A 72089-nucleotide genomic window follows, 5' to 3' on the forward strand; every position below is an offset into this window, starting at 1 on the left:
TATATAATTAAAAACAACTTTTCTTTTTCAGCTCCTCGTGATGTGTCGATACCTTGGAGTCAGACCTGTACAATCACCAGCATTGAATACTGTTCTGAAATCAGGTTCATGATTCACAGTGCCCTTCATGTCATTACTTTTTTACTAGAAATACAATCCCTATACTAAGCTCTTTGATTAAAATGGATACTGCTGACTGCAGATAGAGTACTGTGTTGTTTCAGCGGTTATTCGGCTGCAGTGTTTGTGTGTGTTTGCTGGCTTCATGTTTCCCTGCATCAACCCTTGTTGCACGACAAATAATACCTGAAACAATATGTGGCTTTGGTGGGAAAAAAGGCACCTTTTGGCCTGGGCTGAGCACCTCAACCCATTAGCTAAAAATTGCATTGTGCTAATGTCACTTTTTTCACTTAAAACAGCCCATCAAACCCTGGAGTAACCCCCTGCCCTGCTGGTTTTTGCTCCAACTGAGGTCTTATTTGCTTAATTGAACTTACAAAGCAATATACAATTAAATTAAGTCATTAAGACCTTGGTTGGAGCAAAAACCAGCAGGGCAGGGAATGTCAACTGGGGCTAACTCTTTGGTCTGTAACATTTGGCTTGTTCAACATACAAAATACTCAGTTTGCAAAACTAACGTCAGTACATTTCAGATGATGTAGGTGTGTAGAAGAAGTAGCTGATGAATAGGTAATCCCAGAACACCTGAGATTCTTAGCAAAGATTAGCTAAGGACAGTATAGGAATGTACTGCAGTCCTGGTAACCATTTTGTCAATGTCAGTCTTATGCCAGCCTGGCAAACGTACAGTGTATATGTTCCCTGAAGCAACAATGATTCATGACCTTCAGTTGGACAGGGCATTAAAACAGGAAGGAGTTGAGTTCTCTCCTGAGCATCTTATTATGTGCACACAATGCTGATGCGAGCATAAAAGAAAAAGCTATTGTAAGAGGTTATTTGTAGTGTAGCTGTTCAGATGCCGTCGTCATTGTGTTATTAAGCTGAAAGTTAATACTTTTTTAAGGCTGGAGGAAGGCCTTAAGCTATTGCTTTAATGTTCTCTTGCACGGTGTCCCTTTCTATTCATTTTCAAATGGCTGATCATTCAGAACATCCCTGATTCATCACACTTCCAAGGGAGAGATTTTTTTCTTGCCGCTCCCTCCCCTCTGTCTCTCAGCAGGATTTATTGCCCCGGCTCTGTGAGCGTTTTACCTCACCCTGCAGTGGGGGTCATTTTCCAACAAGGACGAGTCAGAATTACAGACTGAGAGGCTCACGTCAGATCACTGTCAGTTGTATTTTGTTATTTCCCTTGTTCCAAAACCATGCTGTTCCAGCATCAAATTACATTTTTGTGCATCTGGCTGAAAGAAAGATGAAAAAATAGAAAGAAAGCGTCCTGCATACGCAAAGGGGAATTTTGTAACACTTTTGTAAGACATGAACAAACACACCGGATCAATTTTGTCAATGAATTCCCTGCTGGGTTCTGGTGTGTGTCATAGGGTTCAGCACACTCGGTTTGTTAGATGTTCAGGAAATGGGTACCCAGCTACAGTTTACATACACGTACATAACAGTGTCCCTAATTTAAGTCCATTATGTTTTTTTACGCTTGCTTTCCGATTGAGAACTCGACATGAAGATATCAGAACTTTTTCCACTCTGAACACAATGGGACTCTGTCAATTCAAGCTATAAAGCAGTATCTGTGTTGAAGGGATGTGTATTTACCTGATCAGAACAAATAAGTCCTTTTCTATATTTCTTTCTCCAGCCTGTGGCAAATTTGAGAAACTATAAAAGGGATATGGGGCTTTGGCAGGAACCCCTACCTGGAAATCGTATTTTCCTTGTTTTATTTCCTTTTTGCATCCCTCAGTGCCCAACGGTCTTTCCAGTATTTTCCTGTTACTCCTCCGGTAAGATCCCACTTTTTTGGCAGGCTTCTGATATCCTGATGTCACAAATCACACCCAACAGTAATACAAAAACTGTAATAATTATAATAATAAGTGTTCTTCCTGGCAACACAAGTAGAAAGAGATAGATAGATGGATAGATAAGTATATATAAATATGTGTGTTTTGTGTTGCCTTTTTAAACACAGTTGCCATCACATCTTTTTTGGATGGAACTAATTTCTCGTTTTATCTTTGAAAACCCTGCTTGACGAAATCCTTCCCGAGCTTGTGAATCAAACGTGAGTTCCTTACTAAAGCACGTAAAAGTAATTCATTCTATTCCCCAGAGTGCAGGGAACCAAAACTGGAAGTCTCCAGTGCAGGTGTAAAACATGAACTTGGAAGCTGCTGCAGCCCTGGTGATGACTATGGCATGAAGACAAATGAACCCCCCCGACAGGATGACCTGTATTCCCAGTTATCAATTAGAAATGCTGCTGTGGCCATCCAACATTCGCCTTCCAGCTGCTCAAAACTGTGTAACAAATTGTTCTCGTATGATTTACAAGGCTGTAAAAAGCCACGCTCATATTCGCAACTGATTTTACAGCGCCTGGTACAATTTTACACTTCAGTCAGTAACAAAAGAGTCTATTAAGGGTTGGTATGGGGAGGCGTTAGGATGGGAGTCTGCACACATGTTGGGAGCATCTATTTATTGTTTGGGGGGCTGGTTCTGTAGTCACATGCTTATCGTGTGTGATTCCTAAACATAGTAAGGCTATTTTCTCCCCCCTACTTCACAGTTGCGCAGTGCATACATTCAACAAACTAGTTTAAGAAGATGAGTAATTGAAAAGCACATGAACACGTCCATTTCCTCTGTCCTCGCTGGTCCAGCACAGTAACGCATTGTAGCAGGATCCTGCACATGAGAAGAACACTGACCTTTTATTTTGCTCTTGCCATTCTAGCCACATCCCCTAAGGTCATCCTCAACATGTGATCCAGCCCTTTCTTGTTTAACTTATTTTGTAAGCCCCCTTTCCTCACGTCCCTCCCCTTCTTCTTCCTCATGTAGATCAATTAAATGTCCTTGGGACTCCGTGGGTCCTACTTGCATAGGCAGGACAGTAATGGCCAAAGCCTGCTCCTAATCCTGGACAGGATAATGGGGGTCAAGAGGTTTCCCAAGTGCTCCATCACACAAGCTGGCATCCCACTGCTTTACTGGGTTGTTCACATCTGGAGTCTAACCCCACTGTGTGATAGAGTTCACTCTCAGAAGGCTGGGTCTTCAGCGTTGAGCTCATCAAGTGGTTGGTGTTTTCACCCCACCCTATCACTGCAATTATCATACAAATCCAAAATCAATGTCAAATAATCTGAAGAGAAATTGAAACACACCCACGTGACAACAAAAACACCAATCAAAAATGTAATATTCTAATTCTAGCTTTTGCATGAATGTGGGAAATGTGATTCTTGGAATAATACAACAATCAGCTAGTATGTTCAATAACTCACACATTAAAATGGCTAAGACATTTGAGATAATTAAATTAAGCCCAATAACAAAAGAGCTCTGTTTTCGTCTCATCTTACCATAGCACCAATGCCAGTGCCACTTAGCAGACTCCAGGTGCTTACATTTGTTGGTTGCTCTCAAAAAGGCGTTTTTTCTGGCAACCCTTCCAAATAGCCTTTTGGTGTGGAGGTGGCATCTAATTGTAGATATTGAGACTTGAGATCGTGCTAATTCTGTAATTGTCCAACTGTGGCCCTTCAATTCTTCTTCACCTCTTAAAACATCTTCCTCTCTGTGCACATGCATCTTCTACCTGGCAGGTTTAACACTGTTACATTGGTTTTTAATTTCTTGATTATTGTCCTAATAGTGGAATGTGGTATATTTAGTTTTTTTGTACCCATTGCCTGATTTATAAAGGTCAGCAACCATTTGTCTCTTCTCATTTGTGAGCTCTTTGCCTTTCCCCATGATGATGAATAACAAACTAATTTGTATGCCCCAGTGAAACAGGAACCCATTGAAGGCCACAATACAGTTCCTTAATCTGAGAGATTCTTAAAAAAGGAGAATGTTCATGTAGATTTTGTTTGCTTTTATATATGAGTCTTTAGGGGTGCCCATACTATTGATACAATTGAAAAAATATATTACTTATTTTTTGCTCATCTTTATCAAGGGTGGCAATACATTTGGAGGTGACTCTCTCTCTCTCTCTCTCTCTCTATATATATATATATATATATATATATATATATATATATATATATATGTATACAGTATTTCTTTGAAGTTCCAGTTTTACCCAAGTTCCCTACGTATTTTTTTACGTGATTTCTTTTTTAACTCACCCCTTCCGTGTTTTACAGCTGATAACATAACCAAATATCCAGAGTGATTACTTTCTGTTTTTGGTAAGTTTCCATTGAAGTCTCCACACTGAGGAATGGATTTATTTTGAAAGACTATCCGGAGTCAACCTTATATATGACATTCAATAATTCGAAAGCCTCAGTCATAATCTGTTAAAGGTGGAAACAGATCTAGTTCTTTCTACCTGTCATCCTTAATTAATGGTCTCCAATCCTGGGTTGATGTAAGAAAGTCTTGGGTTTGCGCCTCTGTTAAAGTGCAGTTATAAGCTCGTGCCCTCAGAGCTAAAGGAAAAACGAAATACTTGACATCCACTCCCATATAAAACTGATGTAATCAATTAGGCATAAATGAGGGAGAACTGAAGAATCTGTGATGAAGTTCTGTTTGAGATTGAAAGATGTGAGGGAAAATTAATGATGGACCATGTAAATAATTGCATACTGTCTTTAAGAATCCACAAAGGAAACAATTATATAGGCAATAATAATCTAATTTTGTCTGTAATGAAAATGCTAGAAATAATGCCAAAGCGTTCCTAAGTCTATTTATATGCTTTACTGGAAACAAGTGTTTTCCTATTCAAACACAGTAGTGTCCATGTTGTGTCATGACTCAACTGAATGCAAATCAACTGCAGCTCCCCCGAGCCTTGTTTTTAATTGGAACTTGCAAATTTTGTACAGTGTTATTTTGTATAGCAAATTAAATATCATGCATTGTAGTCCAACTGGAGATGGATGTAACTGCACTGCAGAAAAGCTTCCTGTTGCTCTTTAGAACATGTAGAGGCTATAAACTACTTCCTCTTTCTTTTGACAAATCTCAGTATGCTTTCCTGTTCAAATATCACAAATCACATTGTTCCATTCAAAGATTTAACCATTTCCATAACAATGAAAGTGAGGTAATCAAAGCAATTACATCGAACCACAATACTAATTTATATGTAAATATTCAAAGCCTTAATGGGACTGAATTTGGGATTACAACATATTATTTGACCATATGGTATGTTACATCCAATCCGTATAATATTCAGTCTGTATACATTTAGTCTAAAAACAAATTACTATACAAAGCAGCCTTTTGTTATCCAAAACAGTTGAAAAAACAGACGATTTTTGACATAAACTTTAAAGGTAATTATGAATGTATCTGATTTTGTTTTTATAAGAACTAATTTACTGGATGCTGAAATTGTGCATTTTGTCATCTTAAAAATATGTATCTGGCATAGTAATGCTGGATTCTAATCCTTGGCCATTTGCATTTGCAAAGAAAACCTCCCATTTCCATGATAAAGATTTAACAGTAAAAGATTTCAAAATGTTGCAAGTCCTCATTTAACAATAGGAGGAAGGCCGTTGCTCAGCCTAAGGTCAGAGCATTTACTGAAATTCCAATACTGTAAGTCATCACGGATTCACATGTCCGGAGCGATCAATAAACTTTGAAAATCTGTAAGTGTGCAAGAAAACAGTCCTTAAACATACATCATGACCTCTCCGTGATATCATGTTTCATCAACCTATACTTTGCATCCATCTTCGGTTAACCCTTGTAATTATACAAGGTATACACTATTTCAGAGCACACTGAGAGTCAGTTTTGAAAATCATAATCTATTTTGACTCTGCTGGGATGTGGTTCTTCTGTTTTGTGCTGAGTGTAATGTGGGCTTCGCTCATGACAATCACTGAAAAGCATTATAAACTGAAACAACAACAACAACAACATCTTAGAGAAATTTGGTGCATTTGATGTTTGAGGCTAACAACCCTCCCAAAAAATATACAATGGAAAAATAAGACACAACAACTCCTAGAATCAATCCCATCCATTAATTATTTCCCTAAATGTCACTGTATATATTTTTCCCTTCTCCCCTGATGGGGTTTCCTCTTGACCGAATAACAAGAGCTGAAACCAGTTGTCTCACACTAACAAAAATGACACTTGCACTGAAAAGGGAACTGTATTCAAATCTGGCTTCCCATGCTGATACCCAAAAAGACACTTGACCAGCCACAATGAAATAATGCAGCATATTCTCCAGTGTTGCAAACGGACATGTTTAAGTTGTGTAAAATGGTTGGGACACCATAGGAAAAGAAATGAGGAAGTGAGGGGCCTTGTGTGGGCTGTTCCAGCTACAGAGGAGCTGAGGGTGGCAAAACTAGGGTGGTGTGGACATTTCCTGTAAAGCATTGCCTTTCTTTGGTAGGAAGGTACTTTGCAATGACAGTGGATGGAAGAATTAGTGAAAGAAGAATGAAGCTATGGAGCACACAGAGGATATCACTAGTGCTAGCAGACATGTTGTGTAATAGCAAATTGTGAAAGGAGGATGTAAAAACGGAAGATATAAAACACAAATATGTATGTATTTATTTATTTGAATATAAAATACACGGTCCACTCCACATTACACTAATGTAATGTCAGTGAAGCTCTTAAAATGCACACGAATGTAATCAGCACCCGAAAACACATTTAAATCAGAAACCCAACAAATGGATTTAAAACCATGACTCGCTTAAATGGTTCAAGTGGAATTAATTTTGCATATGATTAAAAAGCATTACATATAATAGAATGGCATTTGTTAATAATCAATCAATCAATCAATCAATAATGTAATCTCGTCAAAAACTAACTCCTATCAGACTTAACCCAAAACTAAGTACAACTGCGCATTATTACCAGCTCGCTGCAGGTTCGGGTGACGGCTGCGCTCAGTGCGGCAGCTTCACCAGTGCTTGCGCAGACGCCCGCAGCTCTGCGCAGACGTGCGGAATCCCACCGATCCCATTAGCGGAGCCCTGCAGATGCGCGCAGACCTGGACAGATGAAACGCGACCAGAAGCTCCAGTTGTTGCCCAGCCCCCCTGCCCGCCTGCCCCCCCTGCCCCTCCTGCCCCTCCTGCCCCTCCTGCCCCCGGGTGCGCAGGCGGAAGTGTGATCACTCCTGTCGGGATTAAAGGGATTCTGATCAGTTTCACCAACACGCGTCTGCAGCGCAGCGCACACAGGCAGAGCCGCCGGAGCTGCACATCACACACACGGGCAGAAAGCGTGCACAGTCCCGCCGCTGGCCGTCAGATCGCAGCACGACCAGAGCAAACCCTGCGTGCATTTTCCTTCGGATCTTCCAGAAGAAACTGTGGAAAAATACAGTGCATTTTTTTTTTTTTTTTGGCTAAAGGAAGGGGGCTGCTGTTTTGCAATTACATGTGGGCTTCAATCAATCTCCCACAGATTGGCCGGCGGAGCTGCGTTGCAAAAGAAGACATTCAAAAGAAGCTCATTGCAGGCGAATCGATGCGAAGAAACTAGGAGATCACCTTACTTCTGATCAGATGCTTTGATGAATTATTTAATTGCTCCTCGGCCGACTTCGCTGCTGTTTGCCGTGCTTGGCGTGGTGGAAGGGGACCCGATGGTGGACTAGAAAGCAAGACAAACACTATTTATTGGGGGGAAAGCGGATGAAATTGTGTGCATTGAGACACTGATACCGTGTCGAGTGTGTGAAGCGCGTCGTCATGCGGTGGGGGGGGAGGATCGGAGCAGGAACCTCACGGCGAGTCTCCTATTTCGCAACAATGTTGCTGCTGCATCTCGCAGGGTTATAAAATAAACCAGTAATCAATTATGGGCACTAATTAGCGGTTTGGTAAACAAACAAAAAAAACAACAACAAAAAAACGTGGGACTGATTAATTGGATCAAATTTCGGATTTCTGAAAGGGGGGATTTACAATAATTAGGTAGATGTTTCCAAAATCCGACTGCTGTTGTGCCTCAGATGCGATAAGAAACCAGATAAATGTAAAGTAAATCCAAAATATCTGGACAATTGTATCATTCCAGCGATATTAGACACCAATGCGTGTCTGGTTGGCGTGTAAGCAAAGTACACACGTCTGTAATGGTATAATCCGTCATTGTAAATACAATTGGCAACAATAACCCTAAACGAACTAGGTGTGCAACTGTATGCCTCGATGTGACCTCTGTTTTGAGTGGACCCTGTTTTACATTAGTTGCGTTTGCAAATGGCTTCATTCCCAGACTCCGACCTGCAGACATGTCCCCTTTGCAAGGAATTGTGTGGCTCCTCAGCTCCGATCTCCTCCAACTCCTCTACCTCATCCTCTTCATCTCAGACCTCCAGCTCCTCTACCTCATCCTCCAGGAGGCTCCACGTCCTGCCCTGCCTCCATGCCTTCTGCAGGCAGTGCCTGGAAGGGCAGCGGATCCCCGGCGACCCCTTGAAACTTCGGTGCCCGACTTGTGACCAAAAGGTCTCCATATCCGAGTCCGGCGTGGACGCCTTGCCCTCGTCCAATTTCCTCTTCAGCAATCTCTTGGACGTGGTGGTGTCCTCGGAGGAGCCAAACAAGAACAGTGGCAGGAGTAACAACCACCCCCATGGGCTGATCCGGGCTCACCACCTGGGGGAACCTCAGTGTAGCTCCTGCGACGAAGGCAACCCCGCTACCTCACACTGCCTGGACTGCCAGGAGTACCTCTGCGACAACTGCGTCCGGGCCCACCAGCGGGTCCGGCTGACCAAAGACCACTTCATCGAAAGGTTGGTGGAGAGCCTGCACCTGGGGAGCCGGACCACCAACTCCAACACCCCGGTCACCCTTTCCCAGTCCTTCCACTCCAACTACTCCCTGCTGCCGGTCTTTCAAGACAGGATGAGCTTCTGCCAGCAGCACGACAGTGAGGTGAGTCCAGGCAGGAACTTCTTCCGTGCAATTTCGAGAGAGATGTTGCTACTTTGTTTCTCTGTCGTTTCAACTGTTATAATACAACTAAACATGACACTCAAGTTGTTCTATTGTTGAGGGGCAATCATTACATGCATTCATTGGTCCAGTATGATTAATGTAAGTGATTTCTCTAACAATAGAGCTGGTATGTAGGGACATGGTGTGGACATGTAGTCATGCTTACAGTTTGGAAGTTAAGTCTTTATGCCTGCAGATTGAATCCTAACATGTGGCAGCTCACTTTAAATTCAACTCGAGCATTTGCTAAATAAGCCTTACTTCATTGGGTGTGTTTTTGTGGTGGTGGTGGTGGTTGTAGCTTAAGATGAGCATGATCCTCTCTTGGCTCTGACCTAGCAAAACCTGAAAGTCCACGTCTAATTGTCCCAGGGAAGGAAAGGTCAAAGGAGTATGCGCACAACCCACCTCCTGACATTCCTGACAGATGGTGGTGGTGTGCATAGATCCAGTGACTTAAGCAGTAGAGCAACACTTCATCATGTTCGGCAGAGAACCCATCTTGGAAGGGTCTTCAAGTGGAGTTGACCTTCCTTGGGTCTCTAATTTATTAACAAATACAAGAAATGAATGTGTAATTGATTATGTATTATGATGAGCTTTATTTGGGAGAATGTAACTTTATTCCCATGCTAATTAAGTCCTTCCATTGATGGTTTATGCTCTTTTGAGGTTACCATATTCATAATTGACTTCTAGAAGAGTATTTACTTGGATGAGCATTTAAATGAAGACATTAATTAAACCAGGTTGCCTTATGGGGAACTAAATGAAAAAGCGTTTCTAGGTGGCCAATAAAAATGTGTATAATTTCTGGGCCAGAACACATTTTTATGTATAGAGGGAATCTTAAAAAGGCCAACAAGTTGTGCTCATGCTTGTTCATAACTGCCTAGCATGTGATTATTATCATTAATCATGGTCACTGATTTAAAAGGATGATCGCTGAAGTCATATCAAACTCATTGTAAATAAATCCAACCTTCATAACCACGTGTCACCGAGTTCAATCACAGCAATTTAGTTCTTGTACTATTTAGTGGACAGCACTTCTGCTTTAACTTGTATAGCCTCGAGTCTTAAACATAACTGTACATACATACACACACACACCCGAGTTCAACATTCCCTCAACATTACATTCAACGCAGCATAGGGGGAATTGTAATGACGGTGCACTTTCTTCCCTATCTATCAATATGTCAGATCTTATTCTAATGCAATCTAACCAGGCAGTATAGCGTTGTTTTCATGCTCCTTTGGCATCAACTTGTCACGACAAATCAATGTTATGTGTTTTAGAATTTATGGGGGGGGGGAGCGCCCATACTTCTGATGCTTAAATGTCTTCTAAATCTAAGATGAGCATGAACTCTTGAATAAATGCAGCTTTGGTTCTGCCAGTTGTTTGTGTGTTTTTAGCTTGTTTTCCACATAATGACAACACAACAACACCAACATTTGTATTATAAGTGGGAGAACCAGGTGCTGTGATTCAGATGAGAAGGCATTACAAGATGTTTAGTCATAACTTAAACTCTTAAGCAGTCAATCCTGAGGGGAGGACACGTCATGTGTTAGAAAGTGGTGGGTGCAACACAAGCTTACAAAATTACTTTGAGAATGATATGATTATGGCTGCACTGTGTAATTTGAGATGCAAGAGCCTGGAATGCATTTGATGCCCAAGATGCGGACAACAATGTCTCAGTCTGCATGTTTTTGTTGTTTTACTGCTCATCCTATGGAGGTATTTTGGTTAAAAGGTTCTTTAGAAGTTTCATCCAGGGCTTGTACACTGTCAAATCCTATTATCTCCTTCACCCAGTGCCCCCAATCAGTCTGTTTTGTGTGTACTATCAGTATTATAAGCAGTGAGGGCAACTAAATCCTTAAGTTGAAACAGGGCCTTAGTTCCTGCTAGGTTATCAGATGTAAAAATGCTAACCTTCTCATTTTAACTTTTAAATGGAGGTGCTGAACCCATCAGAACAGAGACTAGTGTTATTTAAATTGTACATGTGAAGCAGTATGGCGCTGAACACTTAGACAAGCAGTTAAACAAATAAAGATTTGTTCCCCAATGAGTGCAGCGCAAGTTCTTCAAGAAAAGTATGCTTTATATTATAAATTTTCAGTTACTTGAACTTAAAAGGAAATGCAATGCAAATCTAAAAGGATTAGAAAGCTCTGCAGGGTCCGGTTCTTGAAACTGTTTGATTTCAACAAATAATTCTACAGCATATGCTTCCTTACATCTTCCTCTTAGAAATCAAGTACAAAAAAAAAAAAAAAATGGCAGATGGTAATGAAAAACAAATGTATATGTTCTTCTGAATGATAACTACAAATACACAAAGGTGATTTTTTTTTTCCGTCCCCCTCCTCTTGAACAAAGACCTTCAGTTGAGCTTCAGTTGCATTGTGTATTTCACTTACATAGGTTTTCTATTCTTCGTAGGAACTGCGTAAAACTGTGTATTATGTTTTGTGTTCTCGGGTGACGGTTACGAGATGGTTAGAGCAAGGAGGACAGGATAATGTTATCATAGTCCTCTAAGGCTATGTTGTGGTTAGCTGATTAAAGAGACCATCGACTAGCTGTGTGTAAAGTGATCTGTATCATGTGCTGTAAGTAGTGGGGCTATGAGACAATCATTTAAGCAAATCGCTAGTTTTGCAGGAATATGCATCTGATCTTGTTCTTGTTCGGACATAAATCCTCTTGGAAGATGAGCTTAAACAAATGAACTGCTGACTCTCAACAATGGCACCATTGCATAACCCAGGAAAAGTAAAAACTGTGCTGGAACACTTTGTTTACCAGTTTGAATTGACTATACTAAGTGCCATACTGTATTCTGTTGATCCATATTATTCTAGCCTCCCAAGCCCCAGTATATAAATTGGCGGGGAGCCATTCACATCTGCACTGCGCATCCAAGGTAGGCTTTGCATCTGTGGAATAGAAGTGAGAAGAGAATGATTATAGGTTACAAAATACTGCATAGTCTTTAGTGTTTGTTTACCTTTGTGTTCAGTTTTAGTCTATGGTTCGACATACATTTGTTAAACTGTAAAACAACAGGAATTGATTTTGCCATTGATGGATCTTTAATAAAGCCGTTGTTGCCTTTAAATAGCCATTATTATTATTAATAATAATAATAATAATAATAATATTATTATTACTATTATTAGCATTAGCTCATTCTGTCGGCTCATCCAGGCTTCCCAACTAAAGTTAAGATTTTTGTTATTTTGTTTAGTAGGAAATACAGGCCAGCTATGAAACATGACCAAGTGCTGTGAGCTCAGTGATGGATGTTTGCCGAGATACTTGGCCATGGTTTCATATATGGTATCTCCCACTACATCAAATATAATTAACATCTCAGAAAAACAATACAACTGCTCCCTTGTCACAGAATTTGGGGGTTATGGTGTTCTGTTGCACCAGACCTTTGTGTTGCAAACCATCAGTGAAGATTTTTGTTGTTGCCTTTCTTTTAAGGTCTACTGAACGTGTTTTTTTGTTCTTTGTGTGTAGTCGATTTTCCAGCCCTTCCCCCACCTGGTCATTTTAAACTGTCACATGCCTTCCACCTTTGGCCTGTGAACAATGCACTGGTCAGCAGAAGGAGGAGTGAGTGTTTGATAGTGTGCTTTAACAAATGAGCATGCCCAGTAATCATGTAAATTTGACCCTTTGATGCAAAGAGCTTATATTGTCACTGGCCAGTTCAGCAGATGGGGCTTTTAAGATTGGCTTCAGCTGCAACTATTCTATATAGCTGGGTTCTTCAGTGTACAAAGATATCTTCTTTTGTGAAACTGAATTCATAGGTTTTAAATCTGTAGTGTTGTTTTTTGTATGTATGTGATTATGCATTTGTTTATATTTTTGCATAGAGATATTGCTAATCAAATGACTGCAAATGAGGGTTCTCTATATAACCCTTTGTACAATTTTCTATTGTATAGTCAGTCTTTATATTCTCTGCCTTCAATATGTTCACTTGGTGATGAAATGGTCATAAGAAATGCTCTTTTCTGTAGCATGGCAACAGTATATATGGAGGTTAGTTATTTGAGCTTACAGTATACAATTTTATCAAGCCTTGCAGTTGGCTTGATCCTCAGTTTAAATTGATTAGCTTCCCTGGGACTGAAAAGAGAACCAATTTTCATGGTGACTGACTACTGCGATTGTATGTAACCAATTAAGGCTTCCCGTTAACGTGAAGCCTTCGAGACATTGTATTAATACACACATGCACATGTATTTAGAGCTTTCTTTTTTTTCTTTTTTTTCTCTTCCTCCCCTCCCTTTTTATAGAGCGGCTTCCAAATTTCTCGAGTAAAGATTTTATGTTCGGATTGATTTTGAGCCACTTTCACACGAATGCGAAAGGTCAGAAAATGAAATGACAGTCTTATTACAAACCGTGAGCGCTGTTAGATTTACTGATGACGGCAAATTCCAAATGCTTCGGTTAAGCCACTGAGGAAAGGAAATGTGATGGAGCATTTACCACTGCCATCGTGATGATCGTTTTCCAACACGGTGTTAATGCTTATAGAAAGTGAAGGCAATCAAACTATTAAAGGTGATGGATGCTGAGTAGCATGAGTGCAGGTGCGACAGGAGGAAACAATAAAAGGTTGAAACCCTGCAGTGTGGCTATAAGGATACAGATTTTTATCAAAATGGAAAAATCGGTTTGCTCTTTTAAATCCTGTAGATCCGTACATCGAAATAATTGAATTGCACTCATTCAGTCTTATTTTAAAATGCACATCAGTCCGAGAAGCTTACGTGCCCTCAATGTCCACTAACGGCAGACAAAAAACGTCCTGTGCTCACATACCTGTATTTCAAGTTTGTCACCTGCAATATCTCTCCATTTCAGTTAGGCCCCTCACTTCCCTCCCCCACTCAACGGAGACGTCACTTTTTACTGATTTGAGCTCAATTATTGGTAACAGGATTGCCTTTATACAATATGGTGTTTATACAACTTCTGATGTAACTATAAGACTTTGGTATTCCAAATCAGTAGTGCTATATATTTACATTGCATAGTCCTTGAGCTGTTTTCTTTACAGCTATATATTTACATATTACCCCCTAGGTTGTGGACAATACAATACCTATTGTTTCTTGAGGAGATCTTGGGGATATCCACTTAGAAAGAAAATGGAGCTCAGTTGTTGTAGGCAAAACTCAAATGTGTAGAATGCCTAAATAATTATACCCTTGGTAGAATGGGCTCATTGACCTCCAGCAGGTTGATTTTCTGCATTGATTAGTTAGATAATGTCATATAATTGCCTATATTTGTCTTGCGTTTTATGAAAACTATCATATTAATGAAGCTTTACAAAATCCATGGCAGAATCAGTACAAAAGGACTAATCAACACACCCTCTACTGACTAATAGTATAATAATCTAATGAGGGGAAAATTATTTCCTTGGTTTCCATGGTATCTCCCACTACATAAAATATAAGTAAAATCTAAAAACAAAAAAATACAACTGCTCCTTTGTCACAGAATTTGGGGGTTATGGTGTTCTGTTGCAAACCATCAGTGAAGATTTTTTGTTGTTGCCTTTCTTTTTAGGTCTTTCGGTTTAGATTTCCTTGGTTCATCTCCTCACCATCTCACTGCTCAAGTCGTTTCAAGCCAAAACAATAAAATGTTTATTTGTCGTAGAGACTCAATTGGTATGCTACAGCAGAGTGATGTACAGTTGAATCGTACTTTCTTATTTCTTGGTAAAAGGCAGAACGGAAGCGTGCAGAGCAGGTTTTACAGTCTGCTGTATCCATGACTCATTCTACCCCTTGGTTTATTAGAGAGTGCAGGAAGTCCTTGCAAAGACGGAAGCCTGCTGGAATGCCATGATGTCAGCCTTTGGCTAGTGAGTTGGGTTGCCACACTTGCAGATTAAGAGAAACCCGATAAGAATCTCAAGGAAAATGCAACCCCTCCTCCCCCCCCTCTTCTTTTTTTGTAACAAGCCAGCTTAAGAACCGAACACAAAAGCCCTACTCCTCATTGAGTCATGGGTCTTAAATTGGTGCTATAAAAGTGAAGAATGTGTCGTTGAGTTTGTGTGGTCAGTGCTTTTGTTGATTTCCCAGAAAGTAGCTGAGGTTTGATGTGTAACCTAGGACATCCTCGCCATCTGCAGAAGTGGCTCCACAAACATACCACACTGCCGGGTGACTTAAAAAAATTCCGGCCCAGCTGGGGGTGAGGGGGATAGGAAATCCTGAATGTGAAAGGTCAAACAATAGTGTTTGTGACCAGGAGGTCTAACCCAAGCCTACTGCCTCACACCCTCAACCCCTTAATTGCTTTTGAAGGCATAATGGTCCATAAAGAGCAGTCCTAGCCATCCTGTCTCTGAGTCTACTCTTAGATCTGGCTTTAGATAGTTTCTTTTCTTCACAGGGCAGAGGCTTTTAATGGGTGGTGATTAAAACTAACACTTTCTCTTCCAAGCAAGATAGCCCATTCTACATTTGAGTATATCCCATTTGAGAAGATGGAAGTGTAGTTTTATTGATTATTTTAGTTTCTAATTCTTCTTAAACCACTGGAAGAGAACCCAGTAGGTACAGTTCTGCTGAGCCACTGAACGTGCAGCGTAGAGGATTGAATTGGAAGAATGTATGCTCTCCTTGGCAACCACTGTGTCATCTTGGCTTCACGGAGAACTTTTCACAGCTGAATTAGCCACTGCTGTCTTTGTCTGCTGCACGGGTCAGAGGCCACTAGATCAGGCCAAATGGTGGTGTTCTTTGGTATTGTGTGCCTGTACTGTAAAAATGAGTCTCAAAGTGCTTTTTCTATGGAACCGCAAATAGTACAGCCTTATAGGCCTACAGCTTTAACACGGAGGCCTGTTAGGTCAGAGCAAATGGTGAACAAAGGTTTGTCTGCTTCATATCCCCCCAGGCCAGTATGTTGAAACACGGCCCAACTGAAGATTATTCAAATTCCTCTTCAGGTATGCAAATGTAGGTGTTATTTTGAAGAAATGTAGAATGTATTATAATGATATGAATCTGAAATGCAATTTGGGGGTATACATTAGTTCACTTTTTAAAGATTGTGTCTTGGTTTGTGTCACACAACTTTTGTAATGTTTGTGTAAACTGTAAGTCACCCTGGATAATTAAATACAAAAATAATAAACTAAACTGTCAAGCAAGGCATAGATACAGTAGAAGGAAATAAATTCTGAAGCACAAACAAGATCAGTGAAAAATAATGAATTATTTGCTTGTGTGATGTATGGTCTGATGAAAGTGTAGTATAATATCCATTAAATTATGTTTGGTGATATCTGGAAATTCTTGGCAGGGGATATGAGGTTTCTCATTTATCTGTGTGGGATTGGCAATATGCAGCAGGAAATTAGTTCCTGGGGTCTTTCCAGGGACCAACTGCTTCTCTGCAAATAGGAGAACTTGTATCATTGCCTAAAGATTAGTAAAAGGAAAGGCATTTACAGGAATACATTTTATATAAATCATGATGCATATATTTCCTGGTGATCTGATCTGGCAAGATGCCGGAAATGCCACAATGCTTTATGTCGGGAGATGTGTAAAAGTTTGCTAGTGAGCAAAGAAAAGTCAAGAGATTCACAGTTGTACTACAGTTTGTATATTCATATAGATTACTGGTCAGTCTGTGGATGTCCTGTTCTTAATCTACTGAGAAAATAAATGATAAGTTAGATAAGATATTTGAACCTTTATGAAAATGAGGAACTGGGGACTGAAGATGTCTTTGGTAGTTTCTTGAGACACGGAATATTCCAAACCCTACTGATCTATAGGAAAACATACGTGCATCAGAGGAATCCTGAAATGAGTTTCCCGTTAAACCTTCAAAGATGCATCTTTACAGGCACTGTCGATGGGAGCCGAGTCTTTTTGGCTGCGTTCTAGTTTTCTTGATTTGCATCGGTCAGCTTGTTCACACCACAGGAACCATAGGAATGAAGGGTGATGGAGTAAAGGCTCCAGAAGGGATCAATCAATCCTCTATTCCCAGTTTGCTGCAAATGTCCATGAACAATTAACTCTCGTCCTCTGTCCCAGGACTATACTGTACTGTATTAGGAATGGCTTTCCTGCTTCCAGCTTTTTCTGTGTTTGTAGGATAAGTTGGTAGTATATAAAATAGAATACAATTCTCATCTAGAGGAATTAGTTTAATTTTGTGGTTAAAGGAGTTGGACAATTTTAACTATTGCAGGGAATGATTTGAGGTACAGGAAATAAACCTTTTGTGAAAGTAACATGCCTTGAATATTCCAGTACCCCCAGGTGGTCACTCTGTTTTGATGTGAGACATTACATTTGAGAACTCCTTGAGCAGCAAAAGGCTAACCTTTTAAAAGTGGGAAAGTGGAAAGGGAGGTTGTGGCAAGTGCAGGGCTTTTAAATGGATTAATCTTTTTAAGTCTGTGCTTCTTGAGATAAATGGAGTGCTTGTCAAGTTAAGTAGCTATCAAGTACTTTATTGATTTGGGTTGAATTGATCTCCGTAATGTATTGTAAACACCAACGCAATTTAACTTATAATACTGGATTAATTAACCATTAACGGATCACCCTTGAGTTCTCACAGGTAGTTTTGAGTGTTCACTTGATCTTGTTCAACTGCTTGGATTCAAGCTTTTCAGACCTTTTTGTTTAGGGGGTTAGTTTGTCATTTCTTCCCATCTTTACACTGAACTAATTGTGTCAGAATATAAGGGTTTATTTGGTTGTGCTCCGTGCTTTCTTCAGACAGACTTGGAGTTGTCTTAACCCCTTTGGACTTTTAGGATATTTTCTATGTTTCTGACAGTGTGAGTGTTTCGTCAAGACCATTACATTTGAGAGATTAGGCTACAGCTTGAGCAGCAAGTGAAACGAGTTTGATTGTCTAAATGTGTGCCTAATAAAACTATTCAGTTTGAAAACTTGAAAACATAATTGTTTCGGGGTGAGACTGGGATTTCCTTACTATATGAAGTTGTAACTATTTTGTAAGCATAAGAGTTATCAGGCGTTCTGTGACGCTCACCATTCATTTCTGCTTGTGTTCTGCAGGGTAATTGCAAGCCTTTTCAACTGGGTCATAAATCCACAGTTTTGACCTTAGACACTTCACCCTGAGCTATTCCATGCACACATGTTTTTTAATGTTGGGTGTTTATTTGTATAGGCTATGGTTTCTATTTAGAGCTTATGCTGTATAGGTATTAGAGAGAATTCCAGCTCAAGTCATAAGTCAGTATGTGAAGGGTTTTAAGGTGGGGAAACTAATGTAACACAACCTGTTAATGATGGATTTTATAAGGAAAGCACAATACTTTCAAGCTGACAAAATGCACCTTCAATTCGGTGTGCAATGTGCTTTATTATTGTAGTTCCATCTGCAATGCTATATAAACAAACTTGTTGTAATAGCAGTGTTTACCTGTTTATATTGCATTTTAGAAGGAGTAACTAAGTCACCCTATTCGGCAGATAACCTGGTGTGTAAAAAGTACCTTGTATATAAAATGTCAGACAAGTTCCTTTCTCTGAGGCAAAAAGATACAGTATATCTGATCATTAGATTAGATCATTATAGTATGTGGTGGAAGTACAAAAAGTGAAGTGACACGGACGCAAATGATGAAAAATTACTTCTGTTTTTAAATGTGAAATTCTGCTTTTCAAAGCACGCCATCGCCTTTCCCCTCTCCCATCAAAAGCATATGCAGTTTGACGGTAACGAAAAACATTTTATAATTTCTTTCATTCTAATTTTATTTTGCCATGAAGTCGGGCTATACCATCTGTCACACTGAAGAACATCCCAGCTCTCTTGCTGTGCCCCACTGGGCAGTGGAGGACCAGAGCAGATTCTGTGATTAGCCTCCAGCCGAACTCCTCTTTTGTTCTTAGATGGGGATCGCTGACAAGCTCCCCAGGGGTAAGGTCCAAACACAGCTTGTATGCAGGGGACCAGTCATCAACTTGAGTGCTGGAGACATTCAGCTTTCTTGACTGACTTATACAAAACTCTTGTTATTCAATACTCTGCATATACATATGCATACAAAGCTAGCATAGACTGGATTTCTTCAATGCCCTAGCCTATTACATCCTTGGAGTTTGCATTTCTATTCCTGAAGAATAAACAAGGTGATGCTGAGTTATTAAACAGCAGTGAATGTAATTTACATCACAATTCTACCTGTTAATATCGCTGCCCATCTTTATTGCGCCCCTCACTTTTCTTCTCAAATTGAGCACTGTAGCTTTGAAAGACTAACTGCAAAAGCACACAAACCTGTTGCCTTGGACAGCAATGTAAAAGGGTACAGGGCCAGATGGTAAAGCATGGTTTAAAGTACTTCCTTTGGGCTTAAACATGGAATTTCCTTGGTGGCAGTTTTCCTTTTGCGTTGGAAATTCTCACAAATTAGGAGAAACGATGAATAATAGTTTGATCCATTTTTAGGTGTTATGTGCTCCAGGCCCCTTTTTTCCCCCCTTACTATCTTCTTCTGGATATTTCAGTCTTACTACCTTGTTTTGGATAAATTTGCATAGTCAGATGTGTGTAACTGAAATTCTTAAATAGCTTACTTCTGCTTAATTGAAACGGTTTAAAAGACTTTGTTAAATCTGTTAAAATGCTACTCAGTGTTAGTCTTGCAGTTTGCACCCGTGAAGACTCTTCAGCTTTTGAAAGAATATAAGGTGGATTTAATAAAAACATCCCAGCTGAGTAGTAAAGTAATTATCTTTATTGTAAAAATATTGTAAAGATTACATAGTATTGTAACTGTTACATATAAATCATCCTTAAAAAGCAACCTTTTATTTTCTTTTTTTTTCCCCTAAAATGCAAACATTCCAAACCAAAGTAAATGGGGGGGGGGGGGGGGGTACTACAATCCAGACTGCATTTTTAACTCTGGCCATTTCATTTTCTTTTATATTCTTGAAGTAAAAGTACATGCATACAGCAGCTGTGCAAGTGTCAGCTGATTTCTGACAGCCTATAAACTGTACTGCAAACACAGCACAGTAAAACTTTGCACATGGACGCTGATTGCAATACACCTTTTATAGTCCGTAATTTTGACTAACTGTTACGCCGAATGTTGTAATGGTTTTTCCATATGAAATAACATCACGCATGAAGTACTTCATTTATCCTGATTTGACTATATAAAAATTAAGGTGGACAAAGTGTTCAAAAGTTGTGTTAAGTTTTTATTACATTCAATGCTTTCGTGTTATTTGGCTCAGAGCCAGAGACTTGGAGGCAGGAGGCAAATAACAGTCACTTCTAATAATCTAATAAAAGTCACTGGTGGCTATAAAGAATGCTCTGACCAGTAGGGGAGATATCCATGAAGCAACCCCAAAAGCTTTTCAGCATGCGTTTTATGACCTAGTTTTAGTCCCCGTCCCCGTCCCCCTCCTTTTTTCTTTTTGTTTTTAACTATTTTCATGTGCTTTCTTTTGGGTGCTTTGATATACTATATGTGAAAGTGCACTTAAAAAGCACTGCAGTTCTGAGAACGAAAAAAAAAAAAAGCCATATGGTTGAATGAAGTTGCTTTTGAGGTAAAATGACAGTACATGTATGCCTTCCGTCAGTGAGTGTCCATGTTTTGCAATCGAGTTTCTGTACAAACATTTTTGACTGTTAAATGTCCAGCAGTCTTGAGGTTATGCCTAGTTCCTCCTGTTCTTACCCTTTTAATGAAACAAGATTTTCTGTATGTAGGTTTTATTTTTCTCCAGACCTTACACAAAATAGGATATTTGCCTTTTGAAAAATGAAATTAACTGACATGAAAAAATGCAATTGTACCCTGACTGCAAAACGTCATCTGTCACATTTACCAATAATAAATCTGATATGATCATTCATAAGGGGAGAGGTCTGATGGGATTCTAGCACATTTATCCATTTGATTTATTGATTTATTCCTTTTCTCCAGTTTCTTAGAATGGCTGATACTTCAAAAGTCATGGTCTTGTCATGAGCCAGCCATAATCAAATGTAACCATGATATATCAAGACCCATTTTGCTTTATTTTCTGCCTTCCCATTTTACCTCAAGGTAAAGGGCTATATTGAATGGATGGGGCCCCGAGAGTGTATGCTTCTGCTGACCGATTTAACGTCTTGCCAACTAAAGAGCTTTGACCCCCGGTTTTAGTGTGTATAAGCAGATCAAAATTAATTTAAATCTCTGTGTCATTATAATAGACACCTAATATGCTGGTGACCTTGTGCACGTTGAGAGATCCCTTTTTCAGAGAAGCTTCCTTGAAAATGAAATTGGTGGAACTGAGGATTCACTGCAAGGATGGGTTCTGAAAGACTGAAAACCTTCATAGCCCGTTTCAGTAGAATTAAGACTTCCTTTTTCTTTTTTCTTTTTTTAATGCCCATGTGTCTGAAATTTCCTTTTTAAGAATTCAGAAATGTCTGGTATCTTAGAAAAACGAAAATGATGCAGCAATCTTCAGGCGTCCAAAAAACAACCTTTGTAATACGGTTTCAAAAAACGGTTTTGAAAAATTCCAAGAGTGTGGGGTCAATACTGACTCATTTGGTTTAAGTTGTCTATTTGGGATTATCCATTCTAAGGTTGGGCTGATGGTGCCAGTGAGTAATTGGGGTCTGTAGTGGTCTATATGTCGACACAAGAACAAATAAAGGAGCTAGCCAAAAAAAAAAAAAAGGTTTGGGGTCTAGGTTAGATTCCATTTTAGCCATAGTCATCTGGCTGACTCAGCATCTGTCCTGGGGGCGCTTTCGCCACTGTTAGGGAACAGTCTGGTTTTCCAATAGCCCATTTAATGTGGTAATTACATTCCATTGACTGTATTTGAAAGAAATACCTTTTATGGATTGTGCACAGTCAGAAAACAAATGTTAACTGTGTAATCGCCATCAACACTTTTTCATTCATTTGTATCTGTGTGTATGTATGTGAGGGTGATGGTGGCTGAAAAGCATGTGTTGATTTCTGTAGGCAGGAAAAGACATTTGCCATCTTTTAAAGAAATAACCAGATGCGTATCTTCGGGCCTCTTCGGTTTGAGCTACTTTGCACGATCGTAAAATTATATTTTATGCAGCACGAAAGTGATCTGCAGCGTGTCTTTGCTGTGTGAGAGGAAATTGATTTCACATGGAGGAAATACACTAATACATAGAACTATAACATGTTGCTATTCTGAGCACTGTTATAGCATATAGTCAATCTGGATACATTAACCTTCCTTGAAAGGTCACAGCTGTGGCTTTGGACAACCCCCACTGTCCTTGCATAATATTATCCAACCATCACCAGAAAACAACCTGCCTGTGACTGATCTTTTTTTTTTTTCTAAATGCCACATAGAAACTAACACCATCTTTGCAGATGTTCTAAACTGAACATTGTAGTTTTATCACAGCAGTAAACACTACTGTAAGTTCTTTAGCAAATGAGCTGCAATGACCGGCGAAGGAGTAAACTTTCATTGTGTAACTGGATGCATGTATGATTTAGGCTTTCTAACAACAACTACAGTACATTCAGTTTTAAGAAGCTATTAAGCTATATTTCCGGTGAATAGAAACAGCCCAACTAAATGTTATCCCGAGTTTTTGAGAGTTTAACAAATATCTGCTGTAGTTCCAATTAGTGTATTATGCAGTTCTATTTGAATGTATCTTTGTGATCTTAAGTGCAGTTATATATCAAGTGTGATCTTTTTGGTGGTCCTTTGTGCTAATCTGTCCTTTCTTTTTGAATTATGTATTTTTATCCCGTTTCCTGCCGGTCTTCAGTGGGTTATGTAATTGTGAGGATGCTTAAACTGATGACAGACTACTGGTGTTGATTTCCCAGTGCATGTGCAAATCCAAAACATGCCTGTACCACGTGCAATCACATTTGGCAGTTGATCAAAGTGTTTTTTTGTTTAATCCTTTTTTTGGGGGAGGGCACAGCTTTGGGGGCATACCTGAAGTCTGACTCATTTTATAGTAATGTTTTCTACTATCCCTGTGAAAAGTAACATGTTCAGGAAACTGATATTCCTTGCATTTCTGCCCTGAATCCTCGGCACTGAAGTTGCAGGGAGCTTTAGACTAAAGCGTTCACGTGAGCTGCTTTCATTGATTTTGTTTTTCATGGAAAACTGAGAATTCCTCTCCCAGTCCCTGAGCTGATGTGTAGCTTTCTCCACTCTATTCATGCTGGTTGAACTAAAGGATGTCACGTGGGAAATATACTATCCAGCTGATATTGTTTTGCTTCCTCAGTTTAACCAATGGGAGTGTGAAACCAGTCCACACCTCCCAGCAGTTTCCACTGCAAGTTTCAAAACATTAATCTCATTCAGCTGTGGGGTCCAAAGAGTGGTGAAAAAGGGGAAACAAGTAATTGATATAAAGGCTGTACAACATCTCTCAGGACATTAAAGTTCTTTTTTTTTCCTGGGGAGATTTGGCAGTTGTTTATATGATTGTCCAGTCAGACCACTGCAGTTCCAGTAGTAATGGGAGACTTATTGGAAACTAAAGACTTGTTTTTAATGCTGCGTTCATCCTGGGCACATTTGTAAAGTTATTAATGTGGAGTGAGTCATTGACATTCTCAGACTGTGCTTCAGCTTCTTTAATAACTTTACCTTAATGTAAATCGATAAGACCATTCACCTGCCATTAAATGCAGAAACCATATTACCTAAAGGTAAGATAGGGCCTGGAACATTAGAGCTAATGGTTGATTGGTCCTTTGACAATAAAGTAGGCAAAGGAGTATTCTCAAAAGATTATTACACACCTTGCCAGCCCCTTCGGCCACTGTGTGTAAAATTCTGTAACGCCACTTCTGCCAGGCATAAAGGCTAACAATGTGACTTGCTCTGAAAAACGTTTGTGTGTAGATGTATGTAATATGTGTTAAAGGGATATTCCTAAAAAAATATATATATATTCAATCATTCAACTGTGTTTTTCTTAAATTGATCATCTAAACTGACAGAGAAAATGTGACTGAATGACGAGTCTGGTGTGTATTACCTAAAACCTCAAATGAATACCTCAGGAGTTGAAAGTACAAATTGTCCTCTTCTGTAAGTGTTCATACATGACTATCATGAGACAGAAATGAAATGCAACATAAAAACATCTACATTCTTTGAGTCTTGTAAAACTAATTTTTGCGATCCTCCCACGCACATTCTAGCCCATGGCGATGAAATTGTTTTTGTTTGTGTTCTCATGAGTTCCTTTAGCCTGTACCCATCCACTGGAGAAAACGGAAGGTTTTAACACGGCCTTTTCCTTCCTCGTCTTTCTTTTCGCAATGCTTTTGTTGCTTATTGCCATGGTTGGCTTCTGTAGAGTATAAACATTAAGCTTCCTTAAATCAACGCGGTGTAGGAACTCATTTAATGGTGTGCAATAAAGCTGATTCAGTCCAGAATTCAGGAGAGACTTAATCTAAAGAAACCTATTTTTCTTTGACCGCCGTGGAATAATATTGGGAAGGGTTGTGTGTTTCTAAACTTCATAAAACCCATTTGTGAGGCTGGAAAAGCTAACGTTATTTTGTATGATGCGTAACGTGACCTAAAAGGGGCTCTTGTCATACAACTAACATGATAGTAAAGCTGTCAAAAAAAAAAATTGAGCCTTAAGTTTCAAGAGCTCAGGCAGAGTTCAGACTCTCGGGTAAAGTGTAAACAAAGCAAATGCTGTGGCGTCCATCTTACCTTTTGCATTTACCTGCAGTGGGATTGTTCTCCTGTCAGACAATAGCCATTTGCTATGAATTAATGTGTGTCCTGGAACAGACATGTTGTGCATTTCTTGTTAGGATCCTTGTCATACACCCAGTTATGGGAACCACTTAATTCACTTTGTCCTCAATTACTGGTGGCCCCTTGACCCACTTAATAACTGTTTGGAGGTCTTTGATCGACCCATCATGGCCAGTGCTTCAGCAGTATTAATCATTTCCTTTTGACCTTCTGCAGGTTTCCTAACATGTTGCATTGATTAAACTCTAGGGGGATACACACACACGCATGTAAAACATGTTATATTGACCTTGATTCCGAAGAACGTACGAAGAGCTTTGATCAGAGAAACAAAGTCATAAGGTGTTATTGCTTGTAATTTATTAACTTCACCCCCCCCTCTTACTTTTGATGTTCTCTTTTTGATGGAAATATTATAATTTGGCTATTATCCTTTGTTTACGTTGCACTTCAACTAGGTGTCGTCTTTGTGTAACGCATCAATTAACTTTTGAGGATTGGGTCAAACCAGTAATGGTACAATATTTTAACTTTTAATAATTCTCCAGTACGATACAATAAATAAAATGAAATGGTGCAAAATAAGACTGGGAGAAAGAGAGGCAAAGCAGGTTTGCTATAGAGCTAGAAATCATTAAAGTGGGTCAGAAGTGCCAGGCCCAGTTTTCAAGGTACTAATAGTGTGGTGTTGTATTATTTATTGTTATAGCTGTACTGTAAATTGTGTTCTAGGTCACTAATGTAAGCATTTTGGACGGTCTGGTTACATTTTGTGTTTTTTTTAAGCTGCAATTGGTGAAAAAACTAAAAAGTGACTCATCAACCTGAATAACTTGGCACAACCGTGTTGCTCAATTTATTCATCTTGTTATAGTCCTTTAGTGTAAATAATGTAAATAATAAAGTATGAATTAATCATCTAAGCAGTCTTGTTAAAAAATAGACCTGAAAGCAATTTTTTTAATTGGTGTGTTTGAGTACATTGAGCCTATTATTTCATGAGCATGGGCCTAATGAACCAAGAATCTGAACCCGTTTCTGATCAGAGTCTGTGATTTAACTAGGTACAAGTAATCGGATTTAATAATCCTCCCCATCAATTTGTAATGATTTTTTTTAAAGCCTTAAAAAACAGTTGGAATTTAAAGGTTGAAGACTGTCCAACAGTTTAGAAAAAGGCTTGCCTAAGTTGTGTACAGTACCAGGTTTGTTTTATCAATGCAAAAGGCAGTAAATATCTCCGTACTCTTCGCACATGTGCCTTTGGGGGTGAAAAAAATGGAAATTATAGCCAGTTTGGATTGGGAACTCTGCAATGGGTGCAGTACTGCAATTAGAATATATATTTGGCAAATGCAGCAGTGACAGATTGGACTGTGATAAGGACTATATTGCGCTTATATATAATGATGGATATTTGGACGTTTAACGGCTTGGTACAGATGGTTCCAGTGAAATACTGGTAGAGATCTAATTAAGGTTTCATCTGGCCCTGTGGCACAGTTTAGTGCTGTCAAGGCTTCGCACTGTTGTGGGATTACTAATTTAATGGAATGCCTACTGCTCTATGGTTATTTTCAATGAAGGCTTAATGCGGTACATGGTATTGGTCCCTTGCCTGTAATTCATGATTTCCCTTCCCAATCTGCAGGGATTCGCCCATTTACCATTGTGTCCGCCCTGCATGAACTGGATGTCCTAAAGTGGTTTGGCTACATAACTGATGGGGGTGGGGTTCCATTGGCTGAGAACAAAGCTTTTGCTTGACTTTTTTTACCCTGTCTTCATCACACGTTTGCCCCCATTCTCATTTAAATGGTGCTACTGTGAAAGGTTAAGGCATTCGATCCAGCTGAATTACAGGAAATTTATGTACCAAAACTACAAAACGTCCTGCTTTGCCGCACGCTGCTCTCCATTTTGGAGTCCAGATCACTGTGGCGAAGTGTACCCACAGTGGCTTTTGTGTGTTGATTCATTTCACTTCTCAGCCACCATACAGAGCTGGTTTTCTTCAGCATCTTCTGTTCAAACCAAACATGAAATTAGAATTTTAGCATGTCAGTTATATTGCTAATAAAAGGCAATACATCTAAAACATTTGATTATGCATTAAATACACATTTTGAATTCTATAGAATACATAAATATAGTGTAGGCTAACTCATAATTGACTGGTAGACTGAAATGCAGTTGATGTCTATGATTATCTGGGGTGGGCTATATTATTTGGGTTATATATAAAGACAGCCTGGATAATACTGTATATATATATATATACTGCTTAGCATCTCTCCAGGACCTATTTGCTGTGACCCACAGTTCCCTGCTGCACACAGCCAGTGCCACAAACCTGTAGAATAGTAATATAGTATGTTGGACACAAGCCAAATGCATATGTCATCAAACCTATACAACATCAGCCCAGTGAAAAGCATGGGCAAAATCCTATGGGAAAGAAAGACTTTAATGTATGTTTTAAGGCTATATACTTCAATCTATTATGAGTAAGGTGATACAGCAGAGTCAATATATTGACATTATTTGAAGACCACAGCTAAGCGAAGTAACCTGGAAGGAACTCCATTTTATTGCTGTAGTCTTTAGAGATTGCAGAGTTTGTTGAGGAAGAAAGGGTTGAATAATTTACTTGGTGCTGTTTTACTTTTTTTAAATATGCCTGAACCAAAACAATGATTAATTAAGATAGCTCCTGACAAAACACTCTGTGATTTGAAAAGCCCACATTCCTCTAGCGAGACTAACTTATTTCTGAGGACACAATGCAAGGGAAATGGTGAAAGCTATTAATCGCACTGAAGCCGAACCATCTTGTAAATGGAAAGGGTAGCCTGCATTTTTTTGGATATCTTTATTAAAGCTCTTGATTTAAGTTTTGTCTTTATTGCACACCATGAGCAAAGCAGGATATGTAAACCATAGCAGTCACAATACCTTTAATTGGACAAACCTGAAATTGGGGGGCTTTATTGGGCTATTCCATTGCATGAAATAACTGCTTTGGAGAACCTTCTGGGTTTTACAGCAGCAGCTGAGGCCTCCGACTTAGCCGAATGGTTAATTAAATGCCTTTCATTTGACAATGAGAGTAAATTGTTCATCCTGTGACCCCAAGGGCCCAAGCACAAAATGAAATCCAGATATATTTGAGAAATGTCCAACTGCTCTGCAAAATTCAATGGGGCTAGAATGGCTCAAAACTCAGAGAACCTCAGCTTTTTTGTTGATTTTTAGAGCTGGCATGAAGATGTTTTGAGGAGGTATATTGAGGTTTTACCCTGGTTTGCTCAGCACAGACAGTATGTATGTTGGAAGCAGCTTAGGTGCTGCTTTTTCCCCCCTTCTGAAAAGCATGCATCTAATCTCTGTAGCGGTGCTATTAACATAAGTGATTATCTGCTGAAGGTGGACTCTGGGGGGGCTAAAACAATGAGTGGCAGTTGGAAATTAATCAACAGGAATGTGATTCTTTGGTGGGGGGGGGGGGGGGAAGAAACTGACCACTAGGGAAACTTGTGTTTTTATTTAGTTGATAAAACAAGAAATAAAGTAGTGGGGTTTGATTAGAAAACTGCAGTGTAGGTCAGGGGGGAATTCTAGCTGGCTGTTCATTTTATCACCAAGCTGTCGGGCAAAGACATTGCGGGTGATAAGGGCCCTTTAGAAGAAATGTCTGGTTTGGAGAGCATGTGAAAAAGGGTGTGAGATAATCATTGACCTGCTTTTGCTCCTGCGTAGTTCTGTGATGTTTTGTTTCAGTTGCTTCATTCTCCATGGTATCTGCATTCCTCCCTTTTGTTCCAGACTAACCCTGGAATTTTGAAAATGTTTGGCAGGAAAGGATGGGGAGGGGGAGAGTAAGGGGGTAGGGTTGGTGGGACCCGGGGGAGGGTTGGGATAGGGGGTTCAGAGTTTTGCGTGAGAAGCCATTCAATACCAATGGATTGATTGTTGGGGGCCTCCCATAGGGATTCGGTTTCATTCTTCCCAACACCCACAAACTGAGTCCCTTCACATTTGAAGAGCAGATTGAATGGCACCTGGGAAAGAATATGTGACTCTTCCCCCCTCCTTTCTCTCCTACCATCTCCACTTCTTTACCCAGGCTAGATTAGGACATATGGAGTTATTTATGATGACCGTGTTTTTGACTATCTGTGCCATTGACTCTACATTTAAATTCCATCAAGGCGATGACTTGGGGACTTTGCCTGTGAGGGTGATCTGTCAATGCGAATACATTTTTAAAGAAAGCAAATACACAGGGAGACAGCTGGGGTACTGAATCAGGAATTCTACGCAACTATTAAACTATTAAAACATAATAAATCCTACTGCATACCACATTTTATTTTCATTATTGCTCCATGACCAAGAGATGCATGCTAGTTTAAAGTAAGTTATTTTGAACAGACAAAACCATAACCATTCCCCATTTAGTTTGTATGGTTTGTGTAGCTTGTTGGGTACAAAAGCATTATATATAGTTCTGAATTTCATGAAATGCTCTTCTTCTCTGGACTGGGAGCAATTTGATTTATTGGCGGTTTCAAACCAAGATGTGCATGTACGGTATATAGTTAATGTCTGTAATTCGCAAATCCACATGGAGGGATCCTTTAAAAAAGAGAAACCTCCTATTATGGCATTAGCTTCATATGAAATTTAAATGGCTTCAAGTAATACATTACAGACGATTAGTAGAGGGATGTTTCTATTTGTCCCAGCCTTCTTGGTGAATGGGTAAATGCCTGCAGTGTGCATATCATTTGTAACGGGACACTGTCCAAGGCAGTAAAGGAAATCTGGATATGAATCCTGCTACATGGAACCAGAAATCAATTTCCCACACATGGCACATTTGACCATGTCAAGACAATTACCCTAAAATGGTGGCATAATTAGAGGGGTTGTGTGTATGTGTGCTACTCTCCCATTTCTCTGCCTTCAGTTTAATTTTATTCAAGTTTCCAAGTGAGAGACAAAATTACTCCATTACCTGGAGTAAAACCACAAAACTAATACTTGAGAGATGTTTTTCCTTCTATTTTAAGCAACTGAATAATACACATTACAATAAAAGCCAACAAGTAACAGTTTGTTTTTTATATATCTAATACATTTCTAACAATTATTCCCCATTACACCCAGTATTTGTGTAGCAAATAGTTTATTAATTTTAACATCTGAATTATTATTATTTTCCTTGTCTAGGTGTTTCGGTTCTTCTGTGACACCTGCTCGGTGCCTATCTGTAGGGAGTGCAGCATGGGAAGACATGTCGGCCACAGTTTCATCTACCTCCAAGATGCCGTCCAGGACTCCAGGGCCATCACCATCCAGCTGCTGGCAGACGCACAGCAGGGCAGGCAGGCTGTTCAGGTACCCCCGGGTTTGCAATGGTTTTATAGGTCACCGTCCCCTTCTACCTATCACAGTAGGCCACTGAAGAGGCCACTCCCCGTGTATGTGGTGGCTGAGTGTACAGGAGCAGTAGGGAGCCAGCTGCCAGGCATGCTCAAACTATCATTTGACAGTAAAAACAAGGCAATTTGAGAGGTGTTGTGTTCCTTAATCTTCTTGCTACAGATTGGACTAACACTGAGTGACGGTTAAGATGCAACAAAACAAGGATGGGTACAGAGCCATTCATAATACAAGTGTTTTGCTCATCTGTTCATGTGTCCTGTCCCTCCACTGAGATTGCATTTGGAGACGTACATTTTTGAATATTGGACTCCTCGGTGGACATTGTCAGGTACATTTCAGTATTTTGATCAGTTTTGTTGTGTTTTAAGCAGCAGTCCAGAACCAAAATAGAAGCTAACTATTGAAATGATCTTGATTTGGCAAATGGTTTATTAAAGGATTGGTGAGGGGCTATCGTTTTCAATGCCTTTAACTTTTTTGAAAGGAAATCCATGTCTTCAAAGTAACTTCAAAATAAAGAACAGTATTGTGTGTCTCATAAGCATAAAACCTTATTAGCAGAAAGAATCCCGACTCTTGCTCTATTGTGCAAATGGCAATTTCTTCTGTTCCATTAAAGCAATAGGGAAAAAAGAGGGTGGTGGGGGGGCACTCACGAAGGGGATGGAGTAGCAGTTTTGTGTGAGTGGCATTTCTGAAATTGAATCAAGAGCTTTCAAAAGGCCTGTGCAAATGAGGTGATTTTCCAATGGCATCGAGGTTGGCACCCCCCCTGCTTCCACTCTGAAGAAAGGGGAGCTGTGGCGGCCGCTGGGTCGCCTGACAGTTTGTATTCAGGGGGCTGATTGCTGAAGCAGGATGGATCATTAGCAGAACACAGAGGAAGTGTTTCTGTCATCTTCTGACTTCAAAGGCCTTCAGGGAAAGAGGAGAGGAACGGTTGGTGGCTGGAAAGCGGCCATTTGTCCTGTTCAAATAAGAGCTGCGGCAGATAGGCCTCACATAAGCCTGTTGGCAAAGAGATAAGAAGCGTCCAGCTGTGAAGGGAAAGGGGTGTAGGAGGGGGCAATTGAAAGGAATTTAGGGAGAAAGGGTTCTCCTCATGGGGGTGCAATCTTCTTTTTTTTTTTTTACCACCACATCTCCCTCACACACACACACCCACCATGGCATCTACACACATTGTTTACCTTTTCAAATGTAAGTAGGTGCCACAAGAGCCTCCTGCAAGGCAATGCTTATGTCCTGGAGAGAGGTTTAATAACACTTGAAGAAAAAGGTTCTAAAAAAATGTAAACCTTGTTATTGATATACTATGAGGTCCTGTCTTAAAGGAAATATACTCCTAAGCCATGTTGCTCATTATACCATGCCTAAAAAACCCTCGAGCATGTGCAAATTGTCAATACAGAAACAAATTACTGGTTACTTATTATTTGGTTTAATGGAATGTGTACCCATTAGCTTTGTTTTAAACTTTTTATTTGGGATAATCTTTGTATTATATATTATATTATTTCAAACATTTCAATCCGTTTCATTGCTAACTTCTCTATTAATCTTATTTCTTTAAACATTTGGAATAGATTCCTTCTTAACACTCCCATAACAAATCATAGGGTTAATTTTCTCCATTTTCCTTTTTTCTGGTCTTGTGCTTTAATTTGAGAAGAAAGCTCAATGCCAGAGCATAGCCCCCCCCCTACTTCCCTAACCCTGTGACCACCCCCAGTTGTCCACTGGTGCCCCTGAATGGGAAAGGATGGCACACAGTGGTACACAGGCTTTAATGCTCAGAGGCCCTGCGCTGGAATTAGCTAATCCTTTTATTCCACTGGGCTAAACAACGTACCAGACCCTGCGTCTCAAACCATTACTCTAAAAGAAGTAACCCCCGCTTTATTGGCTTACAAACGCATGCTGAAGTTAAACAATGCCAAGGGGGCTAACCCGAAAACTATTCCAATGAAAGGCTTGGAGCTGTAAATGCCTCGAATCACCAAATCTCATTTGTCGGATTTCGGTGGCTCTGCTGTTTGTTTTTAACCCACCCCCCCCCCCCCCCCCCATCTACTAAGCATTTGGCATGTGATTTAACATTTACAGTTGAGGGGGGGAACTCGCCGACATCTATACCAGAGTGGAAGCCCTTGGAAATATGAAAAATATAATGTCTGTGTTGATTTTGAAGTGTAATTCCAAAGGCAAATGGATCCTTGATAATCAGACGGACAGATAATCTGTTTTGCGTGTCAAAATCTGGCTGGCACCAGTTTGTTTTGAAAGTGTACAACTCATGGGTTTCCCATAATACATCTCGAGTGAGATGAGCAGTAGAATATAGCCGAGACCTGGAAGCCTAATCCCCAGTGGTCAAGCTTTGAAGTTACTTGAGACATGAACAGGTTTCAGGCGGTTCTCCCCTGCCAGATGCTGTACCATGAAGAATATCTTAACCTTTTGATTTGGTCCCCATGGAGTAAACCACCCCAGCATGTAAACAAACCACATTAGCTCCCCTGTCAGCAAATTTCCGCCCACTGCTCAAGGTATTATCTCGCATGAACTTTGACCCTGAACTTGTGACCCACAGTACTGCCAGAGCTTCCAAATCCCATCTTTGATTGGTTGCCTTCTCCCCACCCCCACCCTTGCTCTTTATGTCCTTTTAAGAAAGACCTAGAACCTCTAACATTGATGCCAGGAAATCACGTTTGTTCATACTGAATTGTGTAAAAGTCTTGTATTTTCATTATTTGTAAAGTGGGGTCAAATGAGTAGACTTTATAGTAGCCCAAAATGTTTTTTTCTATTTAAGGAAAAGCTAACTTGGCCATTGAAAGATGTGATGTGAAACGAGAGAGCACAACAGCCAATTTGTGGTGTGTTGGGCTATGAGTTTGAGGTTTGACAGAGGTTTAAAGCAGTATTTGTTTTCAAGCTGCTTTCAGGAAGAAATAGCGTCCATTTTGAAAGTCAGTATTTAATTTTACTTAATTTCATCAGCATGAAGTGAAGACCCAGAGCTAAATAAGATATTTTGGTCTTTGAGTTTGGATTTCAGCTCTACATGAGGAAGCTCTGCCATAGTGTGATTTATGAATAAAAAAAAAACCTTCCCCATAATCCTTTAGAAGTGTGCAATTGCAAAATGTTTGTAATGGGGGGAGGGGGGGAAACTGATTTCCCCTGCTCAAACCTCTATATTTAAGTGTCGTATGTCCTTTATTATGCTAAGCTTGAGTAGCGTGTGCAACGTGCTTCAATGTTCCTTCCCTTTGGAACAATCTGATCCCTTGCTTTTTGTTTGCCTGCAGGCGTGTTTATACAGGGGTCAGATGTCGTGACCTTTAGCTTCAGCCTCTTTTTCTGCTTCATGTGGTGTCACAACCACAGCTCCTGTCAATGTGTGTCCTAATTCGCCTTTCAGTTCAGGGCTTAAAAGAAGGAATACTCGTCAGTCAAATATTTTACCTTCTGTATATTGAACATGGTTTTAAAAGGACAGTATACAATAAGACTCCTCTAGCCTCGAGCCCAAATATACTTCAATAATATTTTTAGTTATGTTGGACTGTTCTAGTTAAAAAAAATTAATGGAGTGACAGATACTCTGTGAATTTGTCAATTGCAATGCGTTTATGACTTCTGAGTATTCTTTGGTATCCCTCTGTTTTGGGCTGTTTGTCTCGACACCATGAACACTGAAGACCAACATTAAATGTCTTTTGTATCAGGGTTGGGGTCAAATCTAGTGTTCTTTCCATTACCTTTTTGAATTCAGTTCTAATTCCAGTAGAGCGTATTACGCCAATGTAAAAAAAATGTTGGAATTCATATCTTAGAATTGGGATTGAGACTATTCAATGTTGTCTTACTCAATTCAACGGTGACCTCCTTATTCAACTATCAAGTTACTGGAATCGGAAATATCTAATGTTTAATTTGTTCATGGACTGTATCAATTCTATATATTGAGGGTTGTAATGCAAGAATCCTTTCACTTAATACTCAATATAAAAACTGAAACAGTCTGGGGGGGAGGGGTGTTGGGTATTCTTTTGTTGTCTCTCTATAAACGGATTTCTTGTCTTTGTGTGTATTTCAGCTAAGCATCGAGAAAGCCCAAGCAATTGCTGAACAGGTCGAGATAAAGGCCAAGGTTGTACAAACTGAAGTAAAGGCCGTCACATCGCGACACAAGAAGGCCCTGGAAGAGCGGGAATGTGAGCTTTTGTGGAAGGTAAAATCAATTTACCTTTTGGATTGAACTTTATACAAACCCCACGTTCTCTGGTCCATATACAGATGCATACACATGACTGTACACACGCCACCTGACTTGTTTACCAAAAATGACAGGCCTTATGCCTTATTTAGTGACATCCCAGTAAAATATATATAGCTGAAGGTGAAAGCAGTAAGATGGCAATTCACCATCCAATGCAAGTTCATAAATGCAAAGTGTTCCAAATGAATGTATGTTTATTACTTTTTAATAACAATTTATTATAATTGTATTCACGGTAGGCAAAAGAGCATTACACGCATTGCAACCTGTGGTCTTAGTCAGTTTTTTTGGATACTTTTGACGCAGGTGTGAAAAAATGCTGTAAAGTAAGAATGTAGACATGTTAATAGATTATATTTATCAATTAACAAAATGCAAAGTGAGTGAACAGAAGAAAAATCTAAATCAAATCTATATTTGGTGTGACCACCCTTTGCCTTCAAAACAGCATCAATTCTTCTAGGTACACTTGCACAAAGTTTTTGAAGGAACTCGGCAGGTAGGTTGGCCCAAACATCTTAGAACTGTGGTTAGTTCTCCGTAGATTTAGGCAGCCTCAGTTGCTTCTCTCTCTTCATGTAATCCCAGACAGACTCGATGATGTTGAGATCAGGGCTCTGTGGGGGCCATACCATCACTTCCAGGACTCCTTGTTCTTCTTTACGCTGAAGATAGTTCTTAATGACTGTCGCTGTATGTTTGGGGTCGTTGTCATGCTGCAGAATAAATTTGGGGCCAATCGGATGCCTCCCTGATGGGATTGCATGATGGATACGTATCTGCCTGTACTTCTCAGCATTGAGGAGACCATTCATTCTGACCAAATCCCCAACTCCATTTGCAGAAATGCAGCCCCAAACGTACAAGGAACCTCCACCATGCTTCACTGTTGCCTGCAGACACTCATTCGTGTACCGCTCTCCAGCCCTTCAGCGAACAAACTGCCTTCTGCTACAGCCAAATATTTCACATTTTGACTCATCAGTCCAGAGCACCTGCTGCCATTTTTCTGCTCCCCAGTTCCTGTGTTTTCGTGCATAGTTGAGTCACTTGGCCTTGTTGCCACATCGGAGGTATGGCTTTTTGGCCGCAAGTCTTCCATGAAGGCCACTTCTGACCAGACTTCTCCGGACAGTAGATGGGTGTACCAGGGTCCCACTGTTTTCTGCCAATTCTGAGCTGATGCCACTGCTGGACATCTTCTGATTGCGAAGGAAAGACGCATCATGCTTACTTCCATCTGCTGCAGTGAGTTTCCTTGGCCAACCACTGTGTCTATGGTCCTTAACGTTGCCTGTTTCTTTGTGCTTCTTCAAAAGAGCTTGGACAGCACATCTGGAAACCCCTGTCTGCCTTGAAATTTCTGCCTGGGAGAGACTTTGCTGATGCAGTATAACTAGCTTGTGTCTTGTTGCTGTGCTCAGTCTTGCCATGGTGTATGACTTTTGACAGTAAACTGTCTTCAGCAACTTCACCTTGTTAGCTGAGTTTGGCTGTTCCTCACCCAGTGTTTTATTCCTTCTACACGGCTGTTTCTGTTTCAGTTCATGATTGTGTTTCAACCTACATATTGAATTGATGATCATTAGCACCTGTTTGGTATAATTGTTTAATCGTACACCTGACTATATGCCTACAAAATCCCTGACTTTGTGCAAGTGTACCTAGAAGAATTGATGCTGTTTTGAAGGCAACGGGTGGTCACACCAAATATGGATTTGATTTAGATTTCTCTTCTGTTCACTCACTTTGCATTTAGTTAATTGATCAATATAATCTATTAACATGTCTATTTTTGAAAGCATTCTTACTTTACAGCATTTTCACACCTGCATACAACTTTTGTGTGTGTGTGTGTGTGTATGTGTGTGTATATATATATATATATATATATATATATATATATATATATATATATATATATATATATATATATATTATACACATACACGCACACACTGCAAACTGGGGTGTTGTATGGGTGTTATGTGATGCAGTGTGTGATGAGCTTTCTCGGATGTCTTGGAAACATTGTAAATAGAGCACTTGAATAATATACATATTTCTCGCATGCCCACACACATGTGTTTGTATAAAGTCTCACACTCAGACTAATTTCAGACTAATGTATGAAATACTGCAAAATACATTAGTGGAAAATCTATACACTGTATTAGTGTCAACCAGTAGTCATAAAAGATTCAGGTATTCACATTAAGCATCACAGACAAGTCACTGTGGCAAGTGAAAGCATTGGCCTAATTCTAGGAAAATGTTCTGAGGTTTCTTTAATAATCCCATTTGTTATAGAAACCTGTAACACCATGCCTCCCAAATGCTCAGACTCATTAAAATCCTGTTTATTATACTGCATACCTCAATATAAACTGCAACATATGGTTCCCAAGGATAGTGTTACAGTCAGACAGAGGGACATACAATAATGTTCCTTATTAAACCGTTGGGATACTTTGACTTGATTGTAAATGGGGAAAGCTTCTACCCATGTTTTTCTTTTTTTTTTTTTTTTTCTACCAATTTTTAAATCAGAACATTTATTGCACACCTCGGTGGTCAAAATTTAAGGATCACTTGGAAATGTTAGTGAAATCTTTAGAAGAAGACAAATTGTAGGTAAACCAGTGGCTTTTTGGAAACCCTTAATCATGGTAAAATAATAAGTTGTTAAGGAAGATGCATTTTATTGATACATCAGTTTACTAATGTGTACTAAAGTTCACTATTATGCACCATGAAGTTGAAGAAAAACCTGTCCATAAGACACCCCAGTTTGCAGTAACATGAACTCGTCCTCCGGTGTCTCGAGAACATTGTAAATGGAGCACTTGAATAATATTAATATAAATTGAGCTCCTTTGACAACCTATGCATCAACTCACTAATACCATTAGTGTCACTGCTAGACAAGTAGCCTTTAAAGATGTCTGTTAATGCAAATGTTTAGCATGTATAATTTATTTAAGAGCAGGAAGCTTTTTGCTGCTGTAGTCTCAGAGTGTAAGGTAGGCCACTGATGCCTTTTTATGCCCATAGGCAAGGAATTTCCCTGCAGCAGCCCAGTTAATACTAATAACACTCGGGCACCATGCGTTTTAAATTGGTTGTGAGCACAGGTTATAGGCAGGGGGTAGAAGGGGAGATCAACTGCTTAATCAGATAATCAAAGGACATTGCCTTAATGGTTTTAAATGTCAAGAACAGGACTTTGAATTTAATATGATACTCAACAGACAGCCATTAAAGGAACTTTTACCCTTTGCCTTCCCAGAAACTGCTGCAATAAAAAAAAGGTCCCCCTTTAGAAGTAACAGCTGTCTCGAGCTGCAAAATAACACCAGGCCACTGCAAGGGGTCTTTGGTTTATTATTATTAAGACAGGTAAGGCGTCATGATATCTGGGGGGTTTTGTCACTGTCGGTCAGGCTACCTGAATAAGTGGAGTGAAAAAGTAGCTGAGGAGAGACAGAGGGGTGTTGGAAATGAGCAGTCTGGTTTTAAGTGATCTCATAGCTCCCATCAGAGCCCACCCTCGGGCACTTTAAACGTTTTGAGTGTCACGTTGGAAAAAAGGCAAACTGCTTACTAGAAGGGAGACAAAGATTTTGGATAAAAAGAAAGGGCAGGATGACCGACGATCTGTAATTAATAGGCTGCCCTTGAGCTCTTCCTAATGCGACACAGAACACCAACTTAAATAATGCCTTGTTTTCACCTCCTGACACTGTTGTATACTTTTAACGGTTAATAGGATATGGAGAAATGCATAAGCCATCTATAAAGGTCTGTGCTAATTATAGTTGTCTGTCCCACCCCTGCCCCCCCCCCCCCTCCACTATGAAATTCTTTAATTACTGGGCTGGTATTGTTACTTAAAAAACCTAAGCAATCATCATTTGTTGGATGGATTTTTTAAGGAACTATCTTTTATCATCTTGTATCAATTACATTTTACAGAGTATATAATTTCCACTTTGCATAATGAAGCCCTGTGTCACTCACAGTACATTTTAATGCTCGCTTCTACAGTTAGTGATCCTAACCATAGCTTTTACACATCTGAGCTTCTGTTCTTTTCCTTTTCCTTGTCAGGTTGAGAAGATCCGCCAGGTGAAAGCCAAGTCCCTGTACCTGCAGGTGGAGAAACTGCACCAGAACCTGAACAAGCTGGACAACACCATCACGGCCGTGCAGCAGGTCCTCGAGGATGGCCGGAACATCGACATCCTGCTGGCCCGGGAGCGCATGCTGACTCAGATCCAGGAGCTTAAAGCTCTGAGAGGCATGCTGCAACCCCAAGAGGACGATCGCATTATGTTTACCCCCCCAGACCAGGCGCTCTACATTGCCATCAAGTCCATGGGACTCATCAGCAGTGGCGCTTTTGCTCCGGTCACCAAAGCCAAAGGAGAGGGGCTTAAGAGGGCCTTGCAGGGCAAAGTGGCATCCTTCACAGTTGTGGGCTATGATCATGACGGAGAGCCCAGGCTATCCGGCGGAGATGCCGTCTCTGCAGTGGCGATGAGCCCAGATGGAAATCTTTTTGTGGCCGATGTGTCTGACCATCAAAACGGCACGTACACAGTCAGTTACCTGCCCAAGATGGAGGGTGAGCATCTTGTCTCGGTGCTCATCTGCAACCAGCACATCGAAGGCAGCCCTTTCAAAGTGCTAGTCAAGTCAGGGCGCAGCTATGGGGGCGTGGGCTTGCCAATAGCCTCGTTTGGGGGAGAGGGAGACGGAGACGGCAAGCTTTGCCGGCCCTGGGGTATCTGTGTGGACAAGGAAGGCTACGTGGTAGTGGCTGACCGCAGCAACAACCGTGTGCAGATCTTCAAGCCCTGCGGCACCTTCCACCACAAGTTCGGGACTCTGGGATCCAGGCCTGGCCAGTTTGATCGACCCGCCGGTGTGGCCTGTGACATCCAGAGGAGAATCATTGTGGCTGACAAGGACAATCACCGCATTCAGGTCTTCACCTTTGAGGGACAGTTCCTCCTGAAGTTCGGGGAGAAGGGAACGAAGAACGGCCAATTCAACTACCCTTGGGATGTGGCAGTCAATGCGGAAGGCAAGATCCTGGTCTCCGACACACGCAACCATCGCATCCAGCTCTTCGGACCCGACGGAGTCTTCTTGAACAAGTACGGCTTTGAGGGTGCCCTCTGGAAGCATTTTGACTCCCCCCGGGGAGTGGCTTTCAACCACGAGGGTCACTTGGTAGTGACGGACTTTAACAATCATCGTCTCCTAGTCATCCGGCCCGACTGTCAGTCTGCCCGTTTCCTGGGTTCAGAGGGCACGGGCAACGGGCAGTTCCTGCGGCCACAAGGGGTCGCCGTGGACCAGGAGGGCCGCATTATTGTGGCTGACTCTCGTAACCACCGGGTCCAGGTATTTGAGCCCAATGGCAACTTCTTATGCAAATTCGGGACTCAGGGTAATGGCTTCGGGCAGATGGATCGCCCATCGGGTATAGCCATTACGCCTGACGGTATGATTGTCGTTGTTGACTTTGGAAATAATAGAATCCTAGTGTTCTGAAAAATAATCTCTTTCCATTTAGAATGAAAATAAGAAGGAGAAAAATAGACGAAAAAGAGATTTTAAGATGCACGTTCGGAGGGATCAGCCATTTGTTTCAGACGAGGGAAAGGGTGGCCATTAAAGGGGGGAAAAAAAAAGTGTGACTTTTCCTCTTATTGGTGTATTAAACAGTTCCTTTAAATGTTATAAAATACGGTTACATAATCTGGTTATAAGGCTCGGATATCTAACAATGTGCAGTAGATTTTGATTTTATTTGCTTAGTAGCTTCTCGAATGAAACCTATATTCCAGTTTCTTCATAGCAAACCCGTAAGTCTGGACCTTGGATAGGAAAAATTAATTTTGGCTAGGTCTTTGATACTAACACCCACTACTGCTAATATGAAAAATAATTTTAAATTATAATACAAGTCCTCTGGAACAAAGTCCTGGATCATGACAAATTATTACCCTGCATATATGCAATCATGATCTACTTTTTCATTGACTTAAATTGACCAGAATTGCCCCCACAACTTGTTAGAATCTTTGGAAATCTGGCAAAGAGTCTGTCCGGCTTCCTGGGCTGATTGGCTTTGTCCCTCATGTGTATCTTAAACTCCTTTTTGCTGATCATCTCAGGGAATTTCTTGCATTCTTGAAATATTTTACACTCTGCATCACACCTACCTCATCTTGTTCATATATGAATGTACTTGTGTTTGTTGTGCAGAGATTTAGTCCGTGAAGTTTTATAAGAAAAAGTCTACCTCAATGCTTTTTGTTTTTTTGTTTGAGCGAGAGAGAGAGGAAAAAGATATAAAGAAACAAGGTTGGGTTTATATTTGCACAGCTCGCACAAATTTTCTAAATGTTACTGTGCACATTAAGCAATTTAAAATACTGATTATTGCCGAGACAATTTTCAGTTATAAAGGCTACATGTTTAGGAAAAAAAAATCATGTGGAGGCATTTCGATGAATCTACTGTTTTTGTGTGATTGTTATGTTTAGTTCTTTTTTTTTGTTTGTTTGTTTGTTTGTTTTTTGTTTTTTGCAAGCATGTTTAACAACGAACAAATACATTTTGATTATTGAGGCGAGTCCGCTTCATACCTTTGCAAAACAAAACTCTACTCTCTCCCATTTCAAACATAACATAACTGAGTCTCGAGTTTTGTGAAATGTGATTGTAGAATAGATGGACAGGCTTGTTTTTTTTGTTTATTTTAAATATAATGAGAGAAATTAGCAACTTTACCTTTAATATACATTAGACTGAGTAGACTGTGGTGAATTCCAACAGTAGCAAGTTTTCATAACTAGTATATTACAGCACATATAGAACAGTATCAATTAAAAAGGCATTGGAAACAGAGTTCTGAATTGGAACAGTTATATTTACTTAGAATATTTTTAAATTTGGGTTGAGAGAGACATTGCAGACTTAACGTTTGGATAAGAGCCATTACTGCAAAATTTGAAAAAAAAAAACAAAAAAAAAAACATGGTAAATTAACTTAACTATTTTGGCATAACTGACGCATTTAGAAAGATTTTCCTGAATGTAATAGTCCCCACTGTAACCAAAGTTTTTAGACTTTAAATCTCAATGCTACATTGTTGGCCTTGAGCTTGTATAGCTGATAAAGAATACCACGATTAATTAAAGTATTGTCTTAATCTTCAAAGACGTGTCGCAAGATAACCTAAGACCCCAGATTCTGCTTTTTATTATGCATTATTTAAGAACTTTTTTTTTTTTTCTTCAAGGCATTGGTTTATTTTAATTTCTTGTGTGGGGACATGCCAACATTTAAAATTACTGGTCATGTGATACAATTTAATTCTTACAAACATACTTTGTTGGTCTTTGATATCTTTTGTTTTCCTTTTTTTATTTTATCTTTTTTAGTTGAATGAAGTGGGCTGTAAAATATTTACAGTATTGGGGATAAATTTGCGAATGTATATTCCTTAGAGATAAAACTGCTGAGAATTGACCCCCATAGATTTTATATTGTAAAAGGCACTCTTGTTTTTTTGGCGCTGAGGCTTTGGATGAAATCCAACAAATTGCAGGACAGAGTCGACTTCTATTTATTGCTGTAGTTTTGTTGTCTGAAAAATTATATGGGTGCAACTAGACCAAACTTTTAAAGATGGAGGTCTATACCTAACAAGGGAAAAGAACTATAATTAGAATTTAGCACAAGCGACCTCTTGTTTGGCACCAAATTACTTTTTATTGCCCTGATGTGTAAAGAAAAGAAGAAAAAAGGTAGAAAAGCTAGATTTTTTTTTTGTGGTTGTTGGAAGTACAAAACTTCCTAAAAGCTAAGCATTGTTGGGCTGAGCTTAAAAGGAGGTCAACCTTTCAGTGTTTAAATGGCAAAATAACCTGTAACGTTGGTGTCGGTTAGGCAGACAGTCTTCACTCTGTCTCTTTAGAATCCATTTTCGCCATATTTGTTCCCTTTAGTTTTTAATTTCCGATGGGAAATCCTTGATAAACATGTCCCATTTGATTGACACAGAACAGGGATCAGATTTTTGGTGCAGGCAGAACAGAGCTCTTCAAAACCTAACAACATTTGAAAGAGTAGTTTTTAATTCTCATCTAATACTTGTGTGCTTATTTCGTGGTGGTTAGAAATAAAATCAGGACTGATTTCTGCTAAACAGATTTAATCGTAACTTCATTTCAGTTATTAAATAAGAGACTTTTGCATTTATTCTATTAAACTTCAATTCAAATTGAGATTTAAAAATTGCACCTCCAGGCTGGAACCAACGCAGCAATGGAAATGACTAGGACCCCTTTTCTCTTAAGCTGCCTAATTTTTCGGTTAGGCTGCTTGTCTGTCTTATGAAAGACTGCCACTAAAGGTACTAAATAATTAAAATTTAATTCACTACTTCTGCACAGAAAGGCTAGAAGCGACATCCAGTCTGTATGGAATTTATTAGAAAGGGACTTGCTGACTGAAGCTTTCTCACAGAGCGAAGGGTGGGGGGGAATGATGTTGCCATCTTGGTTTACATTTTATTGTACACCAAGCTCCTTGCATATTTCTTTCTGCGAGCACAGCATTGTTTTCTTGCCCATCATCTCACTCTCTTTATTCAGATTGGGTCTGGCACTCAGCACCTCCCTCCCTAATGGATTAGACCCCTACTGTGACTCTATTTGCAAGTATTACTTAATTTGATGAAGATCAAATAAAATGTAGTGTGTGTTCACAGTTTTTGTCGCATACAACTGGAACCAGCATGCTAAAACTCCAAATCCAGTATTTATAAATCATAGGGCCAGTTTAAATACAGATTTAGATGTTTGGTTTATATTTCTATTTTAGGCCACTCTGACCAAAAACTCAAAGAAAGCCCTTTGCTTTCTCACTTCTCATTCTGCTGCCTTTAAATAGTGTCTAACTTTTGTTCCCGTTTCCTTTTAGGTTCAGTACTGGGCAGGTATGTCCTGACTGATCGACTGTCGAGTCAAATCTTGCTGAGCAGCACATTTTACGAGTCGTATTTCGCAGTGAGTCAGTGAGACACCATTAGAGAGCTCTGTCCAGGTGACTCTCGCTAATCACATGGATGTCCGTGAAGAGCCAACAGTGCAAAATTAAATACAACGGCTGACTGTTAGAAAAGCAGAGTAGTTCGTGGTCTAGCATTTTTTTTTTTTTCTGTTAAAAGTAAAACACCAAAGGCACTCTATCCTCTGCAAAAGAGAATGACGATTAGCAATCTATAATTACTAATTTAGATTTGGGTTTTCCGTTAAAATAAAAAGCCCGTTTCATTTAATCTATTCTAACATTAAATAGTTGTTTGTTTGGATTTATTCAATACATTATTTATTTGAAGATTACATTCAAGTGCAAATCCAACACACTTTTTAATGGATTCACTGTGTTTTTGAAAGCTAATTTGATGCTTGTTATTTGGATGCATATACTGTGTGGATTCAGTTTTGCTATTCTCTTTTGAGGGGATGCATTTCCTTTTAGTTATTTTATGTAGTCAATTGTGCCTTTTAATATATCAGGAAATTGATCAGCACAGGTCTGAAAGATGTGCCAAAAAGTAATGTATGAAAATACTAGGGTGCCAAAGAACATGGGGATTTATAAGTGTAACTGAAGGAAAATAGTGTGTAGAAATATTATTTAAAAACATGACACTGGTACTTTTTATCTTAATTTCTGCAGCAGAGACCGCCCCCTTCATAACTGAAAATAGTCCCCTGATACAGATTGTAAAAGACAGGCAAGATTGATAATCACTTTCCTCCCCTCTTGCATAAACTCTTCTACCTCATCGGTAATCTCCATTTCAGCTTAATTAACATTATACCTCAACATTATGATTGTAGAAACATGGATTTAGTGTCAGCTCAGAAGATTATATAAAAAAATAAAATCACTGATGGGGAAAAATCCAAAACAAAGACTTGAGAATGCAAACTGGTTTATTGCAGAATATTCTGATTATCAAATGTTTACCGTGTTACTAGCACATTGTGAAAGGGTAAGCCAGTTTGAAAATGGTAAACCAGCTGCTTTGAACAAACCATCAACACTGATGTGATTTTTGTTTTCAGTATTATGTAAAATATTCAGTCTACTTACATTTTTTTGAAATTTAAGTTTCAGAGTTCTATCTCTTAAGACCTTTAGGTCCTTACTCTGTAAGAGAAAAAATATATATTTTTAATTTGCGCATGCTTTAAAAAGTCTTAGTAGAAAAACGTCTTTGAGATTGGTATTAAAAACTGAAAAATATCTTCAAAACATTTTTATGCTATACCAAATTGTGTTGGGTAGGTTGCGGTGGGTGGCTTTTGACTATGAGATTGTATCTCCTTTTATAAATAGCTTTACAGGGCCCAGCCAAGGTATTGCAATATTAGTAACACTAGAAAAGTTATAGTTGAAATCCACATGCCTTAACACTTGCTGAAGCAGTATGTTGTTTGACTTGTTATCCTGGTCTTATTTCTTTACACGTCCAACTTCATTTCCATTGAATACTCCAAAACCTGCCAAAGCCCCTCTTGTACACCTCTGATTCGGGCGCTGCCTGCATCTTGCTGCCAGCTTCAAAGTACCATCTTAAAACATCACACTTTTCCGGAACATCGCTCTTGACCTGCTGACAATGCACCTAGCCTAGACGTGTACAGAAGTAAATCGTGTGGATAAGACAATGGTCGCAGCACGTAGGATGCCTCAGTGTTCAATCAGGAAGCGCAATCGGACTCATTTGGGGCAGTATATCTGTATTCCTTTTTTCCTCAGCCAAAGCAGGCGACGGGCCGGACCAAAGATTAAATGAGCCTGATCCGCTAAAATGAAATTACTGGAGCAGGTCTTCTCTGCACCCCCCCCCCCCCCCGGATGACTTTCAAAAGGTTTTCAAAGCCAGATCACTGATTCAAAAATGGCATATGAAAAATAGCAGCCCAGTGTCTTAACAGTATTGAATGTACAGGGAGGGTATAATGTCTTTTGGGGGTAAATGCACCCAATGTGTGGTAAGTAGACCATGGGAAAGACCAAAATGCAATAAAGAATTTGCTCTTGGCACCCGAGATCTGCACACTTGACCTCTTTGGCACAGAAATGGTTTTAGGATGCTTAATAAATTCATATGTACGAGACTGTCCTGTATTCATGCTCAGTGGCTCAGTACCCCAGGTGACATTATACTGACTTTTGTATGTATTCATGTATTTCAAGTTGGGGAGAGAAAAAAAGTTACCATTGCCATTGTTGTCACTGGCCATTATTGCAGAGCTTTACCTTGGTTGGGTTTCCGAATTTCCTGTTGTACGGGTTTACTAGTTAGTTTGGTGTATTCCATCTTTTGCTTTGCCTCTTATGGTTAAAAAAGCAATGTGTACCAGTTCTTAAGTGCATGGTCTTAGACCTCTTTTAATGATTGTATAATCTTTACAAAAAGAAAAAATAAGATAAAAAAAAAAAAAGATACTCAGGTAGCTTTCCAAAGCCCCTAGTCTGGGGAGCTTGCTTAACTTAAATGTTGTGTCCTGTAGTTGAAATAGTGACTTTCTGTTGAGACCTCAGAATTTAGTAATCGGTTTTGTTTTTTGTGCATATATAATCTGTGTAAGAGAACATTGTTGCTTTCTGAATTTGTGGGATTACTGTTTATTTTTTTTATTTTTGATTGGGGAAAAAAGGTTTCACGGCAGTCCTTCCTGAAGATGTATTCTGCAAATAAAAATAAATGTAAAGGCTAGTAGGTCTCCTTTTAATTTAGACCACACCAAAGAGCCACGGAGAGAACTGGGGAGCATTCTGTTCAGATGTAAATCCATTTTAAGTTAAAAACTCTTGAGAGATTGTCGCTTCTGATGTAATTTGGATAATATTTTCTCTTCTTGACGCCACACTGAATTCTATATTATTGGAAGTAATCTGGGATTATGCATTGCTGACTGATATATTTAATTGACACGGGTCCCAGCCTGATCTGCAAATTTAGTCCAGATTTGCAAGTGTTGGTTGTCTTTAATTCATATTAGTTTTTGGTGAGTTCTGGCTTTTTCTATAAATGGAATTGCTGCTCATTGGCTGGTGCTCCCCATTCGAGTTGTTAAACAGAAATGTGACCTGTACTACAAGATGTTGTGTGGCAAGAACCCTCTTGTGCTCACCACCATGTTTGTATTCCACAATGTGTGACCGCCCTAAATCTCAACAAACCGAAAGGTCGGTCGGTCTACTTCCATACAAGACGAGCGTTGTGGACGTTATGTGACCGTTTCATGAGATCACTCTAGAAAAATCTTAATTCCTGTCATTACCCTATAGTTCCTTCGAAAGGGGTGTTGTTGGCTGCACGGTTACTGCCCAGCTTCTTAAGTGTCCCAGAAACGGGTCAGGATGCTCTCCGCTCTCTCCTGCTGGCCGGGTGTGCGGTAATCCACAATCAACTGAATGTATTTTCCACCACAGTCCATGAAGAAAGGCTGTCCTGTGTAACTGGCCGTGTTTAGATGGAGGCAGGTGTCGCAGCCTTTCCCTTCGGGGGGGGGGGGGTTCAGCCCTGAGACTCGGGCCTGTGGGGCGGGGGGAGGTTTCTCGAAGAGGGCCCCCACCGTCTTGCCTTAGAGGGCTAGCCGTTAAGTGATGCTGTCACGAGCGCTGTCTAAATCAGGCGACGGAGATGATGTATATGTAGTTGCCTGCAGCCTTGAAACAAATCTGTTGTCTTTGTGGACTTTAAACGTTTCCTATGCAGTTTTTTTTTTTTTTGTTTACACTCAAATAAACTTGTATTTCTTGGACGCTTTTTTCATGTCTTTATTTTCCCATCTCCCCCCTCCCTGATTGGTATTTACGAATGTTAAAAGTGATGGGTAAGTCCTAAAGTACTAAATACAATATTATCCTTTCAGTGAGTGGATGATTTATGTACCGTTGAAGGCTCAAGTGTTTTAACAAAATAAACATTTCAGCGATTGTGCCATTTATAGACAGTTCCTGACAACCGTGAAGCAATGCAAAAAAGGAAAATGGATGTTTTATTCTGTAAATTGAGACCCTCCAGATTGTCCACTATATAAACCATTTTGCTCTGTTAATGCAGGAAAACAAATTAAGAAATTAAGAGCGTTTAATTAAATCTGCTGGTGTTACAAAAGGTTTTGCCATTTTCTTCCAGTAAAAAATTGATAAATTGCAAAAGCATCGGAGTCCAATCTGTTTTTAATCCCTAAAACAAGGTTTTGTAGCTTCCAGGAAAAGATTAGGGGAGGGGGAGTTGGTAAACAACATTTTCAGAGGATTAGAAATGGAACCAGCTTCACTTTGTTCAATGTGTGGTCTTGACATCTCAGGAACTGTCAGCTACTTTCCCAGGAACCCGGTTCTTTTCTCATGTAAATAGTCCCGCGCATTGTGTGTCAAGCTGTCCCTTTGACACGGGGAGTGTTGCAGGACCACATTGAACCACTGTTTGCCCCCAGCACTTCAGTCAAATATGAAGCACGGGCAGAGTTCACTGTTTAAAGGAAAACGATTCAAGACTTGTCATTTAAAATGGGAACGTAACAGAACCGTAACAATTTGAATGCATTGAATTGTAGATTGTCTTTATGTAAAAGGGGAAAAGTGTAGGATGTTCTGTAAAAAAAAAAAACCTGCATATTCAGTTTAAAATGACGTTCTGATTGAGACTTCTGGGGAGGCAACACAAAGTTCAGTCATAAAGGACCTGTTTAGGGGAAGAAACCGCTGTTAGCATTACAGGAATAAGGCTGGTAGGAAAAATACAAAGGAGGGCAGTGTCACTAGATAAAAATGCAATCGCAAGAATCTGCTTTTCCCGTCATTGAACCAAAAAAAAATTAACTTGATGTTCTTCATTCCACGTCTGAGGTGCCGCTGATCTTTGTAAAACACTTACTCCTCAGTTATAATTAACATGACTCACCACATGCAATTAGGGCCAAGTTAATTCGATCTCTCTGAAGATGTCAAATGTAGAAGTAATTTTTATTCTAAATAGTTAATTGATTCTTCACATACACATATATAACACTTACATATTACAGTTAATCAATCCAATCCATTCTGTAGATCATATTTCCCCCTGTATTTTAAAAGGCCATAATTACACATTTCACACAAAGAAAACCAAATGTGTGGCTTTAATTCAAGGCAATACTCCTATTTTGGGAAAAAATGATCTTAGAAGCGATTGTAAATCACAAGCAAAGAGAGTACCGGCAGTTGTCTCTCTCTATCAACCAGACCTTGCGTATGCTAGCCAAGTAAATTATCTCCGGGATGGGCAGGAGTCAACAGACATTGATTGTTTAATTAAGGAACCGACTGGAATCCAAGACACCCCCCAAACTAAGTGAACATCAATAATTCATGAGTTAACCATAGAAAGCTTAATAATGATACTGTACACTCCAAATTGGGTTATTTGAGATTTAATTCTATTTGGCCTTGATTATATTAAGGTAGGATGCAATTACAGTATATACAAAGTTATTTCCTCACTTAGTTAGAAGATGCTTTTATCCATAGGGACTCCGATGCAAGGAAGTGAAATAGATCTGAAGTTGATCTCATCCCAAGGTTATGGGGCAACAAACGACAATTTCTTGGAAATGAAGCTTTCTGCTTAGTCACCGGACCACCTAGTGGTAATTTCACAAGCCAAAACAAAATCAGGAATATTTCTTGCATATTTCAACTATGTACATGTATATATACACACATATATATTCAGTGTCTTATAAAAACAAGAAAAATAATTTGATTTACGGTTTGTTACCATTTACATTGAGACCTTGTCAGAATTAAGCCAGCCTGTTGGGGTCCCTGGGGCTATGCAACTACAAGCCCGATTTCCTGAAAACCTAACAGAATAGAGCATTGTCTAATTTGGATTTCTATGAGTTGGGACACCAGTAAAATCACTGCCACTGTGTTTGTTCCCCTGGGAGCCGAAGGATCCTGCTGACAGGTAGAAACCATGGCAGAGAACCCCATTAAATCACATCTCATTTCAGATAAATGGCCATTAAATAAAGATACACAAACATTTATTTAAATTTTGCAAAATTTATTTTAAAGATCAAGACATTGGTGGTGTTTTATTTGTTTCATGCAAAGAGCTCAATTTGGATTGCTGTGGTGCTAATTGCCATTGGGAGTCCAGTGGCATGAATGTGAACTCTACATTAAACCACTAATCCCTTTAGTCACAGTACCTAGCGAGACATTTGGAGTCTGCATTTGATTTATTTCACTGCATAATGAAATTCAACTGAAACAACAGTAATCAGTGGTGTGAACATGCACAGAGGACCTTGTCAGCACCGTCTGGGCTCTGCCCTGTGCTTGCGATGCAGAATGGTGGAGATAATGGTACAGGGGGACAAGCTAACATGCCAATACCCATGCCTCACCTCTTCACAGTAGCTGCTCATCAACTACCTTGGATACAGAGGCATTGAAAAGGACTAACCCAAGATTTTTCTACCTCATCTCAATCTACTTAAAAATATAGTGGCTCATGGAATAAGAGGTTGAAAACTGGCCTCAGTCTCCTTTACCCATGTAGTTCTGGTAAGCCAGGAGGGAGTTGTCTGGTTTTGTTCAGAGTAGAAAGTTATACATATTGTATTAAACAAGTTCTACGACCTCACACAAAACCCACCTTTTTTATGTTCACAATTTAAAGATCATAAAGCATTTAATGAGTTTCTTTGTAACCATGTGTCCTCAATCAGATCACCAAACCAATTGTTCAAGATCACTAGAGTTCAATCTGCACCAGAAAACAGATTGTGTCAGGGGCAACTTTATTAAAATGATCTGAGCATTTTAAGGGCTTTTTTTATGTTTAACACCTTTTTAACTGCCTTGTTCAGATTTTTAGAAATGTGATCACCTTTGCCTTAAACATCTGTTAGAAATCACAAACCGAGGTGGTCCCAAAACCTTCTGGCTATGGCTCTCCCCTAATCTATGATGACGAGTCATCAAAACAGCTCCAAACCGTAGAAGACGCAACACAACAGTAAGTGACAGAAACTTTAATGAAGATTCAGTGAAGTAATTATTTGCTTTTCTACAGAATACCTCTGTACGGAGAAAGATAAATATCGAATGGAGTTTTTTGTAGTGATGGAACCATTAGAGTGAGCTGAAATCCTGCACAGAGCACCGCACTGGTTCAGGTAGTGCATTGTGGTCACACTTGACAGAAGAGCCTCATGTAGACTTGAAGACCACATGAACACACATCACTTCAATACAGGTATACAATACTTTGCATGAGAAATGTATTCTAAAATACACTGAATTAATGGTGATTAGGTTTTGTAAATGCTGGGATTTTTAATGTTTTGTTTTTTGGAACTAAATAATGAACAGATTTTTGGTTCACTGCGGATTTTAGTAATTTTGTTGTTAAATTAGTGAACATAAATGAACATGATTTAAACAGCTATGGCATCTATTGTATGCAACTAACTAATCTGTGCAAAGCAGGGGTATATCTGTATTGGTAAAATTAATCCTTCCTTGTATCACATACAACTATTTTAAGTGCCAAGATTTGAATATGATTCCAGTGTGTTTTGAGCATGGTTATGAAAAAAAGCATGCGGTGTAGGCTGAGTAAAAAAATTTTGTGTGTTTATTTCATGCGCCCCAAAAGGGTCAAAGGTTACAAATTCTTCCAGCAGATGCCCTGATTTTCCAAATTGTAACAAAAGATAAAAGAAAACAGGCATTGGGGATGGCGGTTGAGAATGGAATGTTAATTGCTGACATCATGACGTCGATAAACACTCGAGGCTCGTGATGTCGATAAACTGAGATTAAGTTCGCCATGGTAATGGAAGGGTCTCCGTTATAGAACGTAAATGACAATTATTCAGAATGGGATGGGTTGTTATAATTTAAAGTTTGGGGAAGAAGGTTCTGGCGATGAATAATTTCAACCAAATTGGCTCGTTTACGAGCAGGGCAGACTGCTGGGCGGTGTCTTCTCACTTGCGCTGGACTGTAGTGAAGGCTGGCATCTGGATGGGCTGGATGGGCTGGACGGGCTGAAAGGTGGCCGGCTTCTTCCGCACGTCGGGCGACGGGGTCTTAACCGAGGGAAGGAGTTGGTTCCTCTTAATGATCTGCAGGGCCAGCTGTGTGTTTCCTAGAGAAAATAAAGAGCATAAAGCATTTTCCATTCCTACTGTGTGGTCCTTCTCTGCTCTGGATAATAGTCCAGGAGGGGATGGGCAGAAATGCAAGAAATTTAACCTACAACAAAAAGGGCAGCTCAGACAAGTCTGAGCTGCCCTTTTTGTTGCAGGTTAAATAACAGCCTTGCTAACCTGGACAGGTAAACCTTTCCATCTTACTCTTCCTTTGGATTTTAGGCTTTGAAAGGGTTTCTCCTGTTCTTACATTTGCAAGGCTTTTGTTAATATAAAACAGTAGTAGCAGGTACAATTTTGCTTGAGGTTTTCTTTTAAAATACACCAAGATATTTAAATTGGGATTCACCATTCTGTAGCTCAAGGTACACAGCCAGGAGTATAGCTTCTGGAGGGATCTCCTTTGTGTGAACCATGGATGCGGCCTGTTTTAGGACAGAAAACACCAAATTAATCTATGTAAATGCTGCTCTTCAAAGAAAGGGAAGATACAGATATTAACATTGTATTTCCATCTCATGATAGAAAAATACACAAGTCTTCCAGTCTGATGAACTTAAATCTGAATTTGATCGACCGATCAATTTGAACTACTCAACAACAACACACACAACAAAACAATAGATATATTTTGACCTTTTTTTGTCCTTAAGCAAACATTTCACAAATTAGGCATTTAGGTATTGAAAATCAAACTGACAACAATTTCAGTGTCACACTAAACAGAAAATTGAAAGGATTAAGTTGTCAATTTAATGACTGCCATAATGTGCCAGAGCACTGCAATCGGGTTTGAAACTCTTTATATTGATACGACTCTACTGTGAATGGAGGGCTCTATCCAGGACAATTAATGGGTTCTGTGAAATATCCTTTTATACTGCTGCTTTTAGAACAAACTTGATCTGTTGTAGCATTTCCCTGACAAACATTTAGACATCTTTGCAACAGCACACAATTTATATATATATATATATATATATATATATATATATATATATATATATATATATATATATGCAGTACTAATGCATTTCCGTTTATTTCTCTTAGTATTTCCCTCAAGAACGTGAATGTTGCCAGATTCAAATTAAATATATGACTACCAAACAAAGAAGACAAATATATCACAGAAATTACACAAGGCAAGCAAGGACTTCCTTACCTGATGGAGACATTTACGGGCTTTCTCGTATTCACTTCTCAGACAGTAAGCGCTGCCCAAATTGAACAGCATCATTGCTCTGGCTGAGTTAACAGAATTGGGGTAACAAAGCGGAGTCTGTTTTCCTGCTGCAAATCAAAAGGACAGTTATGTTAATATACACCATGAAAGCAATTTTGGTGGGGTTTCTTTCCTAATGGGATAATATGATCATTATAATAAAAAATAATAAAAAAACACATTGTGAAAGAAATGGTGAGTTGTTAGATGGAGCCTAAAGTTAAATGTGTGAATGATAAAGGATAATAAATAAATGGTACTAACCTTTCTCTGCCCTGTTTATAACTTCTCATAATGAACATGCAATATAAAATGGATTTCTTTAAATAAACAATATAAAAACAAATCTATTGTGCTTGCTTTAGATTACAGCACAATCTTTGTTTGAAGGTAAATGTGGCAAAGGCCTAGGCATCAACTGAGTCACTCTTTCCAAGGATCTATATTGTATATAAAAAGCATGACCCGTGTAGCTGAGTCCTATTTGAGTGTTACTGGCCTGTATCCAACACTAATAATGAATGTGAAATCACTCACAGGATTCTACTGGCTCGTTTTCCCCTTTGTCAGACCCTGTAGAGAAAATTACATCCGTTAATTGATTGTGCAAACTAGTCCTCGAATTCTGGAAAATTGCATTAAAGGAAATTTACTGTGTACGACTACAAGGACAAACAAATAATAAAAGCGCATTCACAGGTATGTCACAGGATGAAAAGGTCACACGGCAGAAAATGCATTAACAGGCTGATCGTTAGGATATTACAGCGTTTCTTTATATGTAATTAAAAAGTAGGTCAAGGTCATTTTACAAAGGACTGAGCTGTGTAGTAAACACAAAACATTTGTACTCTTATTAGTGAATACTTTGAAAGTCAAACTCTAAAAATACATAGCAATGTAGTTAGTGCCATTTATTTAGTATTTTATAATGGCAACCCAATCTACCCTTTGTAACAAGGGTATAAACAAGTTATTCTAGTACAACCCAAAATGTGTGTGGAGAGCAATAAAGTCACTTTAAAATTATACATTTTATACTAGATATATAAATATATATGAATGAACCTGAACCAACTAGCGGATAAATACTTAGCCGGTGTCGAAATAGAGCTCTATTAGGCAGCTGGACTTGGGATGGGGTAGATTTTGGGAGAAAATAAAAACATGCCTTTAAGAACCCTCTAAAAAAACTCAAAGGTAAACAGAATCCCTGAATGGACACATGTTGTAAGTTAAGGGTTATGGCAGGAAAACAGCTTAAAGCATGGTCGGTTTTAATCAAGCGCAGATTCATTAACCTTGATCCTGCTCGTTTGAAGAGATCCCCAGGGACACGTCAGTCACATTTTCAGGGTTCAAGTGAGCGATAGCGTCCGAGATCCTGTCCAAGGAGATGAGCGCCTCGGCCGCATACAAGTGGCCCAGGAATCTATTCCGGACACAAACAAATGGCATCAAAGTCCTACCGGCCACAAATCACTGTGCTGAGCTACTGACGTGTGAAAACAGGGCTTTTAAAAGCTGCCCACACAAACTGGGATTCCTAAAACAATAATGAATGCATCCTTGGGATTCCCAAAGGAGGGCTTGACCATCCCCACCTCATTTGCATTTCAGGGTTGCAGTAACCACAATTTAACACACAATCCAACAACACTGGCAATATCAGAAACAGGATTGTTTCAATACATACTTACCCAGCAGAAATCCCTCCAACCCCCCCTCCCAGAATGAAAAACAGGAGCAAACCAATATTTCAATATAACACAATATTTCAGGGGGTGACACTGGAGGGGTAAATTTGTAAAACCAAATAAATCATCTCCGAGTCATTAATAAGAAGTCAGCTTTTGCTGCTGTGCCATTAATCACAGCAGGATCTGAACCACAGAAATATTTAGAGGGGGAGGGGGGAGGGGACGGTTAGGGAAGAAACCCTAATAAGGCCATTTTATATCAGCTGTAAAAGACATATTAAAGAAAGAAAAGAAAAATCATACTTCAGGGATCCTGACAACTTGGCCTGCTGCAGAAGTTTCTCGGCATGATTGAGCGCCATCAGGTTATCGCCCAGCGCCAGAGCGACGTACGCACTGCAGGCCAGGATGGAGCACCTACCAACAACACAGCACATTAACACACAGGCCTGCTTGGCTACACAGCATATTAATGGCACAGTGAATCTGCAGCCCCTTCTTTATAGTGGACAGAAAGCCATGTAGCCAATGCTGTTTAACAAGCCTGTGTGAGGAAACACGTGCTTCGATTTCCACCTTGATTATTTGCACATAGAGAGGGGAATCATCCATTTGAACATTGCATAATGCAATACATCTGAAGCAGCCATACTGATGACAGATTATCCTCCGGACTGAATATTACTTCTCCTTTATATATTTTTCGGGGTAAAAAATAAAGCTTCAGAACTCTATTGGTAGACCACAAATCATCCTAATCCTAAAATTTGTGGAAGCTGTCATTTCCTTCTTTAGCATTTGTCATAACATTTTTTCTTTTAATTTTTTTAGTAACACTGAAAAAGAACAGAGCTTGTGTACATTACTGTGACAAGAGGGGTCTGTTATTAAATTTATGGATTTGATCATACCTTGAGTTGTAAATTATAGGCAGCAAATTTTCTCTTTTCCAATTTTTTGAGGTTTATAATATCCATGTAAACCAGATGACAGAAAAAAAAAAAAAAAAAGTGATCCTGTGAAACAGACTCTCTATGAAATCGGGGTTTTCAGCACATTATATAGGTTACACCAAAGAGCAACCAGAATCCACCATTAACAGTATCACCCACGCATATTGGTTCTTGTTATATTACCCAGTGGTCCAGGATGGTGCTTTTTAAAATTTAAAAAAAAACATGGTGCCTCAACTGCTCCCACCCCCCGCTGCCAGTAACACAATAGACCCTGGAATTCCGGGAAAGAAATCCGAAGCCAACAGCCAGCCTCCTCATAAACTTGTCACAGAGCGGGGTGTCAGACCAAGGTCAGCCCTTTATTTCAAACCTCTCGGAGTAAAACAGGAGACTGATGAAATTAAGACTGTCAGCAGAGAGACCCTTTTTCTAATCAGGCCTGCACAATCAAAATAGGGGGAGAAGAGAGGGGGTGGGAGGCTGGATAACCAAGTTACACTTCTCAATGAAGTTGGGCATGAGAAAGCAAATACTATTAATTGTGGACACACCAATTCTTTTTTCTTTTTTAACCAAAGCCTGCAAATGGCCTTTTAAACCTGTATTCTTTAGTAAATAAATATATTTATAATTATATATTTTTCTAAGGGATGTGTTGCAAATGCTATCTTTTATATTAGACTCATCTAAAATGGTGCCATTATTATTTATTACCCAAAGCATTAAGACTATTCTGCCCCAGAGAAAGACAGATTTACAATTGTGCTCCGCTCGTTTTGTTTTTGTTCAAGAACTAGAGCGCTTCAGCTGTTATTCAACAGATAAAACCGGTCCACTGAAACAAAGTTTGTCTAGGCTCTAATGACAATTGTGGCATTTTCCAGTGATTACAATTAATGGCTGCTCTTAAACCAGAAACCTGCCAGGTGAAAATCTTTCCTGGAGGCATAATGAGCCCATTAAATCAATCATTGTCCCAGCAGGGCAAGTGGATTTGTGTGGAGACTCTGCTGATTGAAGCGAGGCCTTTAGATACTATGTAAAACCACTTCCTTTGAGAGGACTATTAAAGATCTCGGATCACTAAATGGATATCAGCATGTAGACTGACCCCCATTCTATAAGGAAGCATTGAAAAAGTGCCTCACCTCCCCACCAAGGCACAGGGAAGTCTTTACAGCTACTCGCATTTGTATAGATCCAAGAAACAGGAGTTAATCACTCCACTTGCAAAACCTAATGCATTAGTCACTCCCAAATTAAGTAGCAAAGTAGAAATAATATATTATATATATATATATATATATATATATATATATATATATATATATAAGACACATTATCAACACAGTATACAATAAACATAGAAAACCTGAAAACCTATAGAAATCTGGTAAGCACGGAAAGCAATTTATAATATGGAATGTAAAAAAAGGACTTCAATTCCCATTAGATTTGGGGGGCTTCATTGAGAGCATAGTCAAAAACCACAATAGCAGCGCAGACAACAGCTCCTGTTCTTGATTTATTTTTTGAGACCATTTTACCATAGTGGAGTGCCATAGACCATATTATCAGCATTTTCTGCAATCTAAAGTGTTTGAAATCAGTTTTGGTCTTTTCTAAATAATGTAGGAACTTAAACTAGCATATAACCTTGAAAAACTGTTTTTCTGTTGTTGTTTTTTAAATACCAAAATGCCAAAGTCATTCTTATTAGTCCAACATAACATGAATACAAAACAAATTCTTAGGTTTCCTTTAAATAATTGTACAGTTTTAACAATTGTTGTTTACAACCCATAATTTATTACAATAAGGTTAAAATAATGAGAAAAATAAACATCAAAAACTTGATTTAAAGAATTTAAAGTGTCCTGCAAAACACTAAATGTAATATGGCCTTAAAATGCAATTACAAATACCATTCCAAGACAAAAACAGTTTTTGACTGCATCACAAATATTTACAAGCACATGACATTTACATTTTATATTCCAACAAAAAATCTACTGTTTTGGTAAAACATCTACATCTCAATCTACATCTACAATATATAGGACTTTTGCTGTCAGAGAGCCATTTAACCCAAGTTCTCACAGGGATGTTTGAATTTGATGTGAAAACGCATTTTAGGATATGCAAACAAATGATTAATTAGTACCCTTTATTTTGAGAGAGGCACCATGAGACCTTTAACCTATTTAGTCCAGCACAAACTGGGATTAAGTATGAACTCTATGAAACAAAAACAAAAAACTAACACTGCCTCAGGCTGAAGAAAAAACAATCATAAGAGGATGCATTCAAATGTATGACAGGAAAATGAATAGAAAGGAACCACATTTGTAGTGTTTTTACCCATTTGGGTGTATGAATGTGTACAGCAGGTAAATGTTTTCAGCTCACCTGAGGTTTTCAAGCTCTTGTTTTCTCAAAGGGGAGGAAGGAGCAGCCGGAATGAACTTGTCTCCTTCCTGGCCTTTACTGCAATCCAAAATATATATATAAATAAATGTAAATAAATGTTCAGACTATAATCAATTAACTTCAATAACCTGAAATTAGGGTTTCTGCGAGGTTTAAAACAAAGCACAATGTTAGGGATGGGGAATTTTAACATTGATTACAAATTACTATAGTGATTAAAAAAACTTCAGAATTTTTCCTATTGCTGTTCAGTGTAGTTTTTCTTTTTTGTTAATCAATCACCCTTCATATGGCACATAGATCTGAAATCATAGGACTAAAATAATTATTTCGAAGTAGGAAAAAGGGATTGTTTGTTATCAATGGATTGGGAATAGAAAAGACAATTAAGTCAGATTAACCTGCACGCTTCAATGCTCTCACTGCTGCTCTCCACACTTCCTGACTGGCTGGAACTCTTAGAGCCATTCTCTGACTTCACTTCCTGTTGGTGTTCAGGTAAGAGAAGCAGAGCGTTCCTCAGGCAAATCGCTGCAAACTCCATACTGGCCACAGGAATTGCTGCAGACTGACCATCGCTTCCAAAGGGAAAAATCAAACATACAGTAAATTATTTTTTTGAGATTCAAACTCCTACAAATGTACTTAAGATTGCAATCCGAAATCTAAGCACTAGGCATACAGCACTGTAACACAGACACCCTCCAGTGGTCATTTCAGTGAACTGCAGAACAGTGCTGCAACAATATATGCTGCTATTTGTTGACATGTTTCAATCACTTACACATATGGTTTGATTTTTAAAATTCTTCTATTTAGAACTAGACATTTAAAATCACTACACAACCTCCCTTTGGTAAAGTGCAGAAGTGTTACAAATGTTATTTAACAACATCACAATATTTGAATATTTGTGCATTCACAATATCAGGACATTTTTAACCATTTCTTGTATGAATTAATGGGTTACAATTAAAACTGATTAAGACAGGAAATAAAACACTTTGAAACAACCAAATAATTGCAAACTACAAACTTATTCTTGGTTGATACTTTTTGTTTGGATTTGTGCGAGGCTGCTTGCTTCTGCTCATTAAAAAACAGCATGTACTGGGATGCAATTGCAGTTTGCAGGGCTGAAGTTTGATTTGTGGCAGTGGCTGCAAAAACAGATATAACCTGACCGTCTCTTTGCCTTTCCTTCGTTTCTGAAATATTCCCTTATCTTGTTGGTTTTAGGAAAACACTACACAGGTTGAGTGACAGAGACATCAGCAGTTCAGGGTCACATCAGCCTTGTCCCATGCTATTTTGAGAACATTGTTAGTTTTCAAAATGTTAATGTTTTCCTGATTATGTATTGCCTTCTCCTATTGTTCTCATTACATACGAGTTTATAGATAACTTTTTCTGTAATGGTAAGTTACCTGTAAACAGCATTCTGTGTAGACTGTGAAGCAAGAATGATCTTGCGGTGATACCCTTGCCCAACAATCGACTGTACAATGCCCTTTTTGCTTGGAAGGCCCTTGGTCTCTTGTTCTGAATTCTGAAGAAATAGAAAAAGAAAGTTAAAACATTTGGGATTTAAGAAGGCCAGAGAGGGGACGTATCTGCTGAAAACATAAAATAAAGTTAAGGGTATTGCTAGATGTAACAATAGGGAAATAGTGAAATTAAATCCTGCAATACTACATTACAAGACCTGCAACAGCACTGGCCAGTTACTCACCCCCTTGTTGGCCGCTATGCAGCACTCTGCCAGTCTGAGCCACAATCGAGGGTTTGAGTGGTACACCTGGACAGCTTCAATCAGACACTCAAAGGCTGCCAGAGGCCTCCCTATGTGCAACAGCTGGATCCCGCAGTTGTACAGCAGCTCGTAGCGTTTGTTTGCGAGAAGGGTACACATAGGAATGCCAGATAACTTCTTAGCTGAAACCCAATTTCAAAAGAGTGTTAAAGCCAGCCTCTGCACTCGTACATTACTCATCCTTCATCCAGCACAACTTGCTAAATCATGGAATAACTTACCTTGCCCATTGCTGTTCAAAGCTAACTGTGCACATGTGTGATCATTTTCCTGCAGGGCCTTTTTGAAGTAGAAAATTCCAAGATTATGCTTTCCCATTGCAAAATGTATGCAGCCAAGATTGTTCCAAAACATACAACGGACACATTCACCTAGAATAAGAAAAAAATATTTAAATTTCTGAACAGTAATTACAGTATGTCACCACAGAAATGTAGTAAGCAAGCATTTAACTGGAACTCAAAATACAAATTTACCAGTTTTCATAACTCCAGGGTGTTCTGCGATGTTGGAGCTGTTTAAAAGTTTGACTGCTTTCCGGTAGTTACCCCTCAGATATTCAAAATTACTCTTGAGGAAAAGGGAGGGGGCAGACTGAAACAAGAGCATACAAGAAGAAATATTAGACAGTGAAATATAATAAGTATTTTGCCCTGCTATGTTAATACAAATGTACAACCAATGTTAAGAAAACTAGGTTTGACATTAAGCAAAAATAGACAAAATAAATAATTGAAAAGTTTAAAAAGGATCCTACATATACAAAGTCTGACAAATAATAGCATCATTCAATACCACAGGAGAGAGGTTCTCCAGCCTGGTAGTGAAATATACTTCTGTCTACGGTTTATTCTTCCAGCCAAGCTCTATTTCTTCACTGAGCTATCACCAACTGCTTAACAGATCATTTAAAAGCTCCAATTAAGCAATTCTGGTTCAATTAACCAGAAGATATATGGCCACTCCAGGGGCAAGGCTGGACACCAGTGCAGTAGGGAAAATTACAAAGGAGTGATTTTAGCCCTGCTTCAAACTACTCCCTCTGCCCCAATACATATACATTTTAATGCAGACAGATTATCAGTGGAGAGATACTCACATTTCCAGCTGTGTTCATGACCGACTTGATCTCCCTTTTACAGGCCTTCAAGGATTTCATTTGAATATAGGCTCTTACTTTATACTACAAAGAAAACAAATATTCAAATGAATGCACACCCTTACCAAATAAGTAAGCCTGCTGAAATCTGCTTTTGGTTTATACCAGAAACACTCCAGCAAACTCATAATTGACCATGCAAATTAGGATGCTGCAACTGCTATCTAAAAAACAGAAAACACCACAAAAAGGTCTGTAATGCATTAATTTAATTTCTGTAAATGAACATACAGTTTACCATGAATATGCGCTCATAAACCATACTGACATGTAGGCCTATACTGAAACACACATACCAAGATACACTCTTGGGAATATACTATACTGAAGCACATAAATTATGTACTAAAATTACAAGCTAAAACACTAAAACATACACTATCAAAAACAAATTCCTTGTGCAGCTTTAAAATCTCTAACTTTGGATGAATATGTGACAAGGAAAAGTAGCATAAGCTTTTTTAGTTTTACATTTTGTTTTTTTCTAGTCCACCGTAAAAAATGTGTATTAAAAGACAGAAGAAAGATCGAACAATACATGTACGTGGGAGAAGGTACTGCGAATGAGAACACATACAGATTTTCTGACAAGGTTCCATTACATAGAATTTCAGGTTTGAAAACTTTTCTGGATGAATTTTATGTATATTGAAAGCTATGCGACCCCCCCTAAAGGATTAAGCGGTTATAATAGAATGCTATGCAATATGGCATTTATTTCAGTAACCTATATGATGGCTGATTTTAATTATAAATGTGTTAAATATAGGAATAGTTTGTTATGTTGGTAGACATTCATAAAACTATAATCCATTTACTATACTTTTTTTTTTTTTTAATAAAGTGTGTGTGTGTGTGTGTGTGTGTGTGTGTGTGGAGGTGGGGTAAGATAATTACATATTATAGCAAAACATATCCATTTGCTTTTGTTTAAATTGCATATATCTGTCAATGCAGTAAGTGACGCCTGTAATTCAAATTAAATTGCTGAAATCAACACAGTTATAATCACAAATTGAATTGTGGATATATATACATATACACACACACACACACACACACACACAGCTCTGGAAACAATTAAGAGACCGCTGCAAATGTATCTTAAATCAGCATCCCTACATGTGTGGCAGCCATTCCATTCCATTCCAGGGTCTGTTGAATTCCAACACAAGCACACCTCATTCTACTGAATGAGCTACTGGATTAGGTGATCACCTGAACCGAATCTTATTTAACGAGAAAAGTATACAATCACTGCTGTGGTCATCACTATCCTCTTGCTATAGGACCAGCTGGATGGTAAAAACAGTGCTAGTAGTACCTCAAAAGTAATTGGAATAAAAAAATAACTACTGACCATGCCAAAAGAGTTAAAAAGGAAAGTTTTGAGTGAGGAAAAGAAGGGTTCAATTCTGGCTTTACTGGCAAAGGGATAGTGAGCATCAGGTTGCTTCCATCCTTAAAATTTCAAAGATGGCTGTTCATAAGAACAAGGTCAAGAAGCAGACATTGGGGACAACAAAGCTACAGACCGGCTGAGGGCGAATAAAGCAACGTACAAGGTTGTCCTGAAAGAAAATTTGCTTCCTTCTGCTCTGACAATGTTCCCCAACTCTGAGGATTGTTTTTTTCCAGCAGGACAATGCTCCATGCCACACTGCCAGGTCAATCAAGGTGTGGATGGAGGACCACCAGATCAAGACCCTGTCATGGCCAGCCCAATCTCCAGACCTGAACCCCATTGAAAACCTCTGGAATGTGATCAAGAGGAAGATGGATGTCACAAGCCATCAAATAAAGCCGAGCTGCTTGAATTTGTGCTCCAGGAGTGGCATAAAGTCAACCAACATCAATGTGAAAGACTGGTGGAGAGCATGCCAAGACGCATGAAAGCTGTGATTGAAAATCAGGGTTATTCCACCAAATATTGATTTCTGAACTCTTCCTAAGTTAAAACATTAGTATTGTGTTGTTTAAAAATTAATATGAACTTATTGTCTTTGCATTATTCGAGGTCTGACAACACTGCATCTTTTTTGTTATTTTGACCAGTTGTCATTTTCTGCAAATAAATGCTCTAAATGACAATTTTTATTTGGAAATTGGGAGAAATGTTGTCAATAGTTTATAGAATAAAACAAATGTTAATTTTACCCAAACACATTCCTATAAATAGTAAAACCAGAGAAACTGATAATTTTGTAGGTCTGTTTCTGCTACCGTCCAGCTAACTTACAGCAAGGTTGCAGTTACTGGTTACCTTGCTAATACTTAGGTAGATCCATTATTGAAACCTTTTTGGGTTGCTGCAATGTAACTGCAAACTTGCCAATATATTTCTGCAACTAAACCTTTTTCATGAGGACATAATCCACATTTGAAATGTAACAGACTACCATCCCCCATAAAGTATGAATATACTGTAAATATGAATGTCAGGAATCAATACTGAAACACAGAAACATTTAAGAAAAGGGCAACAGGAAATGATAAGTGAATCAATTTTCTGCCATTAGACGAACTAAACAAAACAAATGATATGACCAACCTGATGAATTTTTGACTTGGCTGCCTCCATCACAGCAATATATTCTGCCTTCTGGTTTGCACCTTCTTTGTTTGCATGGTTGGCAGCCTTTTCAGATTTATTATCAGAAAGAGACCAGGATTGATTAGAATAAATACTGCAAAACTAAAAAAATCTGTATCACCCCCCAGACTCTGTATTAATAAGTTAAAATCAATTTAAAACAGAAAGCGTTGTTTTCAACACACTTCTCTGTCTGTATTATCAGCACTAAACTTACAACTCATCTATTCCTGACAGAAATGGGCTTTAATAGACAAAACATTTCTTCATCAAAATAGTCACATAGGCTAGAAGTTTTCCAATGCAGTGATTTTCTTAAATAGGAATGGTTTTCTCTCTCACGATTCAGATCTGTATCTGACTTTCTTTGGCATTACATTCTTAAGCTGCTTATAACCTGTAGCGCTGTAAGCTTTCTGTTCTTATGATGTATAATGTCTGCTGCGTCTGCTACAGTGTTCCTGTGAATGTAGTGCTTGCATCTTTGTTGAGAAACAACCTGGACAAATAACTCAACAACAGGTATAAATGGAAGACTTTTCAAAATAACCCTTGCAAATATTAACATTTTTGTTAAATATAACAACAAAATATAAGAGGACAAATCATGCATTTTAAATAATTAACAAGGCAATTCAATTGTACTTAGTTTTTTAAATAATTCAGTTCTTATCATTACAAGTAAGCAGAAGACAAATACTGCTTCATTATGGATTTGATCTTCATGGGTTAATAGTACAAATAAGATCATTCTTAAAACAATTAAACTTTTTTCCATTTTACTTACAGAGAATAACCTCAAAACCCTAGTGAAAGCCCCTTAACTTATGAAAATTGGGATTTCGATTCCAACTGCAGAGACATACCTCAGCTTTGCCATTCTTGTTGTTTCCTTGGACTGCAAGTTTCTCCAGGACAGCAAGCAGATGCAGAGCTTTTTCTGGCTGGAATGTCAGTAGATACAGGTCCACCAGCAAGAAGCAAACGGCCTGAGCAAACTTCTCTTCTAGGACAAATAAAACCATCAAGCCATGCCAAACTATTGCTTTACATTAATATGAGACAGCTATCAGTAAGTATCTGAACTAAGGCTGTCTAAATATAAACAAGCACAGTCTGTACAAACCTAAACAATTTGAATACCACCCACTATGGGTTTTTGGCCTGTTTGTATTTTCTATGCACAAAACTTTTAAAAGTTCTTTGTTTTTTAAGCAATGCCATTTCAATACATTAATCTTCAATGCACACACAATTAAGATGTAAAATGTAATACAACAAAATTGATGTAAAAGCTTTAAATTCCTGTGGCAATGCGCATATTACCTCTCAAGTTTAAAGAAGGGGTTAGTTTTAGTCTGTCGCTGCGCCACATACCAAAAGGTTCCAGAAACTGATAAAGCTTTTCTCCAATTGCAATCGCTTCAGAGTACTGCCGCATGTGGTAGTGTATAATGGCTTGATTGTAGTAAAGAAGGCTGTTTTCAACATCATCCAGGCCATCCATTTCTTCTACTGCAGCATGAACCTAAATAAAATTACACAACGTTTCATTTAAGCACCAGTTTAAAGTACCAATCTGCACAGCAGGGTAGCTGTATTATGGATTTGTTGTATTGCAATACCTGGTTTTTCATAGCAGCAAGTGTTTGCTTTAAGGTGTCTGTTGTGGTCTGACTGCTTTTGTAAAATTCAGCGATGGCCTTGTTCATAGCAATCTTGTAGTCATCCTTGTTCAGCTCTTGCAGATTGTCAAGGTGCTTCAGAGAGTCATCATAATTTCCAGACTATGAAATGGAGAAAAAATGACAATCAGTTAAAGATAAAATACTTGTACAGACGGTTTTGCCTTTATCTTTAATTATGAAAGAGAAGTTGAGAAAATTAAGACTTCACACCTTAATGGTAGTCAACTCTTAGCCCACAGAGCCCAACTACAGAAAACATTTAGTTAACAGATGGATCATTTACAAACAAAACAGGAGACACCCCACACCACCTGCACACACACATACACAACAGAGAAACAGTGTAACATAAGCACTACTGTGTCCTTGGTTTTTACATAAATTAATCTGTCAATTACTGTAACAAAATATATTGTTTTTAATCTCCAATCTATATCAGTGAGAAAACAGAAGAAAGCAAGCACTTTCAAACACAATTAAATATTGTCAGATATCAAGCTTATTACCGAGAAAGCTTGAAAAGCATTGACTGCTAGTTCCTTTTCCTGATCTGAAATTCCAGAAGAGGATGAATTGTTCTCGTGCTTTGGCTCAGTTCCTTGTTCTGTCATAATAATAAAAAAGAAAGAAAAAAATATGTTTAACTTAGTCAATTAAAACTTTGTAGCCATCTACACTACAAACCAAAATAAAGATTCACATGACACCTGCATATAAATTTATACCTCTTTTCTAGACAGCAAATGGATAAAAACAATGGCATGTTATACTACCTCTCAACATAGAAATATAACAAGGAACATAAAATAGTCATATATAAAATAGTATTTCAAAAGCTTAATTTATAAGCATATTACAAAAGTTAGTGTTGAAAATATAGATTAGATATTCCTGGAAGAATTTATCTCGATGGGAAATATGTAGGTATGGATCTCAAATTTAATACTGCAACGTTATAAACAGCATTGCAATTGACATACTCGTTATGTAGTTGGGGCAGAAATGATTAAATTGCACATGTAATTTAATGCTGACGAGTGTGGGTCTATAGCTGTAACTAGTGTTAGGGAAATGGCAAAACAAACACACGATGGATTCCAGCTTGGTGTAATCTATTAAGAAATGTCAGGTAGTCATTTTAAGCCCAAAAACAACACACATTTTGGTACAGCGGATACAGAAACAGTGACAGGATATTAGTATAAGGTATAGTCACGTCCGTAACGTCTGACAAAACATAACACACCATACTGCGTACTGGGCTGCAAAAGTAAACAAACTAGTTCGACGTTACAAACTGTAAAACTATTCAAATGAAAGTGGCGTGACTGGTTATCTGGAGCTACACATGTTTTTAAAATAAAATACCATACGCACATATATAAGGTTGTATTAGTATAAACCTTCAAAATAAATACCTGCTGTGGTATCTGCCATTTCTCCGGATTCTTGGTTTATTTACAGACAGAGCCAAGCAATATGAACCCTGATTTCGGTCTGTATATGCAGTTAATGTAGGCTGATAATTCTTCAGGGTCCGTTTCGGGGAGTGTCTATCTATCAAAAATACGTATTTAACGAACAAACGAAAAAAATCTACGATTCGCAGCACTGTTACGAGATCAGTTATCTCAGGTTTTAGGCGTATGCTTCTTCTCTCCCACCAATTCCTCCTTAGCTGCTTTTAGAAGTCCGCCATGAAAATTACCCAGAATCCCTCGCACAGTTTGACGCGAAAGATTGACGTAAGCGGAATTTCGTCTCACTGCTGGTGGTGAGGGCGCCCTCTGTCGACTTGGAGGGAAAATGCAATTTATTAGGAAACTCGTTACATATCTACACATGCAAAGTAGATAAACTAGGGAATTCTTTTTTTTCTTCTAATTTAACAGGTCAGCCTTTTATTTTTGTTCATGTCAGAAATACACACACTACAAAAGAGAGCACTGCATTCATATATTCAATTGGTAAAGCAAAAAACAGTCAATAACTTTGTATGTTGAGGTCAACCAATGAGCATACTCAATGTCATGTATAATTATTGTGATAACTTGATGGCTTATGCCAATTCATATTATTTTTTTCTCTAACTTTTAATAATACACAGAGATAAGTGGTAATATGGTTTAGATTTAAGCAGTAATATCCAGTAAAACGATGGGGGGAAGAAGTTCCCTACATTATGCCTTTTCCCTTTCATACTATGTTTAGGTACTTTGATTCTGTTCCCTTCTGCATGAAATGTATGATCTTTTAAACATATGTTACAAAACATGGCATTGCAATGATTTCACCCCAATCTGAAATAAAGTTAAGTTGGTGTTCTTTTGCCATCTCTTTCTCAGCATCATGTTGTTGCTTCTTAATTTATGGACTAAGGCCTAGACCAAATCAAAAACTGTGACCTACCTGTGATTCAAAAAGTACAAACCTTTAGTAGAAAGGGGCTTCTAACCATAAACATATAGGGAGTTGCTTTGTACTTTGCGATTCAACGTTATGTCAAAGTCTTGATTTGGGCTGGTCCTCAATCTGAAATTAAAGCTGCAGTCCTCTTTATTTGTACATAAACAAGAATGTGTATTTCAATACTTTGTCTGTCTAAAACCACTGTAGTGTAATTCTGCTTTTTTCACACAAGGGGGTGCTTCTGTGGTTTATCTGGCATCTCTAGCTACCTGTTTGAAAAGGTTGTCATTAAAACAGTGGCAACGAAGACAGACAAAAGACTGAAAACACAAAGTAAATAGATTAGAACACTTAAAGATCAAGACTCCGAAAAAACAATAGTCCTATAATTGCTGACATGCTGTTACCACTGTTTAAGGAACAGTTGTACTTGTCTTCTGTGTATTAAAACAATTACATATCTACTGGAGGTGCAGTTCTTACTTTTTCCCACTTGCTGTCACCACCTGACCATTAGCTATATTTTCAATAGATCAGAACATTTTGCAAATATATGGTTGAATTAAAGGTGCAAATTCTCAAGAGGAAACCCTTGATTGGTAAAATAGATGAAGGCATGGATGTAAATTTAGTATTTGCCATCTGAAAAGGGGGCTTAATCATAAAGAAAGTAATGTGGACAGTAATGCACTGAACAATAACATAATATTTATTAAGAAATTAATTGGGAACATAGTTTGTGTAAGAGCATGCAGGCATGTTTATGCTGCTGCAGTCTTTATTTAACTGGACTAGGCACAGTCCGTCCTTGCAATCATGTATACAGTATATAACATGCATACATACAATAGGCTATATATTTGTTTATACATCTTATATATAATTAAGGTATCTGAACATCCATATAACCACAAGCTGCCATGCCAGGGATGTTTAGAAGTGGTTCTGTAGCCAATAACAGAGTATAATTATTCAGATGGGAAAGGCTTGACGCAAATGCTGGATTTCGTATGTGATATGTCTCCAGTGCTTTGGAAAGGAAGAAGACAAGTTTTCAGATGGAAAATGTCAGTCACTGAACTGTAGATAATGGAAAGTGAGAGGTAGGATAAGATGAAACATAAGCTAACAATTAAAGTTCTGTTTGCTGGGTTTTGTTAATCAAAATATATATGTTGTGGGCAAGTATATAAATCATACAATGTATACCTTTTTTTTTTAGGAACATATAATACAATATATTGTGGTTCAGCATATCAGAAGTAGACAACTGACTAATATGTGTTTGCTTTAAATCAGACTCTTATATACTGTCCCTAATTAATGTGCTGTTATATGAGCTTCTGAACTTCAATACAACATGAACATGGACAGGAGTTTACATTGACACTTTTTCCTCTCGTAAGATATTGTGACAATAGAAAGTTTAAATCAAAACTGCCCTTTGGGGGATCCAATTCATAAAGAGACATTAGGGAGGGTGATTTCTTTACTGTATTGAATTATACTATATTCAATATAATAACTCATATTTAAGTTCATTGCTGATTATTAATATTATTATCATCAGATATCCAGGGTGACTTACAATTGTTACATTATATCACATTATTAAGACTTAAGAAAGACGATGCAAAAGCAACATCAGATGGCAAAATGAATTAATTAATACCATAAAAACAGCATAAACAATTACAAAATGTGAAAGGATAAGTTTCAGGAATAATAATGGGATGCATTATTGAAGGTCAGTTGTCATTTTACTGGAAAGCAATTTTGCACTTTACTGTGATTAATATATTTATACAGAATTTGTGTCTTTATACTGTAAGCATGTTAAGCATTACTGTTTATTGAAATTAGCCTAGACTGATCATTTTGTATTGTTTTGGCATTGCCTTGATGAGTAGCACAAAAAACAAAACAATGTTATAAATTTGCTCATTGTTTTTCAGCCCTAAAACATTCTCAATCAAAACATCTATAAAGTTTATAAACAGGCAAGTGGTTATGCTTCAGTATTTGAATAGCCCCCAACATAGCTGTTCTTACTTGGGAAAAAAAAAATCATGCAGAATTTGAAACAGGACGATGCATAGGCAGATGTGTGAATTTTGTTTACTTGTTTTCTACAAAATACTTACATTGTGTGATTTCTGTGTTGTGCAGACACTCTGCAGTGGATTATTGACATGCTGTGCCTGTATTTTGTTCATTTCATAGGGTTAACTTTCCATCTCGATCACAGGGAAGCAACAAACAAATGCAAAACACCAACAGCTGTGGAAGAAACAGAATACTAGAAGGAGGCTCTTTTCGGAGCAAGTTAAAGAACCATGTCAGTTGGCTGCATGAGAATCATTTTCTCATATTTTCAACTTCCAGTTCTCTCGGCCCATTTTGATGATGACAGGTGCCATTTTGGTTCCTCAGTCCTGTCAATTTAGAAAAAGATGCATCTTTAATAATTTTCATCATTCACCTCATGTCAGAGTGCTATTTTGAGATTTAAAGAAAACACAATAGTTGTTTACCTCCTTTCAATATACAATACTTGCAGAATAAATTACTTTTTTGGAATTGTTTTGTTAAAGACACATTCCTTTGTTGACATTATATAGTATTATATGCATTGTATAATAAGATTTACTGATAGTGATAATTATACACTTAGATATGTATACTATTAAATCCACATAGTATCACAGAATTTAGTCCTATTTACAATATATATTTATGAAATTATTAAATGACTATCAGTCAAAGCTGATCTAATTTAATAATACACATTTTTTAATGTCTGCATTATTTGAAAACCAATGTTTAATTCTGAAAAAACAATTACACAAATAATGATTTTGCTTCCACTAAAACTTCCTAATGACCATGCTAATTCTAAATACTGCTACATCTGCTTTATGGTTTGTGTTGCCATGGGTGGAAACACAGTCAATCAAGCTTATCACTCCTTGTGAGACACTAACTACAAGAAAGCCTTTTCCATGTGGGGTGACATGTTGCATCACAAGCTATCAACATAGTGAAGTTCAGAGATTAGGCAACAAAGTATTCACTTTCTGAAATGATCACATCAGCTCAAGCCAATAAATATTAAAACTCACAAAGAATAGCTAATCAACAGGCCAATTTGAATTCATCCATAGATCTCGGTGATGTCAAAGATGACAATGTGTGTAATATACAAGCTTCAGAATTACATCAGCGCAACACTCAATTGTCATATTCATTAGACCTATCCATGTGCTGTAGGAAAATAAATTCCACATTCCAATTAACTGCTGTTACTTGTTTCAAGCAGGCACAGCATTCAGCTAGAGGGGGAAGGACCTCACTACTTCTACATAATTCATCTTAGCTTTGCTCTCCTCTCCTGGGAATGCCATTACTGTGGAGGGTGATGCTGTCAGCATACCCACTTCTGCTAATCTGAGAGTCTCTACATGTCAGTGGATGATGAAAACATGTCTGTCATTTTCTTCCTTTCTCAGATTTGCATTCTCATGTTAAGGCATGTGGTACGGGTCAAAGAACTCCGGACGATGCACTTCTGGAAATTGCTTTCCTCGGCTTTCTAAAGTGTACTGCTGTGAAAAGTGTCATGAGCAGGGAAATGGGAGGTGAGAGGTACAAATGATATTTCATAGAGGAGATGAGGCTTACCATACATCTTAAATGTGGCCAAATTGCACAGTCCCTAGTCTTCAGTGGATTAATACATGGCTTTGAATCACATTTTTATGCTGCCTTTGCCTATACACTTATTACTGTCAAGAACCACAAAAGGGCTAATTTAATTTGTATATCTATGAACTATCCCTCGTATTGTGAATCATTTTTTAATAACGTTTGGTATTTGATCAGGCACAATGTGTATCCTCTCAATTTGGAATTGAAATGGAAGCTATCAGGTCTAATGATTGTGCCTTGTCCAATTAAGCCCTGAAAACCACTCCACAGAGTAGAAAATGACAAGGACCATTTGGATCACAGAAAACCAAACGGAAGAGTCTGTGTTTGCCATGGTCTTTAGAACAACGAATTCCAATAAATACCTGTCTGCACTGCAGGCATAACAGATCCTTCAAATTTAACTGTAGCGGAGACAGCTGAATC

The 72089-nt window shown here is 38.7% G+C and overlaps 2 protein-coding genes across 3 annotated transcripts; one reads left to right on the top strand and one right to left on the bottom strand.

Annotated features, from left to right (window-relative positions):
• The first annotated feature begins 7288 nt into the window (after window positions 1–7288).
• On the top strand, window positions 7289–47587 carry trim71 (tripartite motif containing 71, E3 ubiquitin protein ligase). The gene is made up of 4 exons (XM_066691608.1): window positions 7289–9059; window positions 30211–30378; window positions 34535–34669; window positions 38828–47587. Exons 1-4 carry the CDS (start codon window positions 8379–8381, stop codon window positions 40277–40279), a joined length of 2436 nt encoding a protein of 811 aa, XP_066547705.1. The 5' UTR covers window positions 7289–8378; the 3' UTR covers window positions 40280–47587.
• Window positions 47588–50842: 3255 nt separating this feature from the next.
• Window positions 50843–67257, bottom strand: cnot10 (CCR4-NOT transcription complex, subunit 10). 2 transcript variants are annotated; one of them, XM_066690596.1, is made up of 19 exons: window positions 66965–67257; window positions 66053–66150; window positions 65484–65645; window positions 65236–65386; window positions 64725–64861; window positions 63817–63903; window positions 61206–61289; window positions 60583–60700; window positions 60328–60477; window positions 60026–60228; window positions 59721–59842; window positions 58695–58871; window positions 58273–58350; window positions 55211–55324; window positions 54509–54639; window positions 53745–53780; window positions 53148–53275; window positions 52332–52407; window positions 50843–51978 (listed from the first exon to the last, which is right to left on the bottom strand). In XM_066690596.1, the coding sequence occupies exons 1-19, from the start codon at window positions 66981–66983 to the stop codon at window positions 51818–51820; spliced, it is 2232 nt and encodes a 743-aa protein (XP_066546693.1). In that variant the 5' UTR covers window positions 66984–67257; the 3' UTR covers window positions 50843–51817. The 2 variants fall into 2 exon arrangements, with proteins under 2 accessions (XP_066546693.1, XP_066546692.1); XM_066690595.1 differs by having other exon boundaries at window positions 64725–64864.
• Window positions 67258–72089: the final 4832 nt, after the last annotated feature.

Source organism: Amia ocellicauda, chromosome 18, assembly GCF_036373705.1.
Source record: "Amia ocellicauda isolate fAmiCal2 chromosome 18, fAmiCal2.hap1, whole genome shotgun sequence".
Classification (NCBI taxonomy): domain Eukaryota; kingdom Metazoa; phylum Chordata; class Actinopteri; order Amiiformes; family Amiidae; genus Amia; species Amia ocellicauda.

Coding starts and splice junctions, on each gene's coding strand:
- trim71 (XM_066691608.1), top strand. CDS start 8,379: ATGGCTTCATTCCCAGACTCCGACCTGCAGACATGTCCCCTTTGCAAG. Junction 30,379..34,534: donor AGGGCAGGCAGGCTGTTCAG/GTACCCCCGGGT, acceptor TGTGTATTTCAG/CTAAGCATCGAGAAAGCCCA. Junction 34,670..38,827: donor AATGTGAGCTTTTGTGGAAG/GTAAAATCAATT, acceptor TTTCCTTGTCAG/GTTGAGAAGATCCGCCAGGT.
- cnot10 (XM_066690595.1), bottom strand. Junction 63,904..64,724: donor ACAAGAATGGCAAAGCTGAG/GTATGTCTCTGC, acceptor AAATCTGAAAAG/GCTGCCAACCATGCAAACAA. Junction 58,872..59,720: donor ACACAGAATGCTGTTTACAG/GTAACTTACCAT, acceptor TCCCTTTGGAAG/CGATGGTCAGTCTGCAGCAA.